The sequence below is a fragment of the Dermacentor silvarum genome, chromosome 7 (assembly GCF_013339745.2).
Source record: "Dermacentor silvarum isolate Dsil-2018 chromosome 7, BIME_Dsil_1.4, whole genome shotgun sequence".
NCBI classification, from domain to species: Eukaryota; Metazoa; Arthropoda; class Arachnida; order Ixodida; family Ixodidae; genus Dermacentor; species Dermacentor silvarum.
Window position 1 is genome coordinate 58855678 of NC_051160.1, and position 53579 is coordinate 58909256.

The 53579-nt window shown below is 50.0% G+C and overlaps 2 protein-coding genes and 1 non-coding gene across 3 annotated transcripts; 2 read left to right on the top strand and 1 right to left on the bottom strand.

Annotated features, from left to right (window-relative positions):
* Positions 1–26345: 26345 nt before the first annotated feature.
* On the bottom strand, positions 26346–26529 carry LOC119459760 (U2 spliceosomal RNA). Its single transcript, XR_005193794.1, has one exon. It is a non-coding gene; the product is annotated as a U2 spliceosomal RNA (small nuclear RNA).
* A 9500-nt stretch (positions 26530–36029) lies between these two features.
* On the top strand, positions 36030–38373 carry LOC125947128 (THAP domain-containing protein 5-like). The gene is made up of 3 exons (XM_049671495.1): positions 36030–36158; positions 36936–37029; positions 37859–38373. Exons 1-3 carry the CDS (start codon positions 36060–36062, stop codon positions 38371–38373), a joined length of 708 nt encoding a protein of 235 aa, XP_049527452.1. The 5' UTR covers positions 36030–36059.
* On the top strand, positions 38242–42293 carry LOC125946766 (uncharacterized). Its single transcript, XM_049670746.1, is given in 2 exon segments — positions 38242–40086; positions 40088–42293. Coding segments are annotated over 2 exon segments (1935 nt in total). The 5' UTR covers positions 38242–38395; the 3' UTR covers positions 40332–42293.
* Positions 42294–53579: the final 11286 nt, after the last annotated feature.

Here is a 53579-nt window from a genome sequence, read left to right on the forward strand (position 1 = left end):
ATGGCTGAGAACACCAACGCTCTGTGGCATTGGCTGAGAACCACTGCTCTGTGCATTGGCGGAGAACACCACCGCTGTGTGCAATGGCTGAGAACACCACTTTCTTAGCCATATGGCTGAGAACAACTTTCTTGCCAAAATGGCTGAGAACACCCCTTTCTTAGCATATGGCTGAGAACACCACCGCTCTGTGCCAATGGCTGAGAACACCACCACTCTGTGCCAATATGGTGAGAACACACCTTTTTGTTAGCAATGGCTGAGAACACCACCGCTCTGTGCCATTGGCTGAGAACACCACCGCTGTGTGCCATGGCTGAGAACACCACTTTCTTAGCCATATGGCTGAGAACACCACTTTTTTCTTAGCCTTGGCTGAGAACACCACTTTCTTAGCCATATGCTGAGAACACCACGCTCTGTGCCATTGTGAGAACACCACCACTCTGTGCCATTGGCTGAGAACCACCACCATCTGTGCATATGGCTGAGAAACACTTTCTTAGCCAAATGGGCTGAGAAACCCACCCACTCTGTGCCATTGGCTGAGAACACCACTTCTTAGCCAAATGGCTGAGAACACCACCACTCTGTGCCATTGGCTTGAGAAACACCACTTTCTAGTCAAATGGCTGAGAACACCACCGCTCTGTGCCATTGGCTGAGAACACAACTTTCTTAGCCATATGGCTGAGAACACCACCGCTCTGTGCCACTGGCTGATAACACCACTTTCCTAGTCATATGGCTGAGAACACAACCGCTCTGTGCCATTGGCCGAAAACACCACGTAGCCAAATGGCTGAGAACACCACCACTCTGTGCCATTGGCTGAGAAGACCACTTTCTTAGCCATATGGCTGGGAACACCACCGCTATGTGCCATTGGCTGAGAACACCACTTTCTTAGCCAAATGGCTGAGAACACCACCACTCTGTGCCATATGGACGAGAAGACCAATTTCTTAGCCAAATGGCTGAGAACACCACTTTCTTAGCCAAATGGCTGAGAACACCGGACTTTGTGCCATTGGCTGAGAACACCACCTTCTTAGCCATATGGCTGAGAAACACCACCGCTCTGTGCCATGGCTGAGAACACCAATTCTTAGCCAAATGGCTGAGGAACACCACCACTCTGTGCCATTGGCTGAGAACCCCACTTTCTTAGCCATATGGCTGAGAACACACCGCTCTGTGCCATTGGCTGAGAACACCACTTTCTTAGCCAAATGGCTGAGAACACCAACACTCTGTGCCATGGGCTGAGAACAACCCCTTAGCCAAATGGCTGAGAAACACCACCGCTCTGGGCCATTGGCTGAGAACACCACTTTCTTAGCCAAAGGCTTAGAAACACCACCGCTCTGTGCCATTGGGTGAGAACACTTTCTTAGCCAAATGGCTGAGAACACCACCACTCTGTGCCATTGGCTGAGAACACCACTTCTTAGCCATATGGCTGAGAACACCACCACTCTGTGCCATATGGCTGAGAAGACCACTTTCTTAGCCAAATGGACTGAGAAACACCACCACTGTGTGCCATACGGCTGAGAACACCACTTTCTTAGCCATATGGCTGAGAACACCACTTTTTCTTAGCTAAATGGCTGAGAACACCACTTTCTTAGCCATATGGCTGAGAACACCACCGCTCTGTGCCATTGGCTGAGAACACCACCACTCTGTGCTATTGGCTGAGAACACAACTTTCTTAGCCATATGGTTGAGAACACCACCGCTCTGTGCCACTGGCTGAGAACACCACTTTCTTAGCCAAATGGCTGAGAACACTTCCACTCTGTGCCATTGGCTGAGAACAACACTTTCTTAGCCAAATGGCTGAGAACACCACCACTCTGTGCCATTGGCTGAGAACACCACTTTCTTAGCCATATGGCTGAGAACACCACTTCCTTAGCCATATGACTGAGAACACCACCGCTCTGTGCCATATGGCTGAGAACACCACTTTCTTAGCCATATGTCTGAGAACACCACCGCTCTGTGCCATTGGCTGAGAACACCACTTTCTTAGCCAAATGGCTGAGAACACCACCACTCTGTGCCATTGGCTGAGAACACCACTTTCTTAGCCAAATGGCTGAGAACACCACCGCTCTGTGCCATTGTGAGAACACCACTTTCTTAGTCAAATGGCTGAGAACACCACCACTCTGTGCCATTGGCTGAGAACACCACCATTCTGTGCCATATGGTTGAGAAGACCACTTTCTTAGCCAAATGGCTGAGAACACCACCACTCTGTGCCATTGGCTGAGAACACCACTTTCTTAGCCATATGGCTGAGAACACCACCGCTCTGTGCCATTGGCTGAGGACACCACTTTCTTAGCCAAATGGCTGAGAACACCACCACTCTGTGCCATTGGCTGAGAAGACCACTTTCTTAGCCATATGGCTGGGAACACCACCGCTATGTGCCATTGGCTGAGAACACCACTTTCTTAGCCAAATGGCTGAGAACACCACCACTCTGTGCCATATGGATGAGAAGACCAATTTCTTAGCCAAATGGCTGAGAACACCACTTTCTTAGCCAAATGGCTGAGAACACCGCCACTTTGTGCCATTGGCTGAGAACACCACCTTCTTAGCCATATGGCTGAGAACACCACCACTCTGTGCCATTGGCTGAGAACACCCCTTAGCCAAATGGCTGAGAACACCACCGCTCTGGGCCATTGGCTGAGAACACCACTTTCTTAGCCAAATGGCTTAGAACACCACCGCTCTGTGCCATTGGCTGAGAACACTTTCTTAGCCAAATGGCTGAGAACACCACCACTCTGTGCCATTGGCTGAGAACACCACTTTCTTAGCCATATGGCTGAGAACACCACCACTCTGTGCCATATGGCTGAGAAGACCACTTTCTTAGCCAAATGGCTGAGAACACCACCACTGTGTGCCATACGGCTGAGAACACCACTTTCTTAGCCATATGGCTGAGAACACCACTTTTTCTTAGCTAAATGGCTGAGAACACCACTTTCTTAGCCATATGGCTGAGAACACCACCGCTCTGTGCCATTGGCTGAGAACACCACCACTCTGTGCCATTGGCTGAGAACACAACTTTCTTAGCCATATGGCTGAGAACACCACCGCTCTGTGCCATTGGCTGAGAACACCGCTTTCTTAGCCAAATGGCTGAGAACACCACCACTCTGTGCCATATGGATGAGAAGACCACTTTCTTAGCCAAATGCTGAGAACACCACCACTCTGTGCATGGGCTGAGAACAACCACGTTCTTAGCCATATGGCTGAGAACACCACCGATCTGTCCATTGGCTGAGAACACCACTTTCTTAGCCAAATGGGCTGAGAACACCACCACTCTGTGCCATTGGCTGAAACACCACTTTCTTAGCCAATGGCTGAGAACACCACCGCTCTGTGCCAGTGGCTGAGAACACCACTTTCTTAGCCAAATGGCTGAGAACACCACCACTCTGTGCCATTGGCTGAGAACACAACTTACTTCCCAGTCCCAAATTGGCTGAGATACCCCCCAACCTCTGTGCCATTGGCTGGAGGAACACCACTTTCATTTAGCAATGGCTCTGAGAACACCACCGCTCTGTTGCCAATTGGCTGAGGACACCAACTTTCTTAGCCAAATTGGCTGAGAACACCCCCACTCTGTGCCATATGGCTGAGGAACACACTTTTGTTAGGCCATCTGGCCTTTGAGAACTACCACCGCTCTGTGCCATTGGCTGAGAACACCCTGCTCTGTGCCATTGGCTCAGAAACACACCGCTGTGTGCCATTGGCTGAGAACACCACTTTTCTAGCCATATGGCGGGGAACACCCACTTTTCTTAGCCAAATGGCTGAGAACACCACTTCTTAGCCATATGGCTGAGAAACACCACCGCTCTGTGCCAAATGGCTGAGAACACCACCATCCTGTGCCATATGGCTGAGAACACCACTTTTTGTTAGCCATATGGCTGAGAACACCACCGCTCTGTGCCATTGGCTGAGAACACCACCGCTGTGTGCCATTGGCTGAGAACACCACTTTCTTAGCCATATGGCTGAGAACACCACTTTTTCTTAGCCAAATGGCTGAGAACACCACTTTCTTAGCCATATGGCTGAGAACACCACCGCTCTGTGCCATTGTGAGAACACCACCACTCTGTGCCATTGGCTGAGAACACCACCATTCTGTGCCATATGGTTGAGAAGACCACTTTCTTAGCCATATGCTGAGAACCACCACTTTTTCTTGCCAAATGGCTGAGAACACCACTTTCTTAGCCATATGGCTGAGGAACACCACGATCTGTGCCATTGGCTGAGAACACCACTTTCTTAGCCAAAGGGCTGAGACACCACCACTCTGTGCCATTGGCTGAGAACAACAATTTCTTAGCCATATGGCTGAGAACACACCATGGCTGAGACACCACCGCTGTTGCATTGGCTACACCACTTTCTTAGCCATATGGCTGAGAACACCACCTGAGATCTGTGCCATTGGCTGAGACCACTTTTCTTAGCCAATGGCTGAGAACACCACCACTCTAGTGCCATTGGCTGAGAAACACCGCTGATTTCTTTTTAGCCAAATGGCTGAGAACACCACCGCTCTGTGCATTGCTGGAACACTCACACTCGTTCTTAGCAACATTGGCTGAACACCACTTTCTTAGCCAAATGGCTGAGAACACCACCACTCTGTGCCATTGGCTGAGAACACCACTTTCTTTCTTGCCAAATGGCTGAGAACACCACCGCGCTCTGTGCCATTGGCTGAGGACACCACTTTTCTTAGCCAAATGGCTGAGAACACCACCATCTCTGTGCCATTGGCTGAGAAGACCACTTTCTTAGCCATATGGCTGGGAACACCACCGCTATGTGCCATTGGCTGAGAACACCACTTTCTTAGCCAAATGGCTGAGAACACCACCACTCTGTGCCATATGGATGAGAAGACCAATTTCTTAGCCAAATGGCTGAGAACACCACTTTCTTAGCCAAATGGCTGAGAACACCGCCACTTTGTGCCATTGGCTGAGAACACCACCTTCTTAGCCATATGGCTGAGAACACCACCACTCTGTGCCATTGGCTGAGAACACCACTTTCTTAGCCAAATGGCTGAGAACACCACCGCTCTGTGCCATTGGCTGAGAACACCACTTCTTAGCCAAATGGCTTAGAACACCACCGCTCTGTGCCATTGGCTGAGAACACACTTTCTTAGCCAATGGCTGAGAACACCACCACTCTGTGCCATTGGCTGAGAACACCACGTTCTTAGCCAATGGCTGAGAACACCACCGCTCTGTGTCCATTGGCTGAGGACACCACTTTCTTAGCCAAAGGCTGAGAACACCACCACTCTGTGCATATGGCTGAGAACACCACTTTTTGTTAGCCATATGGCTGAGAACACCACCGCTCTGTGCCATTGGCTGAGAACACCACTGCTGTAGCCATTGGCGTGAGACACCACCGATGTGTGCCATTGGCTGAGAGACACACCACTTTTCTTAGCCAAATGGCTGAGAACACCACTTTCTTCTGAGAACACCACGCTCTGTGCCAAAATTAGCCAATATGGCTGAGAACACCACCATTGGCTGAGAACACCACCGCTTAGTGCCATATGGCTGAGAACACCACTTTCTTAGCATATGAGCCGCTCGTGCCATTGTGAGAACACCTGTGCCATTGGCTGAGAACACCACCATTCTGTGCATATGGTTGAGAAGACCACTTTCTTAGCCAAATGGCTGAGAACACCACCTCTCTGTGCCATATGGCTGAGACACCACCACACTGTGCCAAATGGCTGAGCCACCATGGCTGAGAACACTTTCACCGCTGTGTGCCATTGGCTGAGAGACACACCCGCTCTGAGCCATATGGCTGAGAACACCACCGCTTTTCTTAGCCATTGGCTGAGGCTGAGAACACTTTTTTTTCTAGCCAATATGGCTGAGAACACCACCGCTCTGTGCCATTCTGAGAACACACCAAATGGCTGAGAACACCACCACTCTGTGCCATTGGCTGAGAAGACCACCTTCTGGTGGGCCATTTGTTAGCCATATGGTGAGAACCCACCACTCTGTGCCATTGGCTGAGAACACTTTCGCTAACACCACCACTCTGGAGAACACCACCGGATGAAAACGAACACCACTTTCTTAGCCTTAGGGTGAGAATGTCTGACCAACAGACCACTTCATTGAGCCAAATGGCTGAGAACAACTCTCTTAGCCATATGGCTGAGAACACCACCCGATCTGTGCCATTGGCTGAGAACACCACTTTCTAGCCAATGGCTGAGAACACCACCACTCTGTGCCATTGGCTGAGAACACCAACTTTCTTAGCCAAATGGCTGAGAACACCACGCTCTGTGCCATTGGCTGAGAACCACACTTTCTTAGCCAAATGGCTGAGAACACCACCGCTTGAGCCATATGCCTGATAAACCCACTTTCTTAGCCATATGGCTGAAACGCCACCGCTCTGTGCCATTGGCTAGAACACCACTTTCTTAGCCATATGGCTGAGAACACCACCGCTCTGCGCCAATGGCTGGGAACAACATTTCTTAGCATATGGCTGAGAACACCACTTTCTTAGCCAAATGGCTGAGAACACCACCGCTCTGTGCCATTTGGCTGAGGACACCACTTTCTTAGCCAAATGGCTGAGAACCCAACCACTCTGTGCCATTGGCTGAGAAGACCACTTTCTTAGCCATAGTGGCTGGGAACACCACCGCTATGTGCCATGGCTGAGAACACCACTTTCTTAGCCAAATGGCTGAGACACCACCACTCTGTGCCATATGGATGAGAAGACCAATTTCTTAGCCAAATGGCTGAGAACACCACTTCTTAGCCAAATGGCTGAGAACACCCGCCACTTTGTGCCATTGGCTGAGAACACCACCTTCTTAGCCATATGGCTGAGAACACCACCACTCTGTGCCATTGGCTGAGAACACCCCTTAGCCAAATGGCTGAGAACACCACCGCTCTGGGCCATTGGCTGAGAACACCACTTTCTTAGCCAAATGGCTTAGAACACCACCGCTCTGTGCCATTGGCTGAGAACACTTTCTTAGCCAAATGGCTGAGAACACCACCACTCTGTGCCATTGGCTGAGAACACCACTTTCTTAGCCATATGGCTGAGAACACCACCACTCTGTGCCATATGGCTGAGAAGACCACTTTCTTAGCCAAATGGCTGAGAACACCACCACTGTGTGCCATACGGCTGAGAACACCACTTTCTTAGCCATATGGCTGAGAACACCACTTTTTCTTAGCTAAATGGCTGAGAACACCACTTTCTTAGCCATATGGCTGAGAACACCACCGCTCTGTGCCATTGGCTGAGAACACCACCACTCTGTGCCATTGGCTGAGAACACAACTTTCTTAGCCATATGGCTGAGAACACCACCGCTCTCTGCCATTGGCTGACAACACCGCTTTCTTAGCCAAATGGCTGAGAACACCACCACTCTGTGCCATATGGATGAGAAGACCACTTTCTTAGCCAAATGGCTGAGAACACCACCACTCTGTGCCATTGGCTGAGAACACCACTTTCTTAGCCATATGGCTGAGAACACCACCGATCTGTGCCATTGGCTGAGAACACCACTTTCTTAGCCAAATGGCTGAGAACACCACCACTCTGTGCCATTGGCTGAGAACACCACTTTCTTAGCCAAATGGCTGAGAACACCACCGCTCTGTGCCATTGGCTGAGAACACCACTTTCTTAGCCAAATGGCTGAGAACACCACCACTCTGTGCCATTGGCTGAGAACACCACTTTCTTAGCCAAATGGCTGAGAACACCACCGCTCTGTGCCATTGGCTGAGGACACCACTTTCTTAGCCAAATGGCTGAGAACACCACCACTCTGTGCCATATGGCTGAGAACACCACTTTTTGTTAGCCATATGGCTGAGAACACCACCGCTCTGTGCCATTGGCTGAGAACACCACTGCTCTGTGCCATTGGCTGAGAACACCACCGCTGTGTGCCATTGGCTGAGAACACCACTTTCTTAGCCATATGGCTGAGAACACCACTTTTTCTTAGCCAAATGGCTGAGAACACCACTTTCTTAGCCATATGGCTGAGAACACCACCGCTCTGTGCCAAATGGCTGAGAACACCACCACTCTGTGCCATATGGCTGAGAACACCACTTTTTGTTAGCCATATGGCTGAGAACACCACCGCTCTGTGCCATTGGCTGAGAACACCACTGCTCTGTGCCATTGGCTGAGAACACCACCGCTGTGTGCCATTGGCTGAGAACACCACTTTCTTAGCCATATGGCTGAGAACACCACTTTTTCTTAGCCAAATGGCTGAGAACACCACTTTCTTAGCCATATGGCTGAGAACACCACCGCTCTGTGCCATATGGCTGAGAACACTACCACTCTGAGCCATATGGCTGAGAACACCACTTTCTGACTAGCGATAGCGTTAACGGCCCCGTGTCGCCGAAAATCCAGTTCCGAAATACGGCGTCGTCGCCGGCGTTGGCGTTTCCTGAGCTAAAATTACCGTATATAATTAGGTTCAGTGTGGGCATTTATTGTGCACTTCATCATCTGTACATAATCATCATCATGCGTGTGCCCTTCATCTTCATTGCGCGTGCGGGCGCATCATCAGCGTGGACAGTGTCGAAGGCTGTTCATGCCGGTTGTGGACGCTGCCCTCCTTCGCCACGTCATCTCTCGGGCTCAATAGAAAGTCCGCCCGTGACGTCACAAGTGGTGGAGGGGCTGGGTAAATGTCGACGAGAAAATAACTATATCATCTAGATAGCACAAGCAGGTCTTCCACTTCAGGCCACGCAGAACGGTGTCAATCATGCACTCAAAAGTTGCGGGAGCATTGCAGAGGCCGAAGGGCATGAGGTTGTACTCGTAAAGATCATCTGAGGTTCCAAACGCTGTCTTTGTTTTTCTTTTTCGGCTTCGTGCATCGGAATTTGCCAGTAACCGGAACGCAGATCAAGACTGGAGACGAGGGCATCGTCAATGCGAGGCATGGGGTACACATCCTTGCGCGTGTTCTTGTTGAGAGCTCGGTAATTGATTCAGAAACGCATGCACGGAGATCTATATGACATGCGCCTTCCTATATGACATGCGCTATATGCGGGTATATACAGCAGCCTATCACTAAAGTTGCTCATGCTTTGTCTTATATTCTTGACAAAGTTATTCCTTGGAATTTTGAGAATAACAGCCCACAAACCACTGTCATGAAACAAAACACAGCGCATGGCTTTTATGTTAAATCTTCTCAGAATGAAATATTCAAAGTGTGAAACTATAGCAGAAACCTGAAAACGATGTAATTTTTTTGGCGCGGCTGAGAAGGACCTCTGGGATCGGCCCACGCAAGAGGCCGCGTTTCTACCAGAAAGCGCGCCTTCATGCATAGCGTTCGCTGCCAGCGTTCCGCAGCAAACATTACGGTTACATAAGCTGCAGTTGCAGGGAAGCGTGACAAGCAGTCAGGGAACCTTGAATGCTATCGAGTTCCACTCTTAAAGGGGAAACTTAAGCGTCCTCCAAATTTTATTGCGATAGAAATTATATGGACACTCCAAAGCGGATTTCTGCCGTCGGCGTCGCCGTCGCCGTGAGGTTCCGTATGACGTCAACAGCGATGAAATCGTCGCCGCGCTCCGGACACTGTATGTGCGAGTGAAAGGGCGCGAGGGACGCGCGCTTTCACGGGGAGCGAACGCACGTCGGAGAGCAAACGCGCGTTCTGCGCCGTGCTCCCTGAAGGGCTGCAGAATTAAGCGTCTCTTTCCTCCTTTACAATCACCATATATAGAGAGCAAACGCGACTTCTTCCGTCGCGCACAAGGCCGTGGGGGGGACGGGAGGGTTGGAGGTGGTGGTGGTGGTAAACATTTATTAAGGTGTTATTTACATAGAGGTTGTTCGGGAAAACCAGCCCTTAGTGGGCCTGGTCCCTACAATACTAGGTAGAGTCCCTATTCAGGGACCCCATTGGTCGTGGCCGCTGTCGTGACACGCTGGACCATGGCCTGTTGAGCCGGAAGGTCCAGGCAGCCGAGCAGGGCCGCCTCCCAGTCCTCTCGGGTTGGGTTGGGGTTGGGGGTTAGAGAAGGATTGAGTTGGCATGCCCGTACCATGTGGTAAGTGTCAGCCACCTCCCCACAGTACTGGCAGAGGCCGGAAAAGGAAGAGTCAAAGTGTTTGAGCACTGCCGGGCACAGTAGCGTATTCGTGAATAGGCGAAGAAGAATTCTCTCGTCCGCCTTCTTGAGCCCTTTGCAGAGCGCAGGAAAGCGGCGGTGAGAGTCCCGATAATGGGTACTTATGTCTTTAAAAGTGAGAAGAGGAGGATTATATTCTGGATCAGAGTGGTCATCGGTGGAGGAGGCAGTTGCCCGGGGAATGATTGCGCGGGCGGCAGCGTGGGCTGCCTCATTGCCTGTGAGTTCCTCATGGCCGGGGGTCCAGATTAGTGAGTGGGGAGAGGGGTCACCTACCCGCGGGCAAGGTCGAAGAATTTGAGCAGCTAGGGGTGAGATCCATCCCAGCTGGAAATTTCGACAGGCTTTGAAATTTGACTTTGACGGTGAGTTTGTCTCGCCCGGGATCCGTGCCCCGCCTCATTTTGGCAAGAGCCTTACGGAGGTGGTGTAACTGTAAAGAATAACTTTAACTGCCTCATAATCAGAACTGGTTTTGGCACGTAAAACCCCAAAAAGAAGAAGAAGAAGAAGAAGATGTTTTTGGTGAAGGTAAGGTCGGGGCAAGTGTCCCGGGTCACAGAGTTACCTAGACGTGTTGGTTGCGCAGGGTCGGTGTGAAGAGTGATGCCCAGCGTGGAAGTTAGCTCCGCGAGTTTCCTTCCACGCATCTCTTCCTTGCGATAGCCCCAAAGCCTGCTAGGGGCGCTAAAGTCGCCCACTATTAGGAGGGGATCGCGCCCTGCGATCTTCAGCGCCCTGGTGAAGGTGTCAGCGAAAGTGATCTTTTTGAGTTTAGGTCGGCAGTAAATGTTAAGGATGTGCACCGGGGGGTCGGCTCTGCGCAGGGGAAGGATTGTGACCATGGTGTACGAGTAGGGTATTGAGAGGTCGAGGTCGACTTCTTGTGCAGTTAAGGTTTTATGTACAAGAAGGCAGGTGAATCGGTCCCGCTGAAAAGTGTTATAGCCTGTGAGGCGCACGGCGTTGCCGGGCTCTTGAAGGGCAACGACCGCGCACAGGTGTTCGAAGGTTTCGAGATAGAGGTTGAAATTGGCCCATTTGGCCCTATCCTTGAAGCCTCTACAGTACCACTGAATTAGAGAAAGTAGTTGAGGTTTTCGGGTTCGCGATGGGGGTAAGCGTTTAGGTGCTACCGCCATACTGAGAATTTGGGGTGGCTGGGATGGACTCGGCCCCTACATTGGTCCCTTGTGCAAGTAGGGATTCGGAGTCCTCAGAGAGTTCGGCGAGGTCGTTGGTATAAGAAAATTTAGAGGGGTGGTTAACGTCCTTGAGGGGACTAGCCCTGCGGCTGCGAGGGTTGGTGTCCTGGAGCCAAGTCTTAATGTTACTCGTCACCTGATGGGTGACGGTATTGGAGAGATTTTCGATGCTTTTGCTCATGTAGGTGAGTTGTGTCACCAGAGCAGTCATAGCGCTTTCAATAGCCTGAAAACGCTGTTCAGTGTTAGAGGGCTCCGAGACGGACGGAGCGACGCACATGGGCTTAGGTTCCGGAACGGCGACGGTAATTTTGGGGAGGGGAGGGGGCGGTGACGCGGGGGTGGAGGGCGTACTACCTGCCTCCAATGTGGCAATTTTGACTAGAAGCTGCGCGTTCTGTGCCCGGAGCGCTGCGAGCTCTTGTTTGAGCACGAGGAATTCGGGGGAGGAGGTGAGGGAGGGAGAGCGAGAGGAGGAGGCGGCCCCCGCCCTGCTGCCTACCTGAGAGGATGTCTTCTTTGCTGGCTGCCTGGGGGCACCGCCAGAGGTCAGGGGTGGAAATTCCCCGGCTTGGAACACGGGGGCGCCCTGGTCGTGGGTCTTGGATGAAGTCTTCTGTGACGCCTGTGATGTCTTGGGTGGATGTGGTACTTGCCGATTGGTCTTGGGGGTTTGGTTGGTTGCTCCCGGCTGACGGCCTTCCGGCGTGACGTCAGATGTTTTGGGCTTTGGCCGCTGCTGCGGGGAGCCGCGGCCACCATGTTGGCCGCCCGCCTGCTGCAGGCGGTGAAATTTTGCCTTGCAGGCCGGGGATCCGGTGAGGTGTTTGTTCCTCGCCGCACACCAGGCACGATGGCTTGCATTCATGTGGGCTCATCCCCCCCTCAGAGGCACCCACAACTTGACCACAGTGGCCGCAGCGTTGATCGTTGGGGTGGGGGCACAGCTCCGGGCGGTGGCCCGCCGTCCCGCAGCAGTAGCAGGCCGGTATGGTGCGCTTGTATTCGCGTACCGGGGTCACGACACTGTTGTAGTGCACGAACCGTGGCACGTGGTGGCCTTCGAAAGTGAGGAGGGCCACGGAAGTTTTGCCCAGCTTCCTGATGAAAGCGATGTTTCCACCCCGCCAGTGGATCTTGGCTTTCAGGGAGGCGGAGGTCTCCTGTTCGTGCACCGTAATGACGCCACGGCACACTTCCCCGCTGATCTTGGCGTGGCCGATCATCGGTAGGGGACCCTGGGATGTCTTGAGCAGGGTGGGAGGGGAGGCGACGGTTAGCTGCGGCACCAAATGCGTATTTGTATAAAAACGTTGCGAGGCGAGAAGTTGGTAAAGACTTCCAATGCTGCTCGACGAGTGTCCCGTTCTCATCTCGTTGAAAACCTCCGAGCCGCCCCCAGAGGCACCGGCAACAGTCACCAACGCCATGCGCGTTCGGTGCGAGCGCGGGTAAAACGCCGACGGCGTCGACAACAGTTCTGCGCGTTGCCGGTGGTGCTGCATGTCCAAGTTTACACAGCTGATAAAACTACTATCCTTACTCCATATAGCTCTCTACTATAGTAATTTGCTATCGCAATTGATGCTTCGCCTTTCGGGTGAAACTGCGACATTTTTTGTACATTTCGTTATCCCCCTTTATTTGCCTTAATGACGCGGCAGATAGTCTAAATGAAAAAAATAAACTTTATAAATTACACCGATTTACCTGTAGACGCAGCACACGAGCAGCAGCCATCTTTTGACAGCAGGAATTGAGCATGACATTTTAAGCGATTTTGTCTTTGCCTATTTTGCCGGCGTCAGAAACTTGTCCGAATAAACTTGCTCGAAGCAGGTGCCCCTCTGGTTTCCTTTCACACTAGGCACCGGGCGCGGGATGATTTTGGACCGGTGGCGCCTTCATGCGGCGGCGCCGCGAATGTAATGGCATGTGGCGGCCGGGCCGCGCGCAGCAGGCGCTGCCGTGAAACCAAGTCTGATCAAACATGTTGCGTTTTTAGGTGCACCAACAGTTACTGAAACATGACTGAAGCTCGTTAGGCCATTGAATTCAATCGTTGTTCATCGCGGCATCGCGTTTTTCAGGCGGAAAGTCTGTATATGTGCGGTGCGTAGGCAACAGCGCGTACAGTGCTCAGCAATTGAAACGCGATACTCGAATCGCATGGTCGCCAGCGCTTTTTGCACTGACTGTAAGCGCTGGGGACGCCAAACTGATGCATTGTGGTGTATAGTCAAAGCGAGAACCTTCGTAACGCATTATGACTGCATTTGGTCCCACGGCGCTCAACTGTGGCGCGAAAATAAAAAAAAAAAAAAACGGCGGCAGCCGCGCGCTGCCAGCGGTTCAATCGCTAGGCACTGTACATTCCCGACCCTGATTTGCTATGGTCTAGTTGTTATAACGTTAATAAAAGAGCCGTTCATACGCAAAAGCTTCGTGTCCCACTTGCCTGTCTTTGCCTCCGCAGTGTAACGGCTCCGGAGTGTGGGCACCGAAGGCGAACAGCCGAACACTCAGATTTGTAGTCATTTTGCCGTCTTATCAGTCTTCCTTTTAATGTACGTTTTCCTTTCCAGCAATTTCCCACTCTCATTGCGTCCGGCACATCACTGTGCTGTGCATCGACGGCGAACGCCAACACAGTGGCGTGTTCACACTCACCGCCACCGACGGCTCCCGTCGCGCTAAGCTATATAAAATGAGCAGTGACTGAAGATTGGGTTAGTTTATAAGCAATTAAGAATGGGGAATCATTGCAAATATAAAACAACTACAACGGTCATAGAACAGGAACTTACTGACACATGTGCGATCGGCGAAGCAGCTCAAGAAACAGAATAAGGAAGACGTATGTCTCCTGTTTTATTGCGATAGCAATTATATGGACACTTCAACCGGATTTCTGCCGTCGGCGTCGCCGTCGTCGTCGCCGTCGCCGTCAGGTTCCCTATAGATAAAATCTTCACCGCGCGCCGTATGCCCGAGCGGAAGCGTGCGAGGACGCACGCTATCACGGAGAGCGAACGCACTCATCTCCCACGCGCAAGCAAGGAAGCAGGAAGCCAGCGCCGGAGGGAGCAGGGGAGGGGGAGGGGCGCACTTCTACTCTGCCAACAACCGTGCTCGTCGCTCGTCCGCACCGTCTCTTATCTCCACACGGCTCTGACCTTTATGCGCCGTGCATTCGCCGCTCAGTTTCCGTTGAAGCGATAGACCGCACGTACCTTCGCCCGCGGCGGCGTATGCTTGCTGCCAGCGTTTTGACAGTCGTTGTCTGCAGTCATACAGTGTGATCTATTCGTGTTTGTTTGTGTGCGCTCACACCACGCTTGTTCATTCAGTTAGTAATAGTCGGGCCACATTTTCCAACGCACGCTACACATGCAATGCTGCCCGGATCGGCAGTGCAGCGCTACAGGTGTGTCCCTTCGCAAGCGCTGCCCACGGGAAGCGCTTCTCATCAACACCACCGTTTCACACGCGCCTTCTCGTGGTCATCGAGTCTCTCTTCATGTCGGTCTACTTACGCCGCAGCACACCTGCTTACTTAATCAGCTCATGTTTACTACAATTCATATTGCTACCAAGGCCGCTCACCTTACTTCGTATGACATTGCTGTGTTGCTATCGCATTCATTGCTTCGCCCTTAGGGCGAAACTGTGACATTTTTTATGTCCATAATTTTTGTGTTCTTCATGTGTTTGTGTTTACATGATTAAATACGCGAGAATCTTAATGCGCACAGCAAAATAACATCTGCAATATAACTGCTCGAGTTCCACGTCCTAGCTTGCCGCGGAGCTCCGTTTGCGTGGTGCATTTGCATCACAGTTTGCGCTCGTTTTCTGCTTTATATACTACTTGATGCACGAATGTGATCTGCCCGTACAAGTGACGACCTTTCTCAAAAGCAGACACACGAAAATGTGTTTTCCGGTGCGTCAGCCCTTAAAAACCGCAGTGCCAAATCACTGGAAGCACCGAGCGCCTTCGTCCCGTCGTCTGCTTCACATGCCAGTGCTCCGACAGCTGCCGCTCGCGGCGCTGTTCCCCAGCATATCGCCGGCGCGCCGCTGGCGCCTTACAACGGCCGCCCGGTGCCCATTAGAAGACTTCCAAAAGCATGGTAGGAGACCCACGGGCAAAAGTTTCTCGCGAACGCAATTTATTTTTCGTAAAACTTGACGAAACCTTCGTCAAATCTTAAAACGGCTCCGGATTCGTAAACTTTACGGAAAATTCACGAGGGTAGTATAGCCTTAAGAAGCCTCCGGTTATTGTGTGTGTGTTTTCTTTTTTTAGTGGCATTTATTGGCGCATGCTATTTTTTATGTTAAAGTTGCGATCAGTATGTCGATGCAGGATTCCCAAACCTTCCACGGATGTATACGCTTCTATCGATTCTCGAGCCAAGGTATACCGTTATGCTACGAAAAGCGATTGTCGTATACAAAGAGCAGACGCTCATTTCCGGGACATGTAGCGGGCAGCAGAAGCCCTTTCCCGGGGCTATATTGTACTCGGTAGCAGTAACTTACACCTTTCCCGAAGTATAAAGAAAAAGGTCAACAAAAATTACATTTCTACGCGTAGTCGGAACGCCTATGAGGAAACAGACGAAAGGGTAGAAAATGTGAAGGTACGTAATCACAAGATATAGGTGCATCAAGAAGTAAGAAGCCAGAAAGGGATTATTAAATATATATGGAAAGTGTTGAGACTGAGGAAAATATATTGACGCGTGTGCTCTAGGTAGACGACAACGACGATGGGCACATTAACGGACTCCGTCTAGTGGGTCAGTGGGATTTTGGCTAACGACGAAGAAGACGTGTCTCTATTCCGTTTTGCTTAAACAGGTCGTCCTGCTGTTCTTGAAGAACGTCTCCCTGTCCTCTCTCGGCGTTGTACCGTGACAGTGGTGGAGGTGCTGGGTATATTGACCACGCCTGATGCTACGGACTCCTGGGAGTCGTTCATCTAGCCCGGACGCATTGTCACCAGTTACGACCCCCGTGCACCGCTTCAGTCGTCGACTGCTAGGCCTCGCCCCGGAGTTCTCCCCTCTTCAACCACATCTTTCCAGGAGCTCCACACATCTGGCAATGGCCGAAACGAGCCCACCGCAAGCACCCCAATGCAGCCAGTCTCCCAGTCAACAACAGGTAACTGTTCTTCATCCGCTGGTTCCCGATCGCTATCGCGGTGCAGCGTTCGAAGACATTGAAGACTGGCTCGACAAGTACGAGCGCGTCGCCCAGATTAACCAGTGGACTGAGCAGCAAAAGCTCTCCCACGTCTATTTCGCGCTTGACGACAGTGGCCGTACTTGGTATGAGAACCGCGAAGCTAGCCTATCGACATGGCATGACTTTCGGCAGAAAATCACCGATACGTTTGCAAGTGCCGACCGACGCGACCGCGCCCAACAGTTGATGGAGCTACGGGTGCAACAACCCAATGAGTCGGTCACAATGTTCGCCGAAGACATGGCCCGTCTCTTTCGTAGAGCCGACCCGAACATGACCGAGGATAGGAAGTTACGCTACCTCATGCGAGGTGTAAAAGAGCAGTTGTTCGCGGGGCTTGTGCGCAATCCACCCGTCACCGTCGCTGATTTTATCAAGGAGGCTACGGCTATTGAGCGGGCCCTTCATCAACGATGCAGGCAGTACGATCGTCTGTCCACCAGCACCGCAATCAATGCCGCCGCATTGACTCCACAGTATCAGAGCTCCTTGCGTGAAATGATAAGAGAGATCGTCAGAGAAGAAGTTCACCGGATCCTGACATCGACACTGGATAGCCCCGTCGCGTCAATCACCGAAGTGGTACGCGACGAAATCAGGCAGGCGTTACCGGCCGCCGATCTTCCCGACCACCAGCGTCCCATGAGTTACGCCGCCGCTGTCCGATGTTCCCCACCCGTTACAACCACACCCCCGTACAACCAGCCTCCGAGAGCCGCTCCTTGGTCGCCGCCGCAAGAGGAGGCATTGCGGCACGCACCCGTGATGCCGATGCAGTCCTACCGCCAGCCGTCATTCGCCGCGCCTTGGACCACACCGCAAAACGACCCTTCGAGACGGCCACAATTTCGGAGATCCGACGCGTGGCGCACCGCCGATAACCGCCCTCTCTGTTTTAACTGCGGGGGCGCCGGCCATATTTCGCGCCATTGCTGGCATCGCGACACATCCTTTCGACCTCTTCGTCCGTGGTCTGATGGTCGACGTGCAGATGGCGACTCCCTGCTACGCCGCGACGACGCTGCTTTTCAGGGACCTTCCATAGCGCACCCGAATGATGAATCCGTGCCGAATGATCGGACCGATTTCGGCCATCGGTCGCGCTCTCCTACCCCTCCACGCCAGATGCCTGCTGGACGTACTTTTGCTAACTTTCAAGGCCGAAGGTCGCCCAGCCCCCGCCGGGGAAACTGAAGGCGGCGACCTCTGGGGGTAAGGCTGCAGGCCCGCCGCAAGACAATAAAAAGCCCCCAACTCGCCCGCTGCCGAACGCCGAGCAGCCGATAACCACCGACCCCGAAGAAATTGTGAGTGCCGACCTTGATGTTTTTGTGGATGGGCAGCCAGTGACAGCATTAGTCGACACTGGTGCTGACTTCTCTATAATAAGTCAGGAACTCGCCCTCCGCCTGAAGAAAGTGAAGACGCCATGGACGGGACCTCACATAAGGACGGCAGGCGGCCAATTACTGATGCCTACTGGAAGATGTACTGCAAGAATTAATATTGGAGATTCTTCTTTCGTGGCCGCTTTCATCGTTCTTCCTGCGTGCTGTAAAGATTTGATTCTTGGAATGGATTTCCTAAGGGAATACGGCGCCGTAATTAACATTCCAGACCGCATGGTGACGTTTTATAAGAGCCCTGGTTTAATCCATTACTTATCGCCGCAACACAATGCCTTTCGTTTAACAGCCGATGACGTCGTAATCCCACCTCGGTCATGTATTCTTGTTTCGGTGGCCTGTGACGTGCCGTTTCATTGCGAAGGAATTGCCGATCAAATAACCGTTTTGTTGTTTAGTCACGGTATCTCGGTCGCACGAGGAATTGTCAATGTCACCGACGGGCGCACGAACCTCTTGCTAACAAATTTTAGCACAGAGAGACGGCACCTTCCAAAAGGCACGGCTGTGGCTTATTTTGACGGTGTTGCGGATGTTCGCGGCTGCTGTTCGCTACTCGAAGAAGCGCCTACACAAGACCCAGCTCCCGCACTTGACGTCAGCACTGTTTTGCCGCCGCACGAACGAGAACAGCTTCTTACGCTATTGGCCCAGTTCGTCGACTGCTTTGCGTCGACTTCAAGAGTTGGTCGGACGCCTCTAACAAAGCACCGAATCATTACAGAGGATACGGCGAGACCCATTCACCAAAATCCTTATCGTGTGGCACCCAGAGAACGTGAAGCCATACAACAACAGGTGACAAAAATGCTTGAAGACGACGTGATCCAACCATCAACGAGTCCCTGGGCATCGCCTGTAGTTCTAGTCAAGAAAAAAAGACGGCAGCTTGCGTTTCTGTGTGGACTACCGAAAACTAAATCAAGTGACGAAGAAAGACGTGTACCCGCTACCCCGTATCGACGATTCCCTCGACAGGCTTCGACACGCACGTTACTTCTCTTCCATGGACTTAAAAAGCGGCTATTGGCAAATCGAGGTAGACCCCAGAGACCGTGAAAAAAGTGCTTTTGTGACCCCAGACGGCCTGTACGAATTTAAGGTTTTGCCTTTCGGCTTGTGCTCTGCGCCTGCTACGTTCCAACGCCTCATGGATACTGTGCTTTCCGGTCTGAAGTGGAAAACCTGCTTAGTGTACCTCGACGACGTCATCGTGTTTTCCGCCACGTTTAAAGAACACCTCGAACGGCTTGAAGCAGTTCTGCAGTCCATAAGATCCGCCGGCATCACGCTGAAACCGGAGAAGTGCCACTTTGGCTTTGCGGAACTACAGTTTCTTGGTCACGTCGTCAGCCACGCCGGTGTCCGCCCAGATCCTGCAAAAATTACCGCCGTCGCACAGTTTCCCGTACCATCCGACAAAAAGGCTGTCCGGCGGTTCCTCGGCCTCTGCGCTTATTACCGGCGGTTTATTGCAGACTTTGCTCGCATTGCGTCGCCGTTAACCCGCCTCACGAGAGACGATGCTCCTTTTGTATGGGGTGATGAAGAGCAAGGTGCATTTAACATCTTGCGGCAACGTCTCCAGACACCTCCAGTGCTTGCCCACTTTGATGAGACCGCTCCTACATTGCTCCACACGGATGCCAGCAATGTTGGCTTGGGAGCTGTTCTTGTACAGCGGCAGGAGGACATGGAAAGAGTGATTGCCTACGCAAGCCGAACACTCTCACGCACAGAGGCTAATTATTCCACAACTGAGAAAGAATGCCTCGCGGTGGTATGGGCGGTTATGAAATTTCGCCCATATTTGTACGGCCGCCCTTTCAAAGTTATCAGCGACCACCATTCACTGTGTTGGTTGACGAACCTTAAAGATCCGTCCGGACGATTGGCACGTTGGAGCCTAAGGCTGCAAGAGTTTGACATGACGGTCATGTACAAGTCGGGGAAGCGACATACGGATGCTGACTGCCTGTCTCGATCGCCGATAGAGTCGGCTTCTCCACTCGAAGAAGACGGTACAGCATTTCTTTGTGTTCTGGACACAGCCGCCATCGCTCAACAACAACGGGACGACCCTGAGTTGCTTGCACTCATCACCTACTTAGAAGGAAGGTCTGCGAAAGCACCTAGAGTTTTCGCCAGAGGACTGTCGTCGTTTTGTTTACGGGCCAAAGTCCTTTACAAAAGAAACTTTTCTTCTACCGGGTCCCCCTACCTGCTCGTCATTCCTGCAGCTCTTCGTTCGGAAGTACTTCAAGCTTGTCACAACGAGATGACTTCTGGTCACTTAGGCTACACGCGAACATTGGGCAGAGTGCGGCAAAGCTACTACTGGCCGAGACTTACCACGGCCGTGAAACATCACGTTCGCTTTGTCTTGACTGCCAGAGGCGCAAGTCACCTCCGACGAAACCAGCCGGCCTCCTACAACCTGTCCAGGTTCCTCGAACACCATTTGATCAAATTGGAATGGATATCTTGGGCCCACTTCCTACTTCCACTGCAGGGAATCGCTTTGTTCTCGTCGCAACCGACTATCTGACACGTTACGCTGAAACAAAGGCCATTCAGAAAGGCACAGCGGCCGAGGTGGCGCGCTTTTTCATTGAAAATGTTGTGTTGCGACACGGAGCCCCAAGCGTCGTAATTACCGACAGAGGAACCGCATTCACGGCTGCACTTTTAGATCACGTCTTGCTGCTAAGTGGAACAGCTCATCGGAAGTCGACCGCCTACCATCCACAAACCAACGGACTGACAGAGCGCCTTAACAAAACAATTGAAGACATGCTTTCAATGTACGTGGATGTCGAACATAAAAATTGGGATGACATCCTCCCTTATATCACGTTTGCGTACAACACGGCGAAACAAGAGACGACGCGCATGACTCCGTTCACCCTTGTTCATGGCCGAGATGTACGAACGATGTTGGATGCAATGCTTCCACACGAATTTGACGACACCGAAACGGACACAGATGTCTTCACGCAACGTGCCGAAGAGGCTCGGCAGCTCGCGCGTATGCGGATCTGCCAGCAGCAAGACTACGACGCAGGCCGCTATGATGCCCACCGTAGAACCGTAAGCTATGAAGTCGGCGACAGAGTGTGGGTTTGGACACCCATACGGAAACGAGGCCTCTCCGAAAAGCTGTTAAGGCGATACTTCGGCCCATATCGGGTATTGCGGCGACTCAGTGATGTCACCTACGAGGTCGTCCCCGATAGCCCCAACTGTACGAGGCGCCGCCCGCACCGTCCTGATGAACTTGTGCATGTTGTACGCATGAAGCCGTATGTGAGCGAATGACTTTGCGAGAGACCCTCACTTCCGCAAGTGGCATTTCTGATATAGCATCGGGACGATGCTCTTCTAAGGAGGGACAAATGACGCGTGTGCTCTAGGTAGACGACAACGACGATGGGCACATTAACGGACTCCGTCTAGTGGGTCAGTGGGATTTTGGCTAACGACGAAGAAGACGTGTCTCTATTCCGTTTTGCTTAAACAGGTCGTCCTGCTGTTCTTGAAGAACGTCTCCCTGTCCTCTCTCGGCGTTGTACCGTGACAATATATATATATACCCTGAAGACGCGCGGTCGATGGGCTTACGCTTCTGTAATAATTAGCTTTGCCGCATCACATAGTGATTAGTGACGCAGGGGGACTCGGCGCGTGCGCGGTTAGACATCTCCCACGATCCAATTGTCTGTTTTTCGTTTGTGTCTGTGCCACTTTGGGCTACATTGGCTCTAGAGTTGCGCTGATGAGCTCTAGGTCGCGGGTTCGGTCACGGTGGCCGCATTTCGATGCGGGCGGAATGCAAGAAAAGTGCTCGCGCATCGCGTGCATTGGGTTCACATTAGGCAGCCCCAGGTGGTCAAGATTAATCCGGAGCCCCCGCCACTACGGCGTGCCTCGTAATGAGATCGTGGTTTTTGCACGTAGAACCGCAGAATTTAATTCAATTAGTTAAGTTACCGTAGTCAATATGCAAGACCAACAAGCCCAACAGTCAGTCGATCCTTCTAAACTATATAGTCGTTTTCCTTTTTTTTTTTCGTTTGTGTCGATCTGCCACTTCGCGCTATAAATTATACCATATAGCCACCGTTTCCAAAACGACTTCACGCGATGCGGCCTGTGACGATCTGAATGACCTGCGCATCTACGTAATCCATTTCATTACATAGAGGGCAGCGAAGGCTCGTATCAACCAGTCAGTAAAAAGCTGCGTGTTCCAAAAAAGGGAGGACAGGCCACCCCTTTTGTGACATACTACAATAATCGTTCCGTCAATCTTCGTTTCAGTCGGCATCGCGCGAAGGGCGATTAGAGGCGGACAATCGGGGGAGCCTTGATTCTTCCGGTTCTCCTTTACGGTTGGATGACGCGAACCGTAGCATTTCGCTGTTCTGCACGTATAGTTTGTGTTGACAATTCTCAGATAATACATTGAAGAAAGAGCAGAGATGCCTATGCGGGCTCGAAAGAAAATTTGGGCTAGTTGTTAGACAAATTCATCGTGATGTCTCTTGAGTCTTCTGTTTTGGCGCCCATTACACCACACGATGGGCTGCCCACGGGATTAGTGCGCTTCTGAGCGTGTGTAGAAATTTGACAGCGAAGCTGTTTCGGGCGACCCTGTGCCGTCCTCCGTTCGCTAAAACCCACGTGACCTAGCGGGAGAGGAGAGGAAAAGAAGAGCTCAGCCCTGTGAGAATGCTGCGAGAGGGTGCAGATGAAAAGGGGAACGGGGAGGGGAGTGGACGTAAGTCGCGCCGTCCAATACTCGCATTTCGAGGGGGAGAGCGGGAGGCGCGCCAACCAATGGCGGTGTACGAAAAAAGTAGGGCAACGGAGGAGTCGGCTGTGAGAGGAGTTCGCGTTAGCGTTGGTTGCATATACGGAGCTTTGGTCAACGACTCGTGTCTGGGAACGTCGTAGAAAAGCGTGAGGAACGCGCTAGGAACGCCGTCGCCCGTGAACGCCGACGCGTCCCATCCCCCGCAAGTAGCGCCGTTCACAGCTTCGCTGCTCGACCATCTTCACGGTGCAGAAGGAGCGGTGATTTTTGTTCAGAGCACACGCACACATATATACAGGGTGTCCCAACTATCATGCAAGAAGATTTTAACTCCACAATGCCCGAATGCCATTCCACATCAAATTAAAACAGCTTATTCACATTTATTTACGGCTATAGGGGGTATATTGGTACAAAGAAAACAATGAAACAATAATTATCAACACATTAATTAGTAAGGTAATTATTTACTTAGTAATTGATTTGCTGAACTATCCACAACTGAAAACTCCCTCAGGTATATCAAAAACACTTGTATGGGCCCTGCATAGGGTTTCCAGTGCTTAAATCAGAGTTCTAGGTGCCAAAATCAGCGTATCAAAAATTATACATTGGGCGTTGTGGGGTTAAAATATGCAAATGCCACGTAACTGGAGAGAACCAAGGTAATGTTTGCCGTCGCTTGGAGATACTCAGATTTCTTGCATTCCGCCTAATTACATAATTAGTCTTAATTATTTAATCAACTTCTCAAATATTATAGTTAGGTGAAAAGTGGCAATGAGAAGATTGTAGAGCAACATGGAAGACTCCCGATACAGCTTTCTGTAGATCAATGCCATCTACATAAAAGTGTGTTTTTTTTTCCGAGCGTAAAAGAAGCCCGCGAATACACGCAAAGTGCCTCGAGCGGCCAGTCGAGCGGCAATGAGTGGGGGCTGGCTTTGAGCGTATCGAAATTGTAGATGAAGTAGTTATTGCGTTATTCTCGTTCCCTTGTAGCCCACCAACTAATAATAAGGTAGTAGAAGCATCATGTCAAGGTGTACACGACAGTGTACAGGAGGCCAGCAGAAAAAGCTCTAAGATGACAGCTTGACAAGGATGCAGGCCACTGCATTGGCACCTTTGCAGCAACAGGAAAGCAAAGGCGGCGCGAAGAAACGTCTTGGCGCCGCCTTTGTTCCGACGAGCTCGAAGAGGGACCCTGCTTCGTCCAAGTATGGAACGCGCTCACGGAATGGCACAAGTAACGGACAACTTAATTATTCGAACCGTAGATCACAATCGAAAGCTCGGTAATATCATGCGTAGCTAAGTGAACATGTATACGGGTTTCGTAGAGTGGCAGGGCGGATCGCGCAGCCGGTATAAGGACATCGGGATTAAAAAAAAAAAACTGTCAGCCATTCCACTAAGGTGGAGACGGAAGACCAGCGAAGCTGTACATTGGTGGGAATTATGTATTTCCAAATATTACTATTAAGATATGATGGTGTAATTCGCAATTTGAACTATTAAAGAATGAGAAATATATATTCCGGTGGTTTTCATTTATTTAGTGACTACAGGGACCATCAGCGAAGCTGTTAAGGGCTCAGTTTCCGATGGTTGTGTCCGCGTGTAGGAAAAAGTTGTCCCAGTTTCACCTGAAAGGCGAAGCATCAATTGCGATAGCAAATTTGTAGAGAGCTATACGGAGTAATGATATTAGCTTTATCAGCTGTATAAACTTGGACATGCAGCAGCACCGGCAACACGCAGAACTATTGTCGACGCCGTCGGCGTTTTGCCCGCGTTCGCTCAAAATGCGTGCGGCGTTGGTGACTGTTGCCGAAGCCTCTGATATAAATAGGCACTTGGTGCCGCAGCTAAACGTCGCCTCCCTTCCCTCCTCCTCCCCCCCTCCCCCACGGCCTCTCGCGCGTCGGAAGAAGGCACGTTTGCTCTACATATATGGTGATTGTAAAGGAGGAAAGAGACGCTTACTTCTGCAGCCCTTAAGCGAGCACGGCGCAGAACGCGCGTTTGTTCGCCGTGCGTTCACTCCCCGTGAAAGCGCGCGCCCCTCGCGCCCTTTCACTCGCACATACAGCGTTGAGCCGTGCTCCCTCAAGGGCTGCAGAAGATAGCGCCAACCTTTCCCTTTCCCTCAAGAACCACTTACCTACCTACTTACCTACCGGCGACGATTTCATCTCCATTGACGTCATACGGAACCTCACGGCGACGGCGACGGCGACGGCTACGGCGACGGCGACGCCGACGGCAGAAATCTGCTTTTGAGTGTCCATATAATTGCTATCGCAATAAAACTCATTGGCGTATGCTGTATGTGCGAGCGGGGAGCGAACGCACGGCGGAGAGCAAACGCGACCTATTCCGTCGCGCTAAAGGCCGTGGGGGGAGGGGAGTGAGGGGAGGCGACGTTTAGCTGCGGCACCAAATGCACATTTATATAAAAATGTTACGAGGCGAGATGGTGGGTTAGAATTCCGACGCAGCTCGACGAGTGTCTCATTCTGATCTCGTCGAAAACCTCCGAGCCGCGCCCAGAGGCACCGGCAACAGTCACCAACACCGCGCGCGTTCGGTGCGAACGCGGGCAAAACGCCGACGGCGTCGACAACAGCTGCGCGTTGCTGGTGCTGCTGCATGTCCAAGTTTATACAGCTGATAAAACTACTATCCTTACTCCGGATAGCTCTCTACTAATTTGCTATCGCAACTGATGCTTCGCCTTTCGGGTGAAACTGCGACCATTATTTCTTTTTTCTACACGCGGACACGACCATCGTAGAATGAGCCCCATCTTCGCTGTAATATAGTGGCCATGCTCTTCCGTTTTCCGTACTTGATGATGGCCTAAAATGTGCCGATAGAAGGAACGCATGAATGAGCTAGAGGCTTTCGTTTCACAAGCTGCGTTTGCGCCGTGAAGCCGTGTGGACACCAAATGTCCCAGCAAATACCCTCAAACTTCGTGCCCATTCCCCTTCTATTAATCTGCCTGCGCCAGACTTGAACGTAACGAATTACACGTAATTAATTACTTCTAATCAATTATATTTTTGGTAGTGTTGTAATTGATAGATAACTTTTTTGACTCGGTAACGCTGGCTGTAATTCAATCACTTTTTTAGTAACGGATTACACGTAACCAGTTATACTTTATTCAGGAAACAAGCTGTAACAGGCGACGCATCTTTGAACACTTAAACTTTGCGGGAATTACAGTCTGCATCGACGCGGACGCGTTCAGATGCCGCAATTCAATTATGGTGCAGATACCCTATGTGAGGATCTAATTAAAAGCATGATTTTTGACCATGGTTTTCTGACCCCCGTAGAGGGTGAGTGTGCCGATCCCAGAGGCAAGTGCAATACCGGGCCAACCTGTGGCGAAGGTGAAGCGAGCAAGCACTCCGCCCCATTCCAAAAATAAGTTTAATATCTTGGGTCCAAATAGGACCCGTATCAGATATTAAGCTGATAAGAACCGATAACTGATAACTGATAACTGACCGATAACTGATAAGAACTTCTCATAAGGAGAAGTTTATTGACGTGTTATCACTTATACACAAATTATCCATGTACACATTGGATTGCACTTACAGCGTTGTACAAATATCGCTTTTGGGGTTTGCATGAAATCTATTTACAATGTTTACATTTTGAGGAATGTACAATACCAGAGACTATTTACTTCCTTAACACTTCTGTTGTGAAATTTTGCGTGTTTTTACATACTTTTCAATTTGCATACATGTCACTAGATTACACTTTTGCTAGGGCGGAAGGAATTACACCATCCCCGCTTTTCTGCATCAGTTTTGTTTTATTTGCTTATACAAACAAAATATTGTTGCAGGAAGAAAGCAGGCCCACGAGTGTAGAAGGATGTATATTTACAAGCGAAGAAATATGGCGTTCAGGCAACGGCCAGAGACTTCGTCTTACTCTCGTTCGCGTCACCTTCTTCTTTCCCTTCACCGTAACATCACCCTCCCGGTGGGGTTAGCTCCGTCCCGGTGCAGGTTATGGAGCGTCGCTTAATGGGGAGACATAGGGCTTGAGCCTGGCGACGTGAACAACATCGCTGGTGACGTTGGGAGACACTGAAGGCTGACCGACTGGGGCGATCTCGTATGTCACGTCGGACAGTTGTCGTAAGATCTGGTATGGACCAGAATAACGGGAAAGGAGTTTTTCCGACAAGCCGACTCGACGTGAAGGCGTCCAGAGAAGGACAAGGGAACCAGGTGAAAAATGGTGGTCTCGGTGCCGAAGGTCGTAGCGTCGTTTTTGAGAAGCTTGCGAGACTGTGAGGCGATGACGCGCGACCTCTCGGGCCTGGGCGGCTAAGGTAATAGCATCGCGAGCGTAACCAGTGCTGGGTGATTGTACTGCGGAAGGTAGCAACGTGTCGAAGGGCAAGGTGGGGTCGCGGCCATACAAAAGGTAAAATGGGGAGAATCCGGCAGTATCGTGACGGGACGAGTTGTATGCGAAAGTGATGTACGGTAAAGCGACGTCCCAGTCGCGGTGATCGTCGGAAACGTACAGGGCCAGCATTTCGGTTAGTGTGCGGTTGAGTCGTTCGGTGAGGCCGTTTGTTTGAGGGTGGTGTGCGGTAGCGAGCTGGTGTTCTGTAGAACAGGAGCGGAGCAGATCATCGACGACCTTCGAGAGAAAGTAGCGGCCGCGATCCGTGAGTAACTGGCGAGGGGCGCCGTGGTGCAGGATGACGTCGTATAGTAGGAAGTCGGCGACATCTGTAGCGCAGCTGGTTGGCATCGCTCGTGTAATGGCATATCTCGTGGCATAATCTGTTGCTACAGCAATCCATTTGTTTCCTTTCATAGAAATAGGAAAGGGGCCAAGGAGGTCGAGGCCCACACGGAAGAAGGGCTCTGTAGGGATAGCAATTGGTTGAAGCAAACCAGCAGGAGGCATAGCAGGCGTCTTGCGGCGCTGACACAGGTCGCAAGAAGTGACATAACGGCGCACAGAGCGATAAATGCCGGGCCAGAAGAAGCGGCGCCGCAGGCGGTCGTAAGTACGAGTGATGCCCAGATGTCCAGCAGTGGGAGCGTCGTGAAGTTGCTGGAGCACGGCCAGTCGAAGGTGCTTTGGAACGACTAGGAGCAGCTCCGGGCCATCAGGACGAACACTACGACGGTATAAAGTTCCATCGCGCAAGGTGAACATCCGCAGAGACGGGTCATTAGGCGAGGAGCTTAGGCGTTCCATAAGTGTTCGAAGAACAGGATCTTGGCGTTGCTCGTCGCCAATATGGAGAAAGCCGGAGAGAGACAGAATACTGATGTCCGAGTCTGCATCGGTATCGTCCGGTTGATCCACAGGATTGCGGGACAGGCAGTCAGCGTCTTTATGCAGGCGCCCTGACTTATACGTAATAGAAAATGTATATTCTTGTAGACGCAATGCCCAACGTGCAAGTCGTCCAGATGGGTCCTTCAAAGAGGAGAGCCAGCAGAGGGCGTGATGATCGGTTACGACGCAGAAGCTCCGACCGAAAAGGTACGGCCGAAATTTCGCGACCGCCCATACGAGCGCGAGGCATTCCCTCTCAGTGATGGAGTAATTTCGCTCGGGCGTGGAAAGAAGGCGGCTGGCGTCAGCGATGACACGGTCGTGGCCCTGTTGACGTTGAGCGAGGATAGCGCCGATGCCATAACCACTCGCGTCAGTTCGTACTTCAGTAGGTGCAGAAGGGTCAAAGTGTGACAGAATCGGGGAGGTTGTAAGCCGCTCGATCAGGGTAGAGAAGGCTTGCTCCTGCAGTGGTCCCCAAGAGGCATCTTTCTTAAGAAGGTCAGTGAGAGGGCGAGCGATGTCGGCAAATTGTTTCACAAATCGTCGGAAATAAGAGCATAAGCCCAGAAAACTACGGACATCGTTTGTTGAACAAGGTACAGGAAAATTGCGCACAGCGTGGACTTTCTGTGGATCAGGTTGGATTCCGGCGGCGTTTACGAGATGGCCGAGCATGGTAATTTCACGGCGACCGAAATGGCACTTGGAGGAGTATAGCTGAAGGCCAGCCCTGCGAAACACGGAGAGTATGGTCGTGAGGCGCCTCAGGTGGCTCTCAAAGTTCGACGAAAAGACAATCACATCGTCGAGGTAACAGAGGCATGTAGACCACTTCAAGCCGCGCAGCAGAGAGTCCATCATGCGCTCAATGTAGCTGGCGCATTGCATAATCCAAAGCGCATGACTTTAAATTGGTACAGACCGTCCGGCGTGACGAAGGCGGTTTTCTCGCGGTCCATCTCGTCGACGCTAATCTGCCAATACCCGGAGCGGAGGTCAATTGATGAAAAGTATTGGGATCCGTGAAGGCAGTCAAGAGCGTCGTCAATGCGAGGCAGGGGATAAACATCCTTCTTTGTTATCTTGTTGAGGTGACGGTAGTCAACGCAGAAGCGCCACGAGTTGTCTTTTTTCTTTACTAAGACAACCGGTGATGCCCACGGGCTACTGGAAGGTTCAATGATGTCCTTGTCCATCATCTTGTCGACCTCTTTCTGGATTATGGCCCTTTCTGTTGCGGAGACACGATATGGCCGCCTATGAATGGGGCTGGCGTCACCGGTGTTGATGCGATGCGTGACAACAGATGTCTGACCAAGTGGACGGTCGTCCAAATCAAAGATATCCCGATAAGATGACAGGAGGTGACGAAGAGCTGTTGTTTGCTCGGAAGGAAGGTCAGGGGCGATCATCTTACAAACATCGTCCGCAGGCGTCGAGCACGAAGGAATGGGTGACAAAGGTGCGTTGGTACTCAGGAAGGATTCGGAGGCCAAAGAAGAAATCTCAAATTCATCCAAAGGAGTGATAAGTGCGACGGCAATGCCGAGTGGCTGCACATGCGTCGAAAATCCAAAATTGAGGATGGGCACCCGAGCGCAGTTTTCGAGGATCCGGATTAAGGTGCTCGGTAGGGCAATATTTCGTGACAAAACCACGTCAGTAAGCGGAGACACGACGTACTCGCCATCAGGTACGGGAGGACAGGGCGTCAGGAGGACATTGGTAGCCGCCTGTGGAGACAGCCGTGCAAACTCAGCAGAACATAAGCGGGGTGAAGCACAAGTTGTTGCGTCTGCGTCGGCAGGAAGCGGCAGATCCAGCTGTACAACACCTGCGGAGCAGTCAATTTGGGCAGAGTGTTTCGAAAGGAAGTCGAGGCCGAGAATTAGGTCGTGTGGACAGTGCTCGAGTACGATAAATAAAACAACGCTATAATGGCCCGCAATGGTCACACGTGCTGTGCACATTCCAAGAACAGGTGAAGTACTGCCATCGGCGACTCGCACAGTGCACGGTACGGCGGGAGTCAGAACCTTTTTGAGCCTTCGGCGGAGAGCAGCGCTCATAACTGAAAGCTGCGCTCCTGTGTCAACGAGAGATGTGACAGGAACACCATCAACTTCAATGTCCAGTAGGTTTCCACGTGTAGGCAGGGTCAACAGAGGATTTGTGGGCCGGGTCGGAGTTGCAGCTTCACCTCCGGGAGCTGCACCGCCTAGTTTCCCGAAGGGAAGCGACCGGTTGCAGATGGGGACGAAGAGCGGTGAACGAGAGGCGAACGGGACCGACGGCCTTGCGGAGACGGGGAGCGGCTGGATCTTGGTGGAGCACTGTCGGCGTTGATGTTCCGAGGCGGCGTGTAGGGCGAGAAAGTGCGATTGTCTGGTACTTGGCGGTAGTGACTCGGAGACGACCACCGAGGAGACGACGACCAGCGATTACGGCAATGACGGGCGATGTGTCCAATACCGGAACAATTAAAACAGATGGGTCTGTCATCCGGTGTGCGCCAGTCAGCGGGGTTGCGGCGGAGTGGTGGGAAGCTTTGCGTCTGGGAGCGAGCGGCCGGAGAAATCTGGTAGGTGTTCGTATGGCGGACCGAGCAGAGAGATGGAATGCCCAAACTCGCTATTTCTTCCCGAACGACCGCTTGTATAAGCGAGATAGCGGGCACACTTTCCCGACAGTCGGAACGAATTGGAGCCGGAGCCATGGCCTCAAGCTCACGGCGAACGATACGCGTTAGATCTTCTGATCCTGTCGGCTGAACGAACCGCGGCGGGTCTGCGCACGAAGATGTCGCGGCGGTATTGGGCAGCCTGTCGAAATGTTGAGGGACGCGGCGGCCTTTCGCTTGTTCGAAGCGCCGGCACTCCTTTATAATTGCATCCGCAGTGGCACAATCCTTACACATCAGGAGATTGAAGGCGTCGTCTGCAATACCTTTTAGTATATGACCAATCTTGTCCGCCTCGGTCATGGTGTTATCAGCCTTGCGGCAGAGAGCCAGCACATCCTGTATGTACACGACATAGGATTCTGTGGACGTCTGAGCGCGGCATGCAAGTTCTTTTTTTGCTGCCAACTGACGACCGACAGGTCTGCCAAACAGGTCACGCATTTTTTCTTTGCAGACATCCCAGCTTGTTAGGTCAGCTTCATGCGTATCGTACCATTGCTTCGCAGTTCCTTTCAGATAAAACATGAGGTTTGCTAGCATCATTGTTGGACCCCACCTGTTGTTGTCGCACACTCGTTCGTACATCGCAAGCCAGTCCTCGACGTCGGTGTTGTCCGTGCCACAAAATGTCCCCGGGTACCGCAGATGAGTGAGGATGACCGTTGGCGTGGACTGCTGAGGCGTTGTCGGTTGTGTCGGTTGATCTGCCATTGTGGCGGCAGGTAGATGAGGTCCACTGCGAAGTTCCGTGATTGTACCCCGCACCTCCACCAAAATGTTGCAGGAAGAAAGCAGGCCCACGAGTGTAGAAGGATGTATATTTACAAGCGAAGAAATATGGCCTTCAGGCAACGGCCAGAGACTTCGTCTTCCTCTCGTTCGCGTCACCTTCTTCTTTCCCTTCACCGTAACAATATGTACAAACTATTTCCCACAGTTTGTCTTCCCCGTGGGTAATGATAGAGCACTGATTGTGGGTTCACATGGATTCAATCGATTTGCCTACGAGGGGGAGGTTGGCGGAAGTAGGGAGAAATCTGGCGAGTTAATAAGGAATGATAGGAAATTCCAGCGTATCTTTTATTACTATCCAAATCGTGTATGCCACTTCATCAAGAAGCGGTCTAATCCATTTATTGCAAGTTCCTTGTTTAGTATTTCACTGATTCAGACTCTCGTACTTTTTAATACCGGATAAACAGCTTTCTGTGGTTTTCTTTGGCCTTCCGCCAACCCTCTCCTCTTCTAAAGATTAAACATAATCATAATCGTTCGTAACTTATCGAAAAATGATTTCATCTTTTCTGGTTTTAATAGTTTCTCGACTTGTAAGTTTGCAGTGGCCAATCTCCAAATCGCTTTGGCCGGGGTGCACTCTTTGAACGCATGTTTTCGTGTTTCAGGAGTTTGGCAGTTGGGGCATCGCTCCGTTGGTGTAACGCCAAAACGTGCTAGCTGGATCTTTGTTGGAAAGACGCCCCTACCTTCGTTTCCACTCCATAAACTCCATTTTTCTGGCGCGCTTTTCCTTGTTTTGTCAGGGCCGAGTTCTTTAAGCGCTACTTTTGCACTCACTTCTGGCCGCTTTCTGTTATTGCAGTGTCTAGATATAGCTCCCAAACGGCTCTATTTGTGCTAACTGCATCTTTATAAAATTGTAGCGGTGCTTCAACTCGTGGACCTTGCCGCTTTTCTGCTGTTACGTTTCGGTCCAGTGTACTGAGCCAATATCTTACTAAAGGACCTTCCCACATAGTCATTTGTGGTCACGAAGTGTTCTTCTTTCTGGGGTTTTACGTGCCAAAACCAGTTCTGATTATGAGGCACGCCGTAGTGGAGGGCTCCGGAATAATTTTGACCACCTGGGGTTCTTTAACGTGCACTACAACGCAAGCACACGGGCGTTTTTTGCATTTCGGTCACGAAGTGTAGTCACGAAGTGTGTGGCTACTGTTGTCGGCTGCTAATAAATAAATGTCCTCTTAGTGCCACGTTTGGTACTCCTAGACCGCCTCGTGTCGTGGGTAGTCTTGTAATTTTAGATTGGGTTACAGGTGCCGACTTTTTTGTCCCACCTGTGAGGGAATTAAACTTATTGGCGACTAGACGGGGCATTCTTGTGACTCTTGGCACGTAAAAGGCCGGGGCGCAAAGCTTGGTTCTGACTACATCTGCCTTATTTAGTAAACTTAATTGGGGGTAATTTGGTTCTTCGACTATTTGTGTAGCTTTTTCCAAGGGCTCTTCCCAACTTTTCGGAGAAACGGCCCCGGGTTCAAACCATATTCTGAGCACCTTGGCTGCTGTTAGGAATTTTATGCGTATGTATGATACGAATTCTAGTATATATGTCCTGAAGCTAAAAATAAGATAGTTAATTAGTGAATCTTCTTAATCAGCTACATGGACATAGTACTTTCTCGCGTAAGTAACTTCCGCCTCTTCCATAAATACACCTGCAGAGGCGTACCAGCGCTGTCAAAGGCGAGTTTTTTTTTTATCTGTCAGAACTAAAAGGCGAAAAAATGTGGCATGTGCGAACGTTTCCTTCTATATATTTGAGCGTTAATCAACAAATACACACGACAAAAGATTTAAATGGGATGTACCATGGTCGTTCCCTTTTGCGGAAGAGTTGAAGTTAACGTAAGCGTGTATCACTTGTTCGCTGTTTCATCGGCACCCGTGAACACGAACACTGAGTACTCGGCTGTAAAAGCCAGACCACACGTACGCTTGCGGACGCGCGCCCACGCATGCGCAGACGGTGCGGCACGGCTCGTACGCGTCGAAACGCGGCGCGATCTCGATGATCCGCTGCTCTCTGATATTGCGCGCTTGGGCAAGGCATATTGGCTTGGGCTGCCTCGCACCGGCGCGCCTCGCTACGCAGCTACGGCGCGGTACATTCAACTCGGAATTCTCGGTTTCCATTTCGATCCAGACGGCCTGTCTTCTGAAAACTGGCAGCAAGCTAAAGAGAAGCTTGAAACCAGGATTCAGGAGTTCAGCGTGTTGTCGTGTCCATTGACAGCTAGAGCGAACATTCTTAGGTCTCTTCTTTTTTCTTTTCTCACGTATGTAGCATGTGTGTCCCCTGTTCCAACCCGAACCAAGCTTATCTTGGAGAGGGTTCTCCTTCGGTTTCTCTGGAAAGGGACAACTGGCTGTGTAGCTAGGCAGGTACTTAAGCTGCCCAAGGATAAGGGAGGACTCGGAATTCCCGACTTGGGCATAGTAGCTGCTGCACTGCACGTCAGATGGACCCAGGTTGCCCTTAGCTCAGATATGCTCCTGACTCGAAGCTTTACTTCCTTCTTCCTTAGCACTAGACTCCGTTTGTTTTCCCAGAGCACATTCTCTCACTGTGTGCCTCGCTCAGGAACCCCGTCCCCATTCTATGCGATGGCTGCCAATTCATTGGCGCGCCTTCGCAAGGTCCACTCCGACATCGACGTAATTTCTACTCCACTCCAAGAATTAGTTGACATCCTTACCCCCGGTCTCCCCCCGCATTGCCAAAGGTATGACCTGTCTTTTCACAGACCAAGTTGGAAGCTCATTACGGCAAGCTTCCTTGACGCCAGGCGAGCTACATTCATGTACCACCTGGCGCGAGGCTGTTTGCCGATTAGCTTCCGACCCTTCACAGCCATCCCGGCTCGTGGAGTGTGCCCCTTTTGTCGCGGTCGAGAAGATACCGTTCACATCTTTTCGCAGTGTTTACTTTCTGCTGCTCTCCTCCAACGGATAGCTAGTTTGTTTAGTCTCCCAGGCGTTCCATTTCAGACAGTCCGTTTCTTGCACCCTTTGCCTAGCCAGGCGATCAACCAGTTCGTGCTTCTTCTCGTCGAGTGCTCATACCAAGTTTGGTTAGCACGCTGTGATGCGGTTTTCGGGGGAGCGGCGCCGGGTCTTCACGAAGTGCTTGGAAAAGCACGGAAGGAAGTCTGGTTCCATCTCACCCGGGAGCGGCATCACCTAGGCGAGAAGTTTCTCGAAGTGTGGGCTCGCCCAGCTGTGATTTTTGAAGAGTCAGGTGGAAAGCTTTCCATTAAGTTATGATGCACGCTTCTAAGGTCACTCGACTGGACAGCATGCACCAGTCGATCCACGTGTTTCCGTTCGCCTCAGTGGAACACAGAGTTGGAACCGGTGCTGGCGCAACAGAGTGCGCTGCGCCGCGGACGGCTTCTGTTGTCTCCATGGTTGTTTGCCTTGACACCTTTTCCGTCGAGGCAATCCAGGGATCTGATGGGCTTGTGTCCCTGACGACCGACATGGCTGTTTGTGTGAAGCGTGAAATAGCACGGTGTGCGCCGCTCCACAGCGGCCCCCTTGTCCGGGAAGGACCGTTGGCCCAAATCAAAGCCCCCCACCCAGTGAGCCCGGGTAGGGGGGGGCTGCCGCGGTCAATGTACCGAATGATGCTGGGTTGTTGAGTACATGAACGCTCTGGGGCGCGGTATCTACGGGTGCCAAGTCCCCTTCCCATCTTACAACGGCACCAGAGATCTTGACATCCCTGGGGTCACGTCATCACGACGCCGACTTCCAGGGAGATCGCCTTAGCGAGCCTGCTGCATTGGACCCGCCAACCTGCTGACAACCCGAGCGCCATCCAGCGAACGGCAGAGCAACCCGGCGGGCACCCTTCGGCGCCTGCTGAGCAGCCCATGATCACGGGAGCCTCCTGGATCTGCAGCGCCCCCTGTCGAGCTGCCAGCCGACCAACGAACCACATAGAGAGCCTACATACGGGACTTCCGTCTAGAGTGGTGTCAGCCTTTGACACACCACATGCCGCCGGCCGCCAAAACACATAGTTGCCCGACAGAGACGCAGCGCCATCTTGGTCCCCACACCAGTTTGCTCTGTGCTTGCCGCCGTGAGCCGTGCAGCGGAATCGCGTTTAATCCTCGTCTAGGCAGCGTCGAAGGCTGTGGAAACGTGTTAAATGCGGTCAGCGAAGCCTAAGGAGCAAAAATGCCTGGTTGTTGCGTACCTCTGTGCACTAACCACTGCAGGAAGGGCGTGCGAATGTTTCGCTTCCCAACCAGCCCGAGCCGAAGAAAACGCTGGCTCGCGCAAGTGAAGCGAGACTGCTGGGAGCCCACCACCGCTTCACGTGTTTGCTATGTGAGTACTGTCTGTTTTCCTCGTTGTTTTTCTTTCGCTGTAGAATAAGCTTTATGAATTTGACCGTCTCAACATATCCAGATAATCGAACGTGTCGTTTCTGGGATTATGTGTCGCGAGTAGAAAGATCAGCTGTAGTTTCAAGAGCTTTTTCACCTGGATGTGTTGTCCATGCTCGCGCCGGCTTTCCACGGGCGTGAAATTGAGCCGCGTGGTGCTGATCACAAATGTGTCTCGACTGAGAGGCTAGGCGACTAGTCGACGTGGTGCTTTATCCTGTTGTAACAGCGAGTAGCGAGGATCACTCGAGCACGCGGTTGTCGATAAGATATGTGCAGCCCGCGCTCTTTTTAAGACGCGTAAATTGACGTGTCTTCTTTGACGTCGAGTCACCGCTTCCATCCCGACAAAATATTTACACTACTGAACGGAACTTCTCGCCAAAAGCCCTGAGTTGGTAGTTCAATGAGCGTTTGAAGCTGCATCGGCACTTTTACTATTGGTGTGCTGTTGCATCTATTTTGTGCACAGAATGATCAAGCTACGAATGCATAATGGGAGAACACGTTTGAGGACGGACTTCAGAGGCAAATGTGCACATATAGTTTTTATCAGTTGTGAACTACATTACAATGAACAGTCGAGCGCCCGCTTCGCGAACTTGTACGGCTGAAAGATTTTCCTTCTAATGCGTTTTGCGTGCAGCCCCGTTCGGAACGTTCACGTGAATGCACTTACTTAATTATGCTAACGGCCGTGTGGTGACATTTATTGCAGGCTCATTTCGAAGATTCAAGCTTCGAACAGAAAAGGCAAGATGGCTTGAAGAAATTGAGGCCAGATGCCGTTCCAACAGTTTTTGCTTTTCGAGGTAAGTACGAAGTGAAGATTACGCTACGTTTTGTATAAGACTCGTTGAATAATGCGACATTGGATAGGATGTATCTCCCTTGTCTATATTTGTTTTTATTGTTTTCAATTGTGCTGTTATTTGACACACGATGGCCTTAAACATGCGAGTTTGCTTCTGATGGAGTCATTTGCGCTGTACGTGAGTGCAGATAAGACTGTGTGGTCTTTCTTTTTTGTATTTTGCTATGTATGGTATACTACTGTTATTTGAATCATGAAGCCGTATTGTGAGTGATCATTTGCTTTTACTGCCTGTCGATGTTGCTTGTATATAGAGGCATGAAATTCACCCATAATTGGTCATATAAATTGAGTGCATCCGTTTCAGTGAAGCCTTAACAGAAATTGTTGTTGGGCTACGGCTTTGCCACTACTGCCTAGAGAAATTTTAGAGGCGTACCAAATTAGAAAGAAAGGTAGCGCCTGTATAAGTGATACGTCTGTTGTATTGCGCGCTAAAGAATTGCAGTGCTTAGATATGATGCATTAACCAGTATGATTGGTGATATGCATGGCTGCGATCGTGATGTGCAGTGCGCTTGCGCAAATTGACTTTGCTGTATACATTAAGGGAGGTGAATCAAGATAAATATTACTTTAGAGTGGCGCTTGTCTTGTTTACTGTGTGTTCTTCTGTGTCGTCATTTTTGATTACACTAACCTGTTTTCATCGTCAGTGAACCATGGTTGAAGATTTTTTTTCGTAAATATGGGCTTGGCAGATTTGGTACTTATGCTACTTCATTCTAAATGCTAACAGCCTATGCACATATTACTGTTTATTCCAGCCGCCCCCAAACATCGGAAGCCACCAAAGAAGCGCAGCTGTCCTGTGCAGCCTTCCTGCGATGCCACCCCTGCAACTTCCCCGGAGCCACACCAGCCTTTAGATAGCGATTCGACTAAGATGGATGACAGTGCTCCAGTGCCAACCTTAGTTGTAGAAGAAGAATCTTGTCATGCCGGAAATGAAAACGCTCATGAATTGACATCTGCGATGGCACCGTGCTTGTTCCCACAGCACCCCAATGGCATTCCTGTTCCAAACAGCACGAACAGTGTTGGTCAGTCACGCGATGTCAGCGCCACACATCAACCATTTGGAGGCAATGGAGGCTCATCTTCGGTGACCATCGGGCAAGAAAATGCAGAGTTACGCAAGAAAACTAGTGATCTCACTCGCAAGTACATAAACTTGCAGAGGGTTCACGATAAAACAAGGTTGAAGCTACAGAGCCTGAGAAAAAAAGTGTCCTCACTTGAAAAAAAAGTGCGCACTGAAATCGGCATCATTTCTCAATGAAGACCAAGTGAAATCTTTGACAATGAAGACAACGAAGGGCCATAAGTGGTCTGAAAAGACCATACGAGTGGCACTTCAGATAAAACATGCGTGTGGCACAACAGGCTACGAAATGCTGAGATCTTTGTCGTACCCGATTCCGAGCAACAGGACCTTGATCCGAAGGCTTCAAAACATTCGCTTCCTGCCTGGCATTCTCCATGAAGTGTTTAATGTTTTAAAGCACAAGGTAGAGGCAATGGAAGATATTGAAAAGGACTGTGTCCTTTTCATGGACGAGATGGAGATAAGTCAGGGCTTTGATCACGATCGGTCCCTTGATTGCCTTTTCGGTGGCACTACATTGCCTGAAGCGACTGCAGATGTTGCTAACCACGCCCTTGTATTCATGGTTGGAGGACTGAACACACGGTGGAAACAAGTAATTGCATATCATTTCACTGCACGCTCAGTTGATGGGAAAGCTCTGAAGGACCTCGTCTTCAATTTGATTGAACTTTGTTTCAACATCACACTAAGAGTGCTTGTTGTTACAAGTGATATGGGAGCTGCCAACCGTGCAGTCTGGTGCCTTCTTGGCTTCTCAAGCCATAGGCACTCTGAGACTGTGTGCTCTGTTTCACACCCACACCTTGAAGGTAGGCAGCTATATTTTATGGCTGATCCAGCCCACGTCCTGAAGAATATTCGTGCTCAACTGCTCCGTGTGAAGACATTCACTCTAGGAGAAGAAACTATACGTGAGCACAAGCTTACAGCAGGAACTGTGAACATAGACCATGTCGAAGCTGTTCTCACACATGACAGAGACAAGGAGCTCAAGATTGCCAGCAGGCTCTCCGACGTCCACATCAGCCTTGGACACTTCACGACAATGAAAGTGAACATTGCTGTTCAAATGTTCCGTGAGGCTCCACCGGCTATACGCTATCTGATTAAGCAAGGAATCTTACCTCCTGAAGCGGAGGCGACGGCGTGGTTTTTTGAACTTGTCAGTAGGTGGTACACCTTGATGTCGTCACGGCATCCAGTTGTTGCTTTGAGCAATTTCGATCTTTCCAAACACAAGGAAGCAACTGAACTCCTTGGACTAGCTTGTGCCACCTTCTGTGGACTAAATATGGGACTTACTGCACACTGGAAGCCGTCACAAGCTGGCCTTTTGGTGTCAACTACTGTTGTCCTGCGTCTTTCTCATGAGCTTCTGAACAAGCTCAATTACAAGTACTTGCTAACTGGTAGATTGTCACAGGATTGTCTCGAAAATATCTTTTCTGTATTGAGGCTCAGAAAACCTGTGCCGAGCGCATATGATGTCAAGTGTGCCTTAAAGCTTATCTGCGTTGGCCAGTTTGTAAACACACCGACATCATCTAGCTATGGTGTTGATGACAGCACGCACCTGGCTGACCTTCTTGACCCCAGTTTCAAACAGGATCAAGTGGAAGGTCAGGAGCCCGAGGAGCTTGAGAACTTGTTTGTTTATGCACTTACCACAGAAGAGTGCGATATCCTTGCGTACTTGGGAGGCTTTTTGCTGAAGTCAGTCATCGGTTTTCTTGGAGAGTGCAAAGACTGTGAAAGAGCCCTGGTTGGCGATGCAACAGGCCAGTACAATGCTCTTATACAGCTGAAAGAGTATGTCAAGAATAGCGGAAAGCTCATCCAGCCAAGCCAAACAGTGATGCAAGTTTTAATCGAATGTGAGGAAAACTAAGACTTTCGCAAACATGAATGAGATCCTGACTCTCAAAGCTCCATTTACAGGTATCCTGAGTGCCTTGCGGAAGTCTGTGGCTATGAGATTAGGGTGTTGTGATGCGCATGAATCAAGGGCATGCAAAATGCTCTTTGAGAAGTATGTGAGGACAAGACTTAAGATTCATCTCCGACAGCAGCATGCGCAGAGGGTGAACGGACAGTCCAGCAAAACCTGTGCCGCTGCTAATCTTATCTGAGCCGTGTGTGGCGTCTCAGTGGTTAATTTAATGCTGCTGTGGTTGTGTGATGTGTTTGCAGAAGTGTTTGACGTGTGCCTCTGGATGTCTTTTTAACGCCTCGAGCAGGTGGGGCATTCACTAAAATGTTTCGCACCAAAGCTCTTTGTTCATTGCTTAGTGTACTGAAAAACAGCATGCTTCCATGCGTTCTAGCTGCTAATATTGACTTTACCTGAATGCAGCATCACTAGTATCAGATTAACTTTCTTTAATGCTTGTCTTTTTCGTATGGCTGTAACATATTTTGTTGACAGATATCATTGGCAGTCTTGATTTCAGTGATGTGTTGTATCCTGCGACTGCACAGTTGTGCTGAGAAAATATGTGAGAATACTTCGAAGGCGTATTGCTATTGCATAATCAGAAAGTGACTATGTGCACCAGAATTTAATGGCGCAAGAATGTAGGTTTGTATTGAAGCTATGTGGTATTGTGTGCTCCGCCTGGTACAGTGGCAGTGAAAGTTTGCATAACCGTGGTCTCCTGTGATGGCTTTACTTGAATTTATATTCTTTGAACTGGCATGAACTTTTTGGCTTTATTACTGTTTGACTCATGTTTTGGTGCTTGCTATGCGACATTTATTATGCACATATGTTGTTTATTCAAAGCAACTAATCTTTTCGTATTCATTTTCGCCAAAGAAAGATGGTTTAAAGCACATAGTTTTTGTTGATTAAATGAATGCTGTGTAGCTCCTTCAAAGAAATCCTCTGCAACACGCACCCCTTTCGTGTAATTTTGTTGCATCGCAAGTGTATGGGAAGACGCTGAAGAGTTGGAATTAATCAATGGAACATTTGTGGTGCCTCCACGCAACGTGTAAAAAATATTGCGGCTTTATTAAGACAGTCTGCACTCGGGTGGCCATGATGGCTTATGGGCGACTCACTGCAAGATTCAGAAACATTTCACTTCGAAGAACATGAAAGCTGTTGCGGAGGATTATGTGAGGACCTGTCACAATTTTCATGCTATTCGTGCCAAGTTCCACCCAAAATGAAACCAGACGGTCATTCCTTGATGTTCAGATGTGCCCTTCGAAGTTGTCAATCTCGATTTTCTCTCAACTCAAGAAGAATCGAGAGGGTGTGCACCGGACTCGGTCTTTTATGGTGGCTTTTTACCAGTGAACATGTATGGCGGTGGCAAAGCCCGGATAATGTGAACAGTGTCATCATATTAATGGAAAGAGAGACATTTAGACACACCAGGTGATTGTTTCTGATAATGTACCTGCATTCCACAGTGAGAGCATCCGACGGCATGCAGGAAAGCATACCACCCTGAAAAGCATGCCTTAGCGGAGCTCCTCATCCGTGACTTCAATACCTTCATTTATGTGTACCCCGAATTTCGTGGAGGATGCAAGTGCACCCTTGAACCAGTGGTGAGACATCACATTCAATCTCACACGGCTGGACTTGGCCATAGTCCTATGTTTGCTGCCCTTCAAAAGACGCCATGACTGCCAGTAGATTACGAAGGTACATGGAGCACTGGTTTGGTTAAGGTGGCTTCTCTGTGAGAACTGGTAGGGATTGTGTGCTTGCCTGTAACGCTATAAATGTTACCTTATGGATGCTACAAGTTCCTTTAGAATGTTTAATGTTTGTTTCACTGTAGGTTTTTGAAACATTCTTATAGGATGCAGCCTGTCTCCTGTTTTAGTATCACTTTAGTTGAGATGCAGACTATTTGCAAAGTGTTTTCCGAGGCTGATCATGTAACCCAATAAATATGCTTGTTCACATGTGCACGTATTTGTTTCCATTACTGAACTCACCCAGAGGAAACTCACTTGGTGGTATGTCTCTGAATGACTGTTTAATGTACTGGGCTTGGCAATAGTTTCATTTGCCGAGAAATCTAGTTACCAAGGTCAAAACAAAAAAACTGTTGTGGCTGGTGGTGGATGCAGGATGAAACTTTTTTTGTGCAGCATTGCAACGTTAGCTTGCACAGCTTTAAAGCACAACCAACTACTGCAGGAGTTTCACAAAAACAAATAATCTCACTATTCACTAACGCATTCACAATATAATACAGTATTAGAATCAACAAAAAGGCTTTAGCTTTCGCATCATACGGAACGTATAATTCAAAAGTATGGCTCCGTGATTTTTAATTCATATTTTAATAAACATTTCTACAAGCAGATGGACTGAAATTCTTGCACTAGGCTCTCTGTTTTTCTGTGGAGTACGCCGTATCAAGCGTTACATAGCGCACCCTTTCGTTAATTAACCTAAAAATGCTCGCTCAGTAACAATTATTTACATTCGACACGAAATAGTGCTCGTGGGACAACCCTCAAAAGACGAAAAGGTGCTCGCAACCTTCGCAGTCGGCGCTTCACGATGCTCGGGGCTGACATTGGGGACCAACATGGCGGCCCGTCAAATTTGGGGGCTGTTTTAGGCAACACTGGTTCGAGATGTCACCACCCTAAAGCGGGCCGCGTATGTAGGCTCCCTAGAACCACAGCGAAGCCAGCGCCATCTGCTGAGCCTTCCTGCCACTAGAGTACAGCGGCGCCCAGCGCCAGCTGTATACAACTAGTCCTAACAGTCCACCACGTGTCCCGGAGGCAACGCTACCAGGAGCAACGCCCCCCACACCATGGATTCCAGCTGTGAGACCCCGTTGAGGGAAAATTGCTTTCTGTTCAATGCGCCAGACGGCGATATTTCAGTTGATTTAATTGATGCCATTGAACTTACTGCCGGCGACGACAGTGTACTGTGGCACTCCAGCACATGGGCGGCGCGAAATTTCTAGTGTGCACGAGAACTGCGGCACAAGCCACTAAATTAATGGTCGCTGAAGGATTTCGCGTCAACCATGTGCGAGTGCCAGTGGAGGCCGTAGGCCCACCAGTAACTTTTGTGAACGTGTACCGCTTACCTGTCTATGTATCTAATGAAGTTGTAGCAGCGGCTTTGCAACCTTATGGAAATGTCAAAAGTGTAGCGTACACGAAAGTGATAAACAGACAAAACAAGCTTAATGGTGTCCGAGTCGTACGAGTTGAAATGTGTAGGCCGGTACCCAATTTCATGACAATGCAAGGGCACCGAGTCATGTGCGAATACCGCGGAATGAGAAGGGTATGCGCAAGATGTGGTGACGGCAACCACATGGCTACCACGTGCACGTCGCCGTATTGCAAACGATGCGGTGTCTTCGGACACGAAGCCGAAAGTTGCGACGAGGAATGCAGAAAGTGTGGAGGCCGTCACGCTACAAAAACATGCTTCCGTGGAAAGGCATATGCGAAATCAAATGCAGGAACGGTGTGGCAACACACGCCCCCCGAACAAGCTCCGGCCAGAAGCGCCCGAACTGATGCAGAATTCCCGCCACTAGAAACGAAGGCAGCCTCAGGCATGCAAGTGCTTAAGCCACGAGGCCCCAATCTGCCACGGAAAAAGACAAGCTATTGGGACGGAGAGAGTGCTGGAGACAGCACAAAAGCATGGACAGCAAGCCAAATGAAACTGAAGAAACGTCTACAAATGAAACACCGGCCACGCCCACATCAGATAGCGAAGGAGGCCCAACAGAATCACCTCCAACAACCGACATGACGTCGCACCAAACGACAGATGAAAAGAACAGTCCAAATAACAATAACGCGGAAAAAGTTGACGCGAATCGAGAGGCATCCCAAGGCATGCCCCAAGGTGCAGACCAAGTACAAGGTAAAGATACCGAGACAAGACACCAAGGAACATACAACGAAGATTCACCAATAATCAGTTGTGGGCGTTACGTCATCCCGGAACAGGAAGGGAATAAAAGCACGCTCCCTCCGAAAGAGATAAAACACACAAGCGACCAGACGAAAGTAAAGCAAGATAAGGCAGCCAACATAGGCAACATAGGCGCAGCCAACATAGGTGCAAGCGCAAGCTCAACAGAAAACCAAAAAGAAAAAATCAGACTCCGATCACGCTCAAGGATAAGAGGGGAAAGCAAGAATGGAAACACACATAGACAAGAGAGCAACCAAGAAACCCTAACCACGCAAAGACGCCCCAAATCAGAGCCAACGGGCAGTGACAGCGAAACCAGAAAAAGAGCGAAAAACAAAAAAGCACGTAAACACTCTCCGACACGTGACAAAGCAGCGTCATCGGCGAGTGAAGATGACATGGACGTAACAACGCAAGAAGAAAAGAGCAGGGAAAACCTTCTGCTCTAAGCCAACACCAAACGACACCACCAGAATCAGCAAGCATGAGCTGTAGATAAGATTGGAAACACGTATGACGTCACAAGAGATAGTACATTAGAAACGCACGTTAAAAAAAAGGCTAAAGAGATAAAAGAGGGTCTGCGCCATGAGCTAAGAAATGTAAATGTACGAGCATTTGTGTATCTCAATGATGCGGTGTAAGGCTGTGCATAGCAATAAGACAAAAAAAATTTTTTTTGAATCTATCATGTTTTCGGAAGCAAGAAACAATTTGAATCCAAATGCACAATGAGGCACAAGACCTCACCCCTCCCTAACCCTCTGGACAATTGGTATGCACAGCCGAGAACTTTGCCCAAAAGCAAACAAGTGTTTTCAGTATATAAGAAGGTAGCAAAACCCAAGTGCTTTCTATTGATCGAAAGTTAAACATCCGTATAGCCCTCGACAAGTATACACGATGTGAACATTGAACTTAAGTGCCACGTGGCACTCTACACACCACAATACAACATGACATAACACACAAACAACACACATAGTAACAACCACGCTTAAGCATGCGTCGGTCCAAGGAATTCTCCCCCCCCCTCCCCACTTTTTTTTTCTACACTAGCTCCCAACCCCTGCACGGCATTCGACAATGGGGGAATTAAAATTAATGTCTTTTAATGTAAGAGGCTTTAGAAACATAGAAAAACAAAAAGAAATAATCCTACTCGCCAAAAACAATAACGTAGACATACTGTGCTTACAAGAAACCAACTTTCGAACAACCCGAGACGTAATAGAACTTAAAAACAAATTTCAATTCGACGCCTTTTTCTCCTTGACAGACGCACGCTCTTGTGGCACCGGTATAATATTCATATCCAACAAATACAGACAAAGTGCACACTGTACATATGACACAGAAGGGAGGGTGATTGCAATGGATATATTTGTGGATGGGAAAAGAGTACGAATCATTAATGTATATGCACCAGCCACAAGAAATCAAACAAACACATTCTTCAAACAATTAAAGAACTGCATGTTAGAGCCTCGCGAATATATAATTCTAGGAGACTTCAACTGTGTCCTCGACTCAAACCGAGACATAAGAGGACCAGGACAAGGAGGATCCACGTACAACTCCAAGGAACTTAAAAAGTTACTATTACAGAATAAAATGTCTGATGCGAGGATAGTTAAACACGGAAACAGTTATGAGCCGACAAGAATTTCACGAATAACCACAAGCAGAATCGATAGAATTTACACATCCCCTAAAATAACACAAAACCTAGAAGACTGTAGAGTACAAGGACTGCCACAAGAACTAGCAGACAGAAGTGATCATAGACCAATTATTGTAACAATAACAGGGGAACCAGGTAGATTAAACAACCCAAATACATGGAGAATGAACGCTACATTATTACAAGACATAGAAAGTATAGAAGAAATAAAGCAAGCACTACAACACTCAGTAATGGACACAATACAACACAAAAAGAAAGAATGGGATGAGCTTAAAATAGAATGGAGAGAAATACTAGAAACAGCCGGGAAAAATAGATGTAAGAGAATAACTAACAAACTAACAGAAATCTCCAGAAGGATACAAATCACTAAAAATGGTGAACTAACTTTCACCACACAAGAGTACTTAGAATGCATGAGAATGAAATACGACGAAACTCTAAGAGAAGCTGCCCAAGCATCTAAAAAAGCGACGCAACAAAAACTAGCAGAAGACGAACTTGCAGATTTAACGTATGCACAAAACAATGACATGAGAAGCACCAAAGACAATAGAATAGAGAAATGCAAACCATAGAAGGAACTATAACGACAGATCACCAAAGAATCGAGGAAACACTAGTCCATCACTTCACACAACTTTTCCAAACCGAGAAATCAAGGGAAATAACAGAACTGAAAAACATGATAAACTCCTTCTGTTACAACTGCCCCCAAATAGATACAGACAGTGACTCCTTATGCGCACCAGTAACAATGAGAGAACTAGAAAATACACTCAAAATAATGAAGCAAACCACAGCACCAGGACCAGACGGTATTATAACGGGTTTTTATAAAACATTCCTCAAAGAAATTGGCGACACATTACTGGAAATGATTAACAACTTTATTATCAACAAGCACAAACCAGCTTCCTTCAACATCGGACATGTTACATTAATATTAAAAGAAGGGGGTGACCCCACAGAAACAGGTTCATGGAGACCAATTACACTACTCAACACCGACTACAAAATAGTAACAACACTCTTGTCCAAACGGCTAACAAAACTTCTTCCATACATAATAACACCTTATCAGGCTTCATCAGTACCAGGAAGGTCCATCTTTGCAACACTTACACTAATTGGAGAGTTTTGCTTACATGCAACACAAACAATTAAATGGATATTTTATAACAGTAGACCAGTCCAAAGCATTCGACAGAGTCGAACACAACTACCTAATTACACTACTTGAAACCTATGGATTCCCCCCAGACTTCATTCAGTGCATAAAACTTTTATACACAGACATACAAAGCAAAATACTAATTAATGGGAAATTAACAACAGCAATAAACGTAACAAGAGGCGTAAGACAAGGGTGCGCATTGTCAGCACCACTGTTCATTCTAACCTTAGACCCGCTCCTCAGGCAGGTTGCCGCAAATAAAAAGATCAGAGGATTTCCTATGACTGGACAAGAATGTGTCAAAATAGCAGCTTACGCTGATGATATCTCCCTGTTCGTGAGAGACTGTAGTAGCTTTTGTGTCTTTCAACAAGTCTTTCACGAATACGGAGGTGTTTCAGGTGCACAATTAAATAATAAGAAAACCAAAGCCCTCACATTCGGATACCCAACAGAAGTACTACCTCCAGACATTCAGATATTAGACGCGGTTAAAGTACTAGGTATCACTTTAGAAAACAAAGGTATATCCAATAGAACATGGACCGAAGCCTGCACAAAGGCAGAAAAAGCGTGCCAAGAAGCAAAGAATTATATGGCCTATCAATGAAAGGGAAAATAGAAACAATAAAAACTAAAGCATGTGCCTACGCGTTTTACGCAGCAAGAATAGCAACAATGCCCACACAAACAGCAAACAGAATAACAAAAGCAATCACGGCATATCTGTGGAACAACAAACCACCAACCGTAAGGAAAAATCTGCTCTACCTAGCAGACAACAGAGTAGGAGCCTTAGCCTCCCAAATGTAAAAAAAATAGCACACATAACACAAAATACATAGGCAGACCTCTTTTAATATACTGGTTAAGCACACTAAGAAAGACGTTTATTACAGAACCATATATAGGACCAGTCGCAGAAAAACCACTTCCGTTCTATAAGAAAGCAGTTGAAACAAAGAGACAACTAAACACCAAAACCCCGCAATTACAACTTAGTAAAACACCACCAACCCAGTTCAGCGAAGAACTAGCATACATCGCACTGACAAAGGAAGAACAACAACAAGCTACTACAGAAAAGTGGTCACACCTAAAAAGAATAAAAATGCCAAATGAAGCTAAAGAGTTCGAATGGAAACGACAATGGGGTGTACTTCCCAAACGCCAAAGGCTGGCAGCCTGGGGCATCGTCCCGAATGAGAAATGTCCCAACTGCCAGGAAATAGAAACCATTAACCACGCACTTTTTGATTGTAACGCCGCCAAGGCAACATGGCAATTAGCAAATAAAATGGTACATACCGGAAAACCCCCAAAACCGACACAAACACGAACTCACAGTCTATTACACATATTAATAATGATGTGTATATGGAAAAGAAGGTGTTTAGCCGAGGCGTCCGGGAAGCCAGTAAGAGCCACTTACCCTACAATAAGGAAAGCCAGGCTGATAGCCTGGAAGTTCGTAAATGAACAATATAAGAAGAACAAAGAAATGAGGTACCTGCAATGGTTGCATATACGCTTCCTAATAGAAAAAGACAACGAAATACAAATGAAGATCACCCAGTTTTAACATAATCTATAATGCCCCCCCCCACTAATTACAATGACAACAATTTAAACAGTAAACACATTATTAAATAACTTATTATTACGAGAAAGTGTTATTTGTATACTTGTGTATGGAGACATGTATTGACAAATTTGTGTGTTCTTGATAATATATGCAATGTATGTAATATATATGTTCATGAATATAAGTGTACAGTATTGTATATAAATGAGAATATGTAATTAAGAATGTTTTTACTTTCCAAAGATATATGTACACTAAGAAATGTGTAAATATGTACTGTGTAAATGAATTGCCCTTTTGTAATATGTAATGTAACATATGTAATATATGTGTGCATGAACATAAGTGTATAGAATTGTATACGAATGATATTTTATACTTAAGAATGTGTTTACGTTCCGCGGATATATGTACACTAAGTAACGTGTAACGAGGTACTGTGTAAATAAATTCCCTTTGTGTAGAGGCACCTCCTCCAGTTACCACCAAAAGCCGGAGGTCTAAGTCTACCTCACATTACCAATTTAGGGAAATTTTTGGCGTTAAAAACAGTGATATCACTCTCTAAACTTCCAGACTATGTAGGAAGTTGTCTTTTGACATATATGTCAAGTACATATTATGAGTTCCTAACAGGAAAACACAGTACAGGCCCGCTCTCTGAAAAACCGGCATGTTTTTATCGTAAGGCAGCTTTGACCCTGAAAATGATTCTCGCTGAGTGTCCAGACGCACAGGTCACTGAATCCTCAGTATCTAGTATTATTGAGGAGATAACGACTAAACAACTTAGCATTGAAGAAAAGTTGAAGACTCGTCGGAAACACTGGAAGCACTGGACACAATATCCTCTTCCCAAGGAAGTACAGGACTTTGACTGGAAACGCCGATGGAAAGTGCTTCCAACAAGGGACCGCCTTCACAAGATGGGCATTGTCCCGAATAAGCGCTGCCCCAATTGCAAATCTGATGAAACAGCACAGCACGCTCTATTCGAATGCCCACCGGCAAAAAAACAATATGGAAATTAGTTAAGAGGACGTTCCACATTCATGGCCTAGAAAGGGTGAAACGAATGAGTACCTTTGAGCACTTAGTTTACATTTGCACCACGTTTGTTATTTGGAAAAGGAGAAGCCTGGCGGAAGTGCGTCGACAACCTGTCAAGGCTGCCTATCCGGCACTGCAAAAAATAAGACAACTAGTGTGGAAATACCTCATTGCGGTATTGGAAGCGGGTGGTGAGGAAGAATTCCTCAGGCGGTGGCACACTAGATTCTTTTACGTCCAAAGAGGCACTCTACACTATCCAATTGTTCCGTATTAATTCCGAACACTAAGTTTTATGTGTTCTATTACTCTATTACCCCATCCTTGTCGTTGTATAAAATTTATATTTTCCAAATATGTCTTCGTAAGCTTCCCCGTATTGTGTATTCTCTGTATCCAATGTTATTCATGTAATGTAGTACCTGTGTGCTTGAGTACTTGAGCACAGTTGAGATGTCCAATAAACTTCGCTTTGTGTAGTACCTGTATAAAATTTATATTTTCCAAATATGTCTTTGTAAGCTTCCCTGTATTGTGTATTCTCTGTATCCAATGTTATTCATGTAATGCAGTACCTGTGTGCTTGAGTACTTGAGCACAGTTGAGATGTCCAATAAACTTCCCTTTGTGTAGTGCATGCAGCTGGCTTGTCCGGCCTTCACTACCTTTGTCTTCTGCAGAAGCACCCGGTCACCTGCCCGGTTACAGCAGAGTCTTTCTTTCTCGGTACCCTCCCTCTGTACCGGCCCGGACCCTTCTTGCACTGCCTCCAGGATCGGCCCACTTCGCTGGGGGGCTTCTTTCGGCCGCTGCTGCCACCTGGTGTCTCCCGCAACGCCCGGCCCCGGACCTGCTGCTGCTCCTGCGTGACCTGGCCCGCCTGTTTCCTGCTGCTGCCTGGCGCTGCCTGCTGCCTCGAGCTTCCTGCCCTCCCTGTGCAGCCCTGCGACCTTGCCTGCCCCTGTCCTGACGCCCCATGGTGGTGCTGCCCTCGAGGTCCCTGCTGCCTCTCTGCCCCTAGTGCTGTACTGTGGTACAGTTGGCTGGCTCCCGCCCTCGTCGTCGTCCGTAATGGGCCCTGCCTCCACACTTCCGCTTCAGCGGTGGCCCATTTGCCCGACATGACCTAAGCTCCTTTAAAGAAATCCGGGGTCTGAGGGCACCCCATCAAATGGACGAAAGTGAGGACGACGGCGACCCCGACTCTACTCCTGAACAGGGACGCCAGCCAACACGTGATGGCGACACACACCCTCACGGTACACTTTCCGGTACCACACACGTTCCGGTGCTGCGAGAGAGGCTGCCGAGCTGCCTACGGAGCAGCCCAATGGACTTCGCGGCGGCAGTCTGTGCAACGGCACCTAGAACAAGAGCACAACTGCAGAATTCGGCGCACCATCATCCTGTGCAGCATCTGCGGCGCGACCCTGGGGTTAAGGCCAAGTCCCCACGCATGCCTGGCCGCCGCCGGCGTTTCCGCGCCTCCTGTCAGCCAGCCACATCAATGTGGGCAATGCTCAATGTCTTTCCCAACAAGGATGGGCATGAGCAATCACGAGCAATGGCACAGCAGGCAAGCAGCGCTGGCGGCTAGAAGCAACCTCGCCGCAGGTGCTCCTACCACCAGCAACGATGGTGCGCCGATACAGGATGACAGCGGAACCCCCATACCCGAGCAGGACAGCACCCGTGGCTCACCAGGACCAACGGGAGAGGTGGCTGAACGGACCGCGGACCAGTCAGCGGACGAGCCAGCGGACCAGGAGCCTCTGGCTGAGGCACTGAGGCAGGACAGCAGCGGGGAATCGGGGGAGGACTCCTCATGGCAGGCGCCAACGCTGGCGGAGCAGGACACGGCCAGCAGTCTGCTTCCTGAGACGCCTGCCACACCGACCGACCAGGCCAGCCCCGAGAACCAGATGGCGGGCGTAGAGGGGCCGGCGGCCGGTGGAGAGCCTCCTCCTGAGTCGACGGGAAGCCAGGAGGGCGGCGACAGCCAGGTCTACGCGACACAGGAGGAAACCGTTGGAAGCCATGGGACCAGAGGACAGCACCTGGGTGCTGAGCGAAGAGACGGCGGAGCTGCGAGAACTAAGCCGGTTGCCGGAGTCTGCTGGGGTTTGGGCACGGTTTGAGAACATCATCGGCCGTGCCATTGCAGCCGCTACCAAACACCTGCGGCTGCCAGAAGGGGGCTCGTGCCAATTCCGGAGGCGCGAGGTTAATTAACCCCGACAATCCTCAGCAGATACAGACCTTGTACAGGCGGAACCGGCGCCGAGCGGTGAGGCTGATCACCGAGGGCCCATCACAGCTCTGCCCCATCAACCCAGACGCACTCCAGGCCCACTACACAAGCCTCTGGTCATCGGCGGCGGTCGACACGAGCCTGCTACGCTCCAGGACGGCTACAACAGAGGAGATGGACCTGTGCCCCTTCACCCCAGATGAAGTCGCAGCCAAGCTCCGGAAGTGCGAAAGCACAGCGCCAGGGGAGGACCGCCTGACCTACCACCCCTGGAGGCAGGTGGACCCAGAGGGCAGGTTCCTGGCGGCGGTGTTCAACATCTGCCTCAAATACCGCCGCACGCCCCTGAGCTGGAAGTCGACGAGGACTATCCTGATATACAAGAAGGGTGACCGCGAGGACCCCACCAACTGGCGCCCCATAGCCCTTGGTCGAACAATTGCCAAACTGTATGCCGGGTGTCTCACCACCCGGCTGCAGAGGTGGTTGGGCGACCATGCGGTACTGTCCAGGTGTCAGAAGGGCTTCCTGCCGCACGATGGGGTGTTTGAACACAACTTCGTGCTGCAGGGACGTCTGGATGATGCCAGGACGGGACGTGGGGAGCTATGTGTGGGGTTCCTCGACTTTGCCAACGCCTTCGGGTCGGTCGCCCATCAGGCCCTCGTCGATGCTGTCCGTGGCGCCGGCGCGGGGGAGGCCTTCGCTGCCATCGTGGAGGAGCTCTACCGCGCCAATACCACCAGCGTCGTGGCAGCTGCAGGCACAACGGAGCCCATCGTCATCGGAGCCGGGCTGAGACAAGGCTGCCCTCTAAGCGGCCTGCTCTTCAACTTGGTGGTGGACCCGGTCATCCGGGCAGTACAGGGAGGCGATAGGCAACACAACATCCTTGCAACACAGCAACACAACATCCTGGCCGCGGATCCCACCACCTTGCAGCGCCGCATGGACACGGTGGCTACGCTCTCGGACCGGCTAGGGCTGCGGCTGAACGCCTCCAAGTGCCGGTCTCTACACCTGTCTGGTCGCCACCCCGTGGGCACACGGCCCACCACATTCACCGTTGGTGGCGACCCGATTCCGGCTCTTGGAGACTTTGAGGGGCACAGGTTCCTGGGCCGGCCTGTGGGATTCAGGGTGCTGTCGGACAACACCACGGTCGACGAGGCCATCCATCTGGGCAGAAAGCTGCTCTCCTCCATGCTCGCCCCATGGCAAAGGCTGGACACCATAAAAACGTTCTTGTATCCAGCCTTAAACTTCGCCATGCGGGTGGGCGTCGCCAGTAAAGGAGAGTGGCAGCGCCTAGATGAGGAGCTCCGCCCGCTGATCAAGAATACCCTGTACGTGCCAGCCAGAGCTTCAAACGAATACTTACATGGAAGCACACAGGCTGGTACTGCAGGGATCCCCCTTGCGGCGGAGCTGAGCGACATATGCCGGGTGGACGGAGCCTTCAAGCTTCTCACGTCGACCGACTTGGAAGTCCGGCAGCGAGCGAGGGACGAGCTGCAGCAGGTGGTGACCAGGCGATTGAGGCGGCCAGCTGACACTGAAGACATGGAGGTCTACCTCTCGGGCGAGACGGAGGGCGAGTTCAGGCAAACAGCCACACAGCTGCAGTCTGTGTGGACGGAGGCCAGAAAAGCCTCTCGTCGCCTCTCCATCGCCTGGGAGATCACGGACCAGGGGGCC

Coding starts and splice junctions, on each gene's coding strand:
- LOC125947128 (XM_049671495.1), top strand. CDS start 36,060: ATGTTTCGCTTCCCAACCAGCCCGAGCCGAAGAAAACGCTGGCTCGCG. Junction 36,159..36,935: donor CCGCTTCACGTGTTTGCTAT/GTGAGTACTGTC, acceptor CATTTATTGCAG/GCTCATTTCGAAGATTCAAG. Junction 37,030..37,858: donor AACAGTTTTTGCTTTTCGAG/GTAAGTACGAAG, acceptor TGTTTATTCCAG/CCGCCCCCAAACATCGGAAG.